This window comes from Apodemus sylvaticus, chromosome 8, assembly GCF_947179515.1.
Source record: "Apodemus sylvaticus chromosome 8, mApoSyl1.1, whole genome shotgun sequence".
In the NCBI taxonomy this organism is placed as follows: Eukaryota; Metazoa; Chordata; class Mammalia; order Rodentia; family Muridae; genus Apodemus; species Apodemus sylvaticus.
In genome coordinates, this window is record NC_067479.1 from 98,446,715 (window position 1) to 98,499,813 (window position 53,099).

Consider the following 53,099-nt stretch of genomic DNA (forward strand, 5'->3'; position numbering starts at 1 on the left):
CTGGTTGGTGCGGAAGACTCGAAGATGCACCGTCTCTCCTCCTCTACCTCTGGGTCATGGAGATGGGGACTCAAACTCAGGTCCTCAGCTTGTGCCACAAGCACTTTGCCCACGCTGTCCCCAGCCCCTATTTTTGAGGGTTTTCATGTAGCCCAGGCTGGCTTTAAATTCAGCCTCTTTCCTTCACCTCCCATGGGCTGGAATTTCCAGTCTGTACCACACACCCAGCTTCTGCTCCCAGACTTCTAAATGTCCACCTACTTACATACTGTTTTTTTTGTTGGCAGGGTCTTATGTAGCCCAGGCTGGCCTCAGGCTCACTGTATAGCTGAGGCTTGACCTTGTCCTCCTGAGTGGATATTCCAAGGCTGTGTGTTCACATCCAGTCTCACACATATATTTAAGCCGTAAGGTACTGAATCACTCACGAGAGGAAGGAGAACCACTGCCACCCCCTGCCTATGTCTCGGCCACAGGTCTCCAGGTGGAGTCCAACAGGAGCCTCCAAACAAGCGGTGAACTTCCTCAGTAACTGGCTTGGGTACCGTCCTGCATAAGTGCCTTTCAGAGCAAGCAGCCCAGCTTTCCTCTAAATCCCAGTCGCTGCTGATCTTCCAACGCAAGGAAAACCAAAGGATGCCACAGTGCGTGCGTGCCTGCGTGCGTGCGTGCGTGCGTGCGTGGGTGCGTGTGCTCTTCGCCTTCTCAACGCCTGTACACCTCACCTGCAGCGGAGGCTGGGGCGGAGTCAGTGGTAGAGACAGGCTCAGGGCCTGTTCTCTGTTCACTCGCCAGAGCAGGAAAGAAAAGGAAAAAGAGAGACCTGGGCAAGACTAACAGTTCGAGGTTCCATAGCTCCCTAGGTAAAGGGCGCCCTGAGCATCGGAGCTCCTCCGTCCTCAGCACCGCCCCATAAAGCAGCCATGCTGGCCATGCCTGCTTGGCTTCCCAGTGCTGCAGAGGTGGAGACAGGCAGATCCCTGGGCTTGCTGGCCAGCCTGCCTCGGCTCCTTGGCTAATTGCAGGCCAGTGAGAGACACTGTCCCAACACACACACACACACACACACACACACACACACAGACACACACACACACACACACACACACACACACGGATTGTTTGCTAGAATGATAATTCCTCATCTGATTCAAGAGCTGACAGGGGTTGTGGGTTGCCCCGGTGCCGTCTGAATCAAGGCTAGAGCGTGTGAGTGGGCACTGGAAGGGAAAGGTGGAGCTGGAGGCCTTAGAGAGTGGGAGCAGAAGGAGGAGAATGGAGGCAGAAGAGGTGGAAGGAAGATGGAGCAGAACCACGTGGCCTGGAGGAGCCGCAAGCAGCAAGGGGTCTCACAGCCGGGGAACAAATTAATATAGGGATAGATCTGCCCAGTCTAGGGATGTAGCTTATAAATATAGTAACTGGGCTGTGTGTTTCCTATACGGGCTTATTGGGGTAAGAAGTTACCCCACTACTGGGTAGCCCTGGCAGGTGTGCTGGACGCCTCCTAGGCAGAAGCGAAGCTGGCAATGAGCAGCGTTTCCATGAAAACCATTTTGCCCTGGTGACATTTGTCCGCAATCCCACACTCAGGATGGTGGCAACGAACAGAACAAGAGGTCAAGGTGAGCCTCAGCTGCACGGTAAGTGAGTTCCAGGCAGCCCGCTCCACCTAAAGCCTCGTGTCCAAGACAAACACGACAAAGCCCATCTTGCCCAGCGATTCCATCCAAACAGGAGTAAACCAGGACTCTGTTCACACGTTTTATTGACCTTCAGGAGGGGCCAGCCATGCTGATAGGTGGATTCACTGGCCCAGGTTTCCCAGGCCTTCTGCGGCATGGGAAACAGCGTCAGTGATGGTGTGGGTGACCTTCTCAGTGATGTCCTTCACCACCCTGTCCCCTGATTCTTGGGCTCTCTTTAGGGCGTCAGCGAGGGCTGTTGGGGAAGAAAGAAAAAGAAAACAGAAAATTGGGGGAGTGACCTACTGTGCCTCCAGCACGGGCGAGGCCTGCGAGGTGAGGCCATCGCATGGGGTCCACTCCGGAGCAGTACCGCCCCCTCCTCACCCCCCCCCACACACACACTAAGGGCAAAGTGCATCTGTCTGTCGCTCTAACTTGGTTTGAACCTCCATCCCACCCTGCCAACTTTCAAACCTGCTCTTCACACTAATGACTCATGGGTGGACTGGCTCCTTACACTTCCGGAAACTACTGGTTTGGATTCTCTGACTATTTTTATGTTGATTGCTATATCGAATGATTGTTTCTGTTATTTTTCAGCCTGTAGCACTCCTTTTGACTTGACTTCCGGTTTGCTTTGCTTCTTGTGTTCCCTCCCCTCACCCCTCCTAAGTAAAATAGTAAAGTTTCATGTTGACAAACTTATCTAATATTTTCTTTAGGACTGCTGGGTTGTTTTTGACATTGTTATACTAACCTCTCTCTCTCTGTGTGTGTTTTTGTTTGTTTGTTTGTTTTGTTTTGTTTTTTTGTTTTTCGAGACAGGGTTTCTCTATGTAGCCCTGGCTGTCCTGGAACTCACTCTGTAGAAGAGGCTGGCCTCGGACTCAGAAATCAGGCTGGCCTTGAACTCAGAAATCCGCCTGCCTCTGCCTCCCAAGTGCTGAGATTAAAGGCGTGCGCCACCAACGCCCATATACTAATGTCTCATGACACTTCTTTGGTCTGAATCTTTGTGTTCCCAAAATTCCATGTTGTAATCCTCCTCAAGATCGTCCCATGGGGGCTGGGGAGATGGCTCAGTGGTTAGGAGCACTGACTGCTGTTCCAGAGGTCCTGAGTTCAATTCCCAGCAACCACATGGTGGCTCACAACCATCTGTAATGGGATCTGATGCCCTCTTCTGGGGTGTCTTAAAAAAAAAAAAAAGATCTTCCCATGAAGAGGTGGGAGGTGTGGTTCTGGTTAGCTTCGTGGGGTGGATGGGGCCTCATGAGCAAGAGGGGCAAAATGCAGGAGAGGAAGTTAGTCCTGCCACGTGAGGACATGACAGGAGGGGGCCACGCATGAGCCAGCGGTCAACTTCACCAGATGCTCCTCTGCTGCTACCGGGGGGGGGGGGGGGGGTCCAGACTTCAGTACCCAGAGCAACACGTTTCTTTCTTTTCCTTATTTTGCCTCTTCATTCTTGAGTGAGGGTCTCACTCTATAGTTCAGGCTGGGCTGATGCTCGCTCTGTAACCCAGGCTAGCCTCAAACTCACAATCGTCCATACTCTACCCGCTGTTACAGAAACAGTGAATTCTGCTCTTTATGAACCGATGAATTCCTGGCATTTCATGCTCATGCTGTTAGCGTAAACAATTACAGCCTAACAGTTTAATATATACATATGTTTAAATGCAAGTCCTTCTTCCCGCTGGACTTCCTGGGTTGTAGAGAGGACATGATGATGTGTTTTGGACCCTGCTCTATCCGTGACGTAGCACATAAAGTTTTATATAAATACATATTTGAATACATGATGGTCTGGTTTAAATGCTCTGTCCCTGGGCGCTGCCAGGTCCCTTTTTTGCGGTATTGTCTTCTTAATATTCCGCAGAAAAAACAGCCTGGCCGGAGCCCCAACCCAAGGTACAACCTACAGATAATTGCAGCCAGCTGAGCAGGTGCTGCATCTGGGGCAGGGCTGGGTCTAGTTGAGCAAGAAAAGGATTAAGGCTCGCACTAGGGCTTCCTTCCTCCCCCCTTCCTGTCTCCCGCCTGCCTGCTTCATTCTCTCCCTCCCTACTAGCCTCTGTTCCCATCCTGGGGACGCAACCTCTTCACTTAGGTAAGTGCACTACCCGTGGAGCTACACCCAGCCCTCTGTCGTTCCTACCCCCTTCTCTCCTTCTTTCCCCCTCCCCTATCTCGCATCTCCAAACAACCTCAGCCTTACCCTTCTCTCCAGCCTCCTTGGCATGGCCCACCACCTCAGTCACCACCTCCTCCACTGCATGAACTGAAAAGAGAGAACAAATTCAGAGTGAAGGTTTATGTAAGCCCACTTCCCTCACGAAGGCCTGCCTGGGTGCCTCTAGACAAGAAGGCAAGAGCCAGGTGGCAGTGGCACACCTGTAATCCCAGCAGGATTCTGGGAGGCAGAGGCAGGCGGATTTCTGAGTTCAAGGCCAGCCTGGTCTACAGAGTGAGTTCCAGGACAGCCAGGGCTACACAGGGAAACCCTGTCTCAAAAAAACCAAATCCAAAAAACAATAAGGTAAGACTCTGGTATCCCGCCACCAGTCATGACAGACAACTTAAAAGAACCCCCTGACTGCCTCACTTCATAGACTCTCAAGACCCCGGGCTGCTGGAAATGTGTAGAGCCCTCCATGCCGCTCCCCTCAGCCAGGAAGGGCATGGATACCTAGAACAGCCTTCTGCCAGCTGGAGGCCTGAGCCAAAGTGGGTTTGTTGGCCAGGAAGAGCTGCCTGGCCGACTTCAGGCACCCCTGGACACCCCCAGAGAAGCTAAGCTCCTCAAGGCAGCCCCTTCCTGGAAGAAGGTAGCCCCACCCACCTCCAGGTTCTGGAGGGGTTTGTGGGAGCATGCTTGAACCCAAATTTCAGAGATAGGACTGCTTCTAATACCATCTTCCACTGCTGTGTCCCTCACAACTCTGAAGGCTGGAAGATTAAGAAGAGGGTCAGGGGCTGGAGAGATGGCTCAACGGTTAAGAGTACTGACTGCTCTGTCCAGAGATCCTGAGTTCAAATCCCAGTAACTACATGGTGGCGTATATCTATCTGTAATGGGATCTGATGCCCTCTTCTGGTGTGTCTGAAAGAGTTACAATAAATAAATAATTTAAGAAGGAGAAGGAGGAAGAAGGGGGGAGGAAAAAGAGGAGGAGGAGGAAGGAAAAGGAGGAAAAGGAGGAGGAGGAGGAGGAGGAGGAGGAGGAGGAAGAGGTCAGATTCAGCTCTCCAGCTGCTGGATTAAGAATGAAGTAAGTGTTGATGTGTCTGTCACAGCCATTTCCAAAAAGACTGCCAACTTGACACAGGTGTTTATCTAAGTAGGACTCATATGAACATGCACCAACAGACCTTGGCTGGCAGAACCATGTCCTAGGTTCTTAGAAGAAATAGAAAGGTCCTTTTAGACTTTGAGCAGGATCAGACTCTACGGTTTCATAATAAAAGAACCTTTGAATCTTTAAAGTATGGTGAAAATGAAAATCCACCCTCCTATTTTACTGTATAAAGTGATCAAACTAGGCAGGATTTTTTTGTTTTGTTTTGCTTTACAGTTCTTGCAAAAATCCAGGGCCTTGCATAGACAAATGTTCTACCACCAAGCCACAGCTTCAGGCCCTGAATTGAGAAAAACTAACATAAATGGTACTCTGGGCTTCCAGAAAGAAGGACCCAAGCCACCTGCACCTGGCTTCTGCTTGTCTTCCAGAGCCTCCTCTGGGTTGGTCTCCTCCTGACCTCCAAGCGAGTTCAGCCTGGGTCATGCAGCAAATTCCCAGTACGGAGGCTGCTTGGGCAGTGACTTTTTTCTGAGAAACTCTGCCAGCCTCTGTGTCCCCAACTTTGCTATCTCCTGGTGGGGGGCCAAGCATCCTGATGGGCCTCAGCCTCAGCCCACCCAAAGACCCTTTCCTGCCTGCTAGAATCAGCTCTCAACAGACCCAGTCGCCCACCGCCAGCTTCTGGGCAGATAGAAAGCCCGGGCCCTTACCTGCTCCCTCAGTGGCTTTCTCAGTGCGGTGGGCCAGGCCCTCGGCCGCCAGCTTCCCCAAGCCTCCCAGCATCTCGAAGCAGCAGACAGTGACAGGTAACACACCTCAACTGGAAGAGCGTGCTTTTATATATGCCGTCCACAGCCTGCCAGGCTCCAGGGCACCAAGCCCTTGCCCGGCCAGTAGTAGGCTGAGAGGATGAGTCAGTTGAGAGCCTGGGTGGGGCTACCCCAGGACTGTGTACAACCCTTCTTTCAACGAGCCCCCACCCTGGGAAGCAGAGATAAAAAAGGCAGAATCAGAGAGGTCAGCCTGAACAGGTCTGGTTCCCAGGGCAAGGAGCCCAAATGTTCTGTGAGAGGACAGCACTTGGGAGCAACAGTTCTGCTCCATCCTAGCTGGGATCTAAGCTCTCTAAATCTGGGTACTGATGTGTACCTGATGACACGGCCTCTGGGCTGCCTGTCAGGGGCCCCACTGTGGCCTAGTCAGGCTTAGAAAGCATAGCTCCAAAGCCCCTGAGGTCAGACTTGTCCCATGCCAAGGACCCTGCCCCAGCAGAACAGCCTTGCAGACTCTCCTGGACAGGAGGCTCAGCGTGTTGCCTGACTGTCTGGAGGGGACAGCATTGACCATGTGGTCATCCTTGCTTGGTCAGCTGATTTTTACTCCTCCCGGCTCCCGGGTTACCAGGACTGGGGCAGCCAGAATGTGGGAGCATTCTGGCCATTTTGTACCTTGGGGTGTAGCTTCTAGGGAAGGTCTGTGAGTTTAGCAGTAAATAGCCACTTACTCCCCATATCCTAGACAGCGAGGCAGAAGACTCCAATGCCACTCTAACTAGAATTCCCCCAAGGGGCAGTTCTACAGCTTCCTGATGTGTCAGATGCAGAGGGTCAAGCTGCCTCCCTCATTACTCAGGATAGACAGATTCCTCAAGCTGCATTCCACATGTTCCCTCCCTTAATCACTAGTCCAAGCAAAGCCTCAGTTTCTTCATCTATAAAATGGGATAGCTATGCCTTCCTGGCTGTGTCATCGACAGTCATTGGGACAAGTACACAAGCTCTTGCAAATACCTGTTCCCTCCTGCTCATCAAAGGAGTTCCTCTAGGCAGTAGGCCCTGCTTGCTACGGCAGGGGGCCAAGGTGCAGCTGGGATGTTAGACCCCTTGGAACTAAAGAGCTGAAAGATACTCCACTGGCCTAGGGCCAGTGCCAGAAGGTCTTCCAAGGTTCCCATTCGTGTAATCTAGACTACGGCTAAGGCCTCCTCCCTGTGAAGCCCCTCTCATCCCTCAAACCCGCCCTGCTAGGTATGACAGGAGTTAATTAGTGTTTACCAGACCAAGGGCCCTCATAGCCCATGCCCTTTAGAGCTAGGCCCTCTCACATTCCTGTGTGGTGTTGGCAGGCCCTGGGCTGTGGCTAAAGGATGCTGTAGGCAGCAGGACCTCCAGTCACAAGGCCAAGCCCCATTCATATCGTTGCTATCCCCTTGGGGTAGACATGGACAGACACGTGGTTTGGAAGAGCCCTTCTTAAGAAAAAGAAGGCCTGGGACATGATGACTCAGTGGGTAGAGCACTTGCCACATAAGCCAAAGGGCCTGAGTTCAAATCCCCTGGATCTGCATAAAGCCAGCTTCAGTAGGGAGTGTCCGCAACCCTACAACTGGTACGGGAAGATGGGAGGCGAAGGCAGGAGAAGCCCAGGAGGCTTGTAGACCAGCCTGGTGTGGACAGTGGGGAAATTAAGGGGCTGTCTCAAACAAGGTGGGGGATGAGGGCTGATACCTTATGTTGTCCTCTGACCACGCAAGCGTCACAGCACATATATGCCTACTGCCTTCATATACACAATGTACACACACAAAGACATTTTAAAACAAAGAAAAGAACAAAAGAATGTGATTTTTGCTACTTGTACAAGTGGATATACGTATATGTGTGTGTACATATATATGTAAATATATGCATGTATACACATAATACATATATGTATACATACATACATACATACATACATTTTCTCATGCACGGCTGTGAAAATGGCCGTGAAAGTGAGGTCCCTGGAACTCAAGTAGGTCCAGTCCTCCCTATCTTTCCCCACTTAAGACAAAGTTCTGAGTATCCCGTCCACTTGGGTGTCAGGCTGGGAAAGGAGTGTACTGATGGAGGTGGGGCTTCAAAATGCATGGACATACTTCAGGAACCACCAAAGGCCCTGTTTCCATCGCGGATGCATGTGACCCCTACTCTCATGAGGGTCTTCTCTTGCTATCCCCCGTCAGGTTTAGAATGGCTCTGGACACCTCCCTATAGACCTCCACCTAGTTCTCAGCTTGGTTCTTCTCTCTGAAGCTCCAACTAGGCCCCAACAGATCCTTGTCAAATGTCAGCCCACACAGCCCAAGGCGCTGTTCCTTTCCCCTGCCCTTCAGGCCCCGCTGCCCAGGGACGCTGCTCTTTTTAGGACACCGTTTCTGGGTGAGCACTCCAGTGATGTCACACTACTACCCTTTGCCCAGACACACACCCACCAAATGCCTGGCCAGGAAAAATAGAAGGACTAGGAGAGGCCAAACAGTCCAGAGATGGACTTAGTTCCCTGACCCTATGGCTCTGGCCCTGGTCCAGTCTTACTGGTCATTCGGCTCCAACTGTGACCTGTTCCCTGTTCTCCCAAGTCACCCTGAGAGTCCTGGAAGGTCCTCTGTGCTCTCCCTTTAGACTCCTGAGACTGGATCCCTTTCTAGCCAAAGATTCTCCTAACCATGACGGATCTTGGACTGTGTCACTGGACAGCGTTCCTTGCCCGCTTGAGGCTGAAGATGCCTCAGGTGGGGGTCTGCCCTCCATTGCCCCATCTTGGAAGACACTCCAGGGGAGCAACCCTTGGACACTGACGCCCAGGCAAGCCAGTCCTGAGCCAGCAGACCAAGTCCGGTCTTCCCTTGCTCAGGGAGAATCTGGCTTTGACAGGAGTGAACTAATTTTCCAAGGAGAATTTGCTCAGCAACCCAGTTTGGCAAAGGACCCGCTGGCTGAATCATCAAGTCAAGGAAAGCTGATTTTTTAAATACCAATTGCCAACTTAGCAAACACCGGTGCTCTTTTTAAAATGTTTACTTCGGGTGGCTAAAGACGTAGGCTGTCTCATGTCTGACTGTCTCAAACATCCCAAGGATGGCCGTCCATCCTGCCTCTGCTGCCTCACAATTCAGCTCACAGATCTGAGTTTGTACTGTACACTGTACCCACAAATCCTGCACACACTGAGTCCCCCCCAGCCATAGCAGAGCCTTGTTCATCCAGACTCTTATAGACCTGGCTTGTGGGTCACCAAAGGAAGCTATGCCCAACAGGCTGGATGTCCGCGAGACTCCTGGAAAGGAACCATTCACAGGGGCAAACAGTAAGCGACAGTGGGACACCAATCATCAGGGATTACGGCAACTATCATCTTTCTGGCTATCTCAGAGGGGCATGAGATCCCTGTCTCCTGGGGCTGGGGCTGTGGAAGACTCAAGGGACAGAAGCTGCAGCCACATCCGAGAAACACGGCCACTTCCAAACCATGTACAAGGAGACAGATGGAAAAATAGCTACCTCTTCAGCTTCCAACCGTCATCTTCCCTCTGACTAGTTCCAGTCAGGCTCAGAGCCAGGAGACCAGGTAATGCAGGCCAGGGTGAGCTGGTAGAGAGTGGGTGTGGCGGGGGATCAAAATACCAGCTTATCCTTCCAGAAACAGTGGCTTAATTCTAAATTGCCTCTCTTTCCTCCTTAGAATGGTGTGGAACAACAAAAGAAAGAAAACAAATCCGGTCATCAAGCTTAATTTCAGAGTCGGTACCACTGCCGTGAAGCCGCCGTGGCGGTGAGTCATTGGAATACTGAAACCAGGAAGATATAATCCCGACTCCTCCTGCTGCAGACCCAAAGGAAACGGAAGGGGTCTCTATATCCATACCCCTATGTTCTCTGCAGCATTAACAGTAGCCAAGATTTGGAAACAGCCAGATGTTCATCTACGAAGAGTGACTCAGCTGTAATGCTGCATGTCTGCAATCCCGAACTTGGGAAGCAGAAGCAGGAATATCAGGAGTTCAAAGTCAGCCTCAGCTACATGAGTTGAGGCTAGCACAGGCTACGTGAGACCCTGTCTCAAGAGAAAGAAAGAAACAAACAAAACCAACCAACTAAACAATACCAAGCAGCAAAAAGTGGCTAACAGGAGTTCACTATGAATGCACAACACAGTATTAATCCGGCTTGAGAGAGCAAGCAGGCTTTGCCATTTGCAGTAACACAGGCATTCTGCTAAGTGAAACAAAGTGTAGACAGACAAATGTTGAATGATCTCACCTATATGTTTAGTCTACAAAAGACAAATCCACAGAGGCAGAGAGTATTGACTCAGGGATGGGAGGAAGGAAAGGCACACTGAAGAAATGCACAGGTCTGTGCCAGCCCTGTGGCTCAGGTGGGAGAGTGCCTACCCAGCATGCATGAAGCCCTGAGTTCAATTCCCAGCTCAGGATAAATCAGATGTGGTGGCTCACACCTCTAATCTCAGCACCTAGGACTCAGGTACAGGCATGATGATTACACATTCAAGGCCACCCTCGCCTGAATGAGGAGCTCCTGGCCAGCCCACAAGTCCCTGTTTAAAAAAGCCAACCAGACAACCAGATTACCTTCCCACCTAGGCAGGGCTACAGAACCCTGTGGAATAATTAGTGAGCAGGAGGTTACTCCAGGTTGCCTCTTTGTGGAAGGATTATTAGGTAGAGGACCTTCATTGTCTAGCTAATTGAAACAGGCCTATTTGGTAACTCTGCAGTTTCTTAGTCCAGTCCTCTGGGAGGGACTCCATTTTGTTTTGGGTTTTTTTGTTTATTTGATTTTGTTTTTTTGAGACAGTGTCTTTCTTCATAGCTTGAGCTGTCCTGGAACTCACTATGAAGACCTCCCCCCACTTCCCACCCAGACCCTGCCTGCACCTCTGCCTTCCGAATGCTGGAATCAAAGACAGGGAGCACCACACCAGGCCCTCCAGTAATTTTTAACCTTGTCTTTGCAGGGAGTTTACTTCGAAACAAGGCTTCCTCCTGTAGCATGTATTTGACAAGATCAACAAACACCATTAACACTTAATATTCCCCACAGTCCCAGTACAGGTTGAGTGTTTCCAGGATTTGCAAATCCTCACAGATTTGCAGATGAGGCAAGATAAGGTCATTTTTATTTAGAGTGGGGTGATATTGCAGATTAAGGGGGAAGGGCTACGGTTCAAATAGAATGTGGTCCACAGGAATGAAAATACTCAAGTGGGAGGGGGGTGCTGGAGAGATGGCTCAGAGGTTAAGAGCTCCAGCTCTTCCAGAGGTCCTGAGTTCAATTCCCAGCAACTGCGTGGTGGCTCACAACCGGGATGGGATCCCGTGCCTTCCTCTGCTGTGTCTGAAGAGAGCAATCGTGTACTCACATACATAAGATAGATAAATCTTTTAAAAAAGACGGATTTCTGAGTTCGAGGTCAGCCTGGTCTACAGAGTGAGTTCCAGGACAGCCAGGGCTATACAGAGAAACCCTGTCTTGAAAAAACCAAAAAACAAAACAAAACAAAGCAAAACAAAAAAGAAAGAAAGAAAGAAAGAAAGAAAGAAAGAAAGAAAGAAAGAAAGAAAGAAAGAAAGAAAGAAAGAAAGAAAGAAGATACTCAAGGTTCCCACTCATTGTTTGGGGACCCCTCCCTTTTATGGGGTTCAAGAGAAAGAGGGCTGGCTTCTTGTTACTTCTTTCTACTTTAGACACGTTAGGCCTTATGTTCATTTTTCTTACTGAACACATCCTTCCCCATAATGCATCTGATTTTAATTATCTGCCCACCCAATTATACAGCAGCAGAAAATGATAACTAAGGAATTGTCCTGAAAAGGTTACTAAAGGGCACGACTCTGCCTCACTCACTGCACAGACACTCAAAACTCGGGCCAGACGGACCTTTGTATTCTTCATACCTGGATAGGATAGAAATTGTCTAAATGTGATTGTTGCTGAGGGTAGGGAAACCTAAACTGTTGTTTCAGAGATGCGGGTTCATGTAGCCAGATGCAGGTGGAGGTCAAGGGGCTCTGAGGTTGGTAAGTGAATTTGGAGAGGGGTCGGTGTGTACACTGGAGAAGCAGGTGAAGGAGCTAGGCTGTCAAGTGTGTTATTACAAGAGGAGGGAGTACGTGCATAGGCAAAACAAAACGAGGGCATGGAGTGGGGGGGTAGGGGTCGAGATGGGGGGTGGGGGCGTGTTGAGACCAAAGAAATTATCTCCTGTGCCTGCCAGGCTCATTAAAAACTACCCAGGCCTTTATTTCCAGCTGCTACATAAGAGGCCTCCCTAGGACACCAAATCCCCACCAGCAAGCATGGGCACCTTAGTGAGACTTCCTGTCTCAAGATAAAGGGGCCGCTGGTGGAGAGGCTGTGCCTAGCTAGCATGGAGGGCATAGGTACACAGCCCTTCCTGACCAAAATCCGTATATTTCTTTTATGTGTTGTGAGTGTTTGTCCTGCATGGATCTGCCTGTATATATACTATGCGTATGCCGTGCCCTTGGCGGTCACTAAAGGGCTCTGGATCCCCTGGACTGGAATTGCACTGGAGGCCCCATGAGGTACTGGGAACCAAACCCAGGTGGTCTACAAGAGCAGCGACTGCAGAGGCACCTCTCTATACCCGCACCTTTCCTTCTTAACTTTTAATATCTTTAAAAGTAGAAAGTCCCAGCTGGGTGTTGGTGATGGCAGTGGCGGTGTTGGTGGTGGTGGTGGTGGTGGCAGTGGCGGTGGCGGTAGCGGTGGCGGTGGCGGTGGTGGTGGTGGTGGTACACATCTTTAATCCCAGCACTAGAAAGTCAAAGACAGGTGGATTTCTGGGAGCTCAAGACCAGTCTAACCTACAGAGTGAATCTAGGACATCCAGGGCTGCACAGAAAAAAAAACCTGTCTCAAAACAAACAAAAAAGCAAGCAAGCAAACATGCCATGCCTGCTGGGATCTTATAAATCTTTGTGGGCCCTTTACCCAGGTGCAGATACTGCATCTCAGATCCCAGATAGCTTATCAGTGTTTCCGCCCTGAAAACAGTTCTGGAGGAACAACTTCAACCAATCAAGAAGCAGTGAAAACATTTCAGCCTCTTGGAGGGTCGGGAAGCTTTTACTGTCTTTGGCTGTAGATCTAAATCGAGAATAAAGGCGTGGCTGGGCTGGGATGATGGAAATGCTAGTGTTTTCACAAAGTAGAGAGGGCTAAGAAGAGGGAGGGAAGGAAGAGAGATTGGCATGTAGGAGCTTCTGCTTGTGCCCGCTTACAGTCTACAGGGAATCAAGGCTGGGAAGCTGTCAGGGGCTTGCATGAAACCCCACTACCGGGGAAGTGGGAACCTAGGCACGTGAAGAGTTAAGTGCCAGTCTGGGCTATGCACTGAGATCGTGCCTCAAAAGAAATAGATAAATAAACGAATGTGTGGTTTCGCAGCAGAGTGGTTAAGAATGAGTACTGTTCTTGCAAAGTCCATGAGTTCGGGTCCCAGCACCCGTGTCAATATGTCAGCTCACAACCACCTGGACTCACATCAGTGTGTATGTGTGTGTGTGTGTGTGTGTGGTGTGTATGAGAGAGAGAGAGAGAGAGAGAGAGAGAGAGAGAGAGAGCCAGGGGCAGCTAGCCAAAGATGCTTTAAGAATGCATTGCAGACAGAAAAAGCTGAGTGTTGGGCGCCACAGCCCCTGAAGAAGAACTTACCCTGGTGAAAGGGAACTAAAGAGGAAGCCATTCGGCTGAGACAGAGAGGGAACGCCCGAGAGACGGTGGGCAGGCGGCTACTGCATGGCTTTGGAGCACAAGTAACATGGGAATCCTTAGCTTTCAACTGGAACAGAAAGCCTAATCCACAAACAGGTCACCAAAAATCTTTCCTAGAAGCCCCCTGTCCCTACAGACTTGACCTTTCCTCTCCTAGCAAGAGCCGGCGCCCCACATCCATGCTTAAAGCAGAACAGGTAAGAAGCAGCCATGTGGGCAGCCTGCGATGTGTCCCTGAGTCACACGGGAGAAGGATAAACCGCAGAAAGACAGTGGGACATCTCCGGTGCTGCACTTGGCCCCGGCTTCTGACCCAGCACTAGTTTCTGCAGGTGAGGTCTTTTGGAGATGCCAGAAACCCTCAGACAGCCCGAAACGTCCCTCTTGGGCCTTCTTCTTGAGCTGGAGGTAATGACATCAGCTCTTTTTGCACACTTGGGGAGGCTTTCTTTGGCGGGGGGTGGGGGGAGCGGGAATAGTCAACCCCATGGATCCAAATTTGGTGGACGTAAGCCTGGGGTGAGGGTGAAGAAAACCCAGAGCAAAGGCTTCTTTTTGTTTTTGTTTTTGAACTCGTGGAGACACTGCCCCCAGCTGGCGGGCTGAGGAAGGCCTTTAGGGCCAGCCTGAGGCCAGTTTGCAAAGGAGGCTGTGTTTTTAAACGCGAAGGAATTGGGAAGGGCGTGGTCCCTATTTTATAACTGGAGTGTTAAACCATTTTTTGCGCCAGTTGAGGAAAGATGCTACTCGGGCGGCAACAATAATTTCCAAAAGGCCTGGAGATGGGGAGGGAGGCGGATAGAGGTCTCCCCGGATGTGTCTCTGATGAGTGGTTGCCTAGGCGTAGCCTCACCCTGTGGCATCTGTGAGTCACCCAGCAGCAGGGCGCGCCCCGGGTTGAGGTCCCGTGCGTGGACACGTGCTAAGTGTTGGGTGGGAACTGGCTTTGCAGGATCCCTACTCTATCTGGGACTTGCTGGACGAAAATGTCCAGCTTTGTTCTGGACCAGAAGTTTATAGTTAGCTCGAGAAGAAAGGGGAGCTTAAGGGATGTCTCACAAGCACACTGCCTCATGATCGCTGCACTCCGAGGCCACTGGCACGGGGTTCCCCAAGTCAGGCTTCTTGCCGGAGGGAGTGCGCTCCTGGTGAGTCACCACAGGGTGTGGCCGGGCGCAGCTTCCGCGATTCTGTAACCTGCAATGCCTCCTGTCGCCTGAGGTCCCACCACCACCACCCCCAGGCGCAGACTCCCCTCTCCCAAGCCTCCAGGAGCACTCTTTTAACTTCAGAGATGAGTCCCCAGAGGATGGGGGGTGGGAGGGGGCGGCAGATTGTTCCCATTGTAGGTGCAGCGTGCTTCCGGGAGAAGGGAAGCTTTGAATTGGGGAGCTAATGAGCTGTATGCGGCGAGTGGATGGGAAGCCCGCCCGCCCCTAATGGCGCCAAAGAGCTGGGCCCTGCTTGGTGGAATCATTGAAGTGGACCCAAAAGTACAATAGTAGCTTTAATTAAGGGCACATCAAGGAGACAGCAAGTGAACAGAGCTCCGAGCCAAGCTCAGCCGTTCCCAGACTGGAGAGACGTGCCCAGTCTCCTCACAGCTGATGGCTGAAGATGGGCAAAGACTCGTCAGATCCTGGTTAGCAGTCTAGTCCATGGGTCCCCTCCCTGGCGGCGCTTATCCTGGGAAAGGAAGCGGGACACAGTAAGGGCTAGGGACCCTAGGGACCGATAGCTGTGCTGGGCTAATCTCATTAGAGTCTGCTCTCCAGAAAGCCCACATTCTGAAAGTCGCTGATGGCAGAGGGAGGCTAACATTGAGCCAGGGAGGGAGCCTGTGAGGAGTGTGCCACGGCCATCTTCTTCACCCCTAATACCACTAGACTTTCCTGTATGTCCTCTGGGAAGTGGTCATCCTTTTCTCCTCTTAGAACCAAAAGATAGTGTCTTAGCCCTAAGGCATTGATACGAAGTCTCTTGCCTTGAGCCACTCAGATAATGAGGTCGCTGGCTGAGTCCTGCTCTCAAGAGCACTTAGTAATCTACAGCTCTGGGGCCCTCCTTCCTGGCTTGCTTCCTCACCCATTTGCAATAAGGGAGTTAGATGTAAGAAACTAAGGTGGGGACCTGCCTGACAGGTGACAAGACACTTCGAAGTAAACAGCTGTTGCCCCACCCCACCCTACCCCCACCACCCAGAGGAGGTAAAAAAAAAATTTCCATTGGGATCTGGGGACCTCTTGATGCCATCTGATGTGTGCTGGGACACCCAGCAGGTGGAGGACTTCCAGCTGGCCGAGGTCCATCTCCAGAACTTCAGCATAGCCTGGTGTAGCACCTGTTAGCCTGTTTGGCTTCAACAATGACCAAAGCATTGTCCCAGATAGGTGTCCCATGGCTCCTTCATCTCAGGGAGACTGTGTCAAAGGGTTTCACATTGCAGAGACCTGCCACTCCTGTCAGTGTGCCCCAGGAAGGCGTGGCTGCGGCTGCTGCGGCTGCTCAGGGAGGAGGGAGGGCACCACTCACTGGCACCCTGGGCATCTCCTACTTGTCACACCTTGCTTTGTGTTCTTGCTACCATGGCTTGGAGGAGTTCTGGGTTCTTGAGGACTTCAGTAGAGGGTCAAGCCTGCTGACTGGTGTGCATATCTAAACATAAATTTGGATTGTTTTTTTTGTTTGTTTGTTTTTTGGTTGGTTTTTTTCCAAGACAGGGTTTCTCTGTGTAGCCCTGGCTATCCTGGAACTCACTTTGTACACCAAGCTGGCATTGAACTCAGAAATCTGCCTGCCTCTGCCTCCCAAGTGCTCCAAGTGCCCAGCCCAATTTGGATTTTGTAAGTAATCCAGAGCCAGCTCACCTGGCAGAGGATGGGGCAGGAGCAGGTCAGCAGAAAGATTTACTGGGGTTTGGGGAAAATAGGGAGTAAAAGGCTGTGAGAGATGGGGGAGTGGAGACGCATGGAGGACCTTGGGGGTTCCTCATGGGGAAGGCGGAGACCCTAACTAGAATGGGAAAGGCAACTAAAGAATCCAGAAGGCCTGGGTGAGGACCCAGGAGACGACTCACCCAGAGGATGGGACTCTTTCTCCTCCGCCTTGGGGATTCCACCTGATCATCCTCAAGGCAGAAGTTGATATTATTAATAGATACTTAATGTTGTTCCTGGGTTTCCGGCACCAAATGTTGGGTTCATAAAAAGAGAGAGAGGTTTAGAGAATGGTATACAGGTGGTGTGGGGGGAAAGGGGATGCCTAGATGGGCCCATGCCCAGGCACCCTTTCCCTCTGAGGGACCAGACACACACAGACATGGTATAGAATAGAGTTTATTCAGGGCAGAGGATGGGAATTAATGGGGTAGTAGAGGGAAACAAAGGCAGAGAGAGAGTAGAGAAGTGGAGGCCGGCCATGACCACATGGAGAGGGGGAGGGGAGGAGAGCCCAAGAGGGCAGAGAGGAGAGAGTGCCAAGAGGCCAAGAGCGATGAGAGAGAGAGAGAGAGAGAGAGAGAGAGAGAGAGAGAGAGAGAGAGAGAGGAGGGGCCTGCAGTCCCTTTTGTAGTGGGCCAGGTCTACCTGCCTGTGCCAGGCAACTATGGGGCGGGGCATACCTGGCTGTTGCCAGGTAATTGTGGGGTGGAGCTTAGACAGAATACTAACACTTAGCAGTGGTATTTTCTTTAAATGATTTATTTATTATATGTAAGTACCCTGTAGCTGTCTTCAGACACCCCAGGAGAGGGCATTGAATCTCATTATGGATGGTTGTGAGCCACCATGTGGTTGCTGGGATTGGAACTCAGGACCTTCAGAAGAGCAGTCCATGCTCCTATTCACTGAGCCATCTCTCCAGCCCCAGCAGGGGAATTTTTATTGAGCATTTGCATGACCTGTGTGTGTGTGTGTATATGTGTGTGTGTGTGTATACTCTGCTAACTCAAGCTTTTTTGTTCTCAAACAAGGAAAAGAATCGGGATTTTGGTAAGGAAAGGTTGGGTGACTGGACGTTTACAGGTTCCTCTCCAGTGACCCAGCAGCCCTGAGAAGTCACTGATCCCAAGGGGGAAGGGCAGGATTCTCGAGTTAGTCTTTGATGCTAGTCCTAAACAAACATTACTTAACTGACTAACATACCTGTTTGCATAGTCAAAGCATGACCTAAAGGTTAAGGTGACAAAGAGAACACACATGTCAGTCACCGTTAAGATATTTTGACAAGCCCAGTAGAGTTTGTTTAGTGAAAGTGGCCTTCAGATTCCTAAAGTAACCTAGGTGACTGTGTTATCATAAGCCGTGTGCAGAAAGCGGGTAGAGGTCTGCTATGTTGCTCAGTCACATTTAGTGATTTATTTAACTCACTTTCTTTTTCTTTTTCACGACAAAGCCTCTCTGTAACCCTGTCTGGCCCTGAACTCATGATTCCCCTGCCTCTGTCTCCTCAGAGCCGCAAGCGGAGTTATTCACCTCACCTGGCCCCAAACGTGATATATTCAAAGAAAAATTTAACCACTATTTGTTATTTATTTATTTGTGTGTGTGTGTGTGTGTGTGTGTGTGTGTGTGTGATCACATGCATGTGTGTGCCTGGGCAGCACAATGTGAAGGTGGAGGTTGGAACACTTGCAGCAATCAGCTCTCTCCTTCCATCATGTAGCTCCAGGGATTGAACTCAGATCATTAATCTTAGCAGCAAGCTCTCTATCCACCGAGCCAGCTTACCTGCCCCCAAGTCAGTGATTTTCAAAGTCAAACAAAAAGCCCAGTGTGGTTCCTAACTGTGATGACAGAACTTTGGGAAGCGAGGGCAGGAAGGATCACAGGAAGTTGGAGACCAGTCTGGACTACTGAGTGAGATTCTGTCTCAAAAGAACAAACCCAAAATACCTAAAAAGTAGCTGTGAATAGTGTACTGCTGTGGTATACTGCTGTGATCTTGGTGGTAGATGCAGGACGGTCAGGGGTTTGGGACTACTACAGCTAGGTAAGTCTGGGATATATGAGATCTTGTCTCAAAAAATAATAATAAAAATAAGCCATGAATATAGTGGTCCATGCCTTTATTCCCAGCCCTCAGGGGCAGAGGCAGGAAGAGCTCTGTGAGTTCATGGCCAGCCTGGTTTACATAGCAAGTCCAGGACAACCAGAACTACACAGTGAGACCCCGTCACAAAAAAAGAAATAAAAAATAAAAAAAATTTACATTTAAAGATGGGGAAGCTGGAGAGAAAGCTCAGCAGAACAAGTACTGTTCTTTCAGAGAACTGGAGAGGTCCAGCATCTGTGAAAGGGTGGGTCTTACCTGCCTCTCTCCACCTCCAGCTCCAAGGGGTTTGACACCCTCTTCTGACTTCTGGGGGCACTGCACTTGTGTGTACAAACCCTATCTCAAATACACGCGTATACATAAAAGTAAAAACAAAACAAATGCAATCAATATTCAACTTTCAAAAAGGAGAGTTTGAAGTTTGTCGAAAGGAAGGAAGTTTGTAGGAGGTTGGTTGGTCTGCTTCTACTTGTATTCAGATGCTAGATTCCATACTCCAAGATCTGGTTGCCCGCAGTGAGGAGGAGATCACGTATGCCAGGTGATGCTATGTAACCTTGTTCCACAAATTAATTGGTGAATAAAAGGCTAAAGCCTGTGGTTGGGCAATAGATAGGGGGAGATGAGTTTTCAGTTTCCTGGCTGGGGGTCGCAGGTGCTGGGAGGGGCGAAGAGAGAGGAAGGAGGAAGACATCATCATAGGGTATATGGATCAGGAGCACGTGGCCACGGGGCCCACCTATTGGAATAGGATCTGTCCAAGAGATATCTCTGGGTTACTGACAAGGAAGTAGAGAAAATAGCACAGAGGGGTGATATCTACCCAGGTCTAGTGCTTTAAGGCTTATTATAAATATAAAGCTTTTGTGTCTTTTATTTGGGAACTGAATGATCTAAGGTGGGGGAACCCACCCCCAATAACATTTACCTAACAGAATAAAGCAGCTGGAGTTGGAAGGTTTATTTTCCCAAAGTTATAGCCCAACATATCAGAGGGCGTTCGGGAGGAGCCAGGGAGTAGGACTCCTGAGCAAGAGCAGGCCTAAGGCTAGAGCATGGCCTCTCTTTTTCCAGAGGTTAGCCCAGAGCTTGTGACTGGGGTTAAAGGGCAGGAGCGCTGCAGGTGCCTGTAGGTTAGAAGCCGGTCTTCCTGGAACAGGCTGACCTTGCTGTTCATCAGCTGAGTCCAGAACAGGGCTTTCGGGGAGCAGAGACCTCTGCAAAGGCACTTGGGAGGTACAAGACTCAATAGGTCCAAGTCTGCTGCCCATCCTCCGCCCCAGAGAGCTCCCGGGCCGGCACACCTCTCAGGTGGGCACACTTCCTGGGTGGGCACACCTTCCTGAAATGTTTGCGTTGTGGGAGGAGTTATGTTTGGGAGCACTCTGAGTGCTCCGAGACTCCTCCCTCCTACCCATGGGACCAGCGGCCCTCAGTTCTTCTTCCTCAGCAGTGAAGCCTGTGACTCACTCACCCTTCTGGATATAGGGGCTCAGGGGCAGGTTGACTGGGCTATCCTTGACCCCTGCTCCCTATTGCACAGGCTGGGTGGGAGATAAGTGCCACCCGCCACTGTGGACTCGAGCTCTGGCACTGGCACCAGACTGGAGACCTGGACAAATCGCTTCAGAGTTCTGAACCCAAATGAGTATCCAATACAAGGGTGAGACCCCTAAGGAGGATTCTACAATGAAACAGCCTCATGCTAGGCTCCAGTCAGGCTGGGTGCCTGGGCTGTTTTGAAAATTTGGAGACATGAACTGGCACCACAGATATTATAGCTGAGCATGGAATCGGGTGGTCCTGGAACAAGGCCATCTAGTCCAGAGGCTGCTCAGCCCTGTGCTCTTGGGCACATTTAAACTCAGTCCCTTAATTCCTTCTTAAGGCTTACTACAGGGCTAAAGAGATGGCTCAGTGGTTAAGAGCACTGACTGTTCTTCCAAAGGTCCTGAGTTCAAATCTCAGCATCCACATGGTGGCTCACAACCATCCGTAATGAGATCTGACATCCTCTTCTGGAGTGTCTGAAGACAGCTACAGTGTATTTACATATAATAAATAAATAAATCTTTTTTTTAAAAAAAAGCTACCTTCAAACAAAACATTAAAAAAAAGGCTATGTTATATACCAGCTGTGTTTGTTTATTCATCTGCAGCATTAATGTTTGAACCTATGACCTCATGCTTGGTAGACAAGCATTCTGCCACTAAACTGCACTCCCAGTCCCATACACCAACACCATTTTCTTTTGTCCGTGATGTCCTGTAGTCTCCTGGGCTAGGGAAAGGAAAGCCCGCTGTGATTGAAGGCTTTACTATTGGTTCCAGGGGAGGCATAAGGTGCCCAGGTCCCTGTGACACACAAGCTGAAATTACACAGACATTCCCACCCTCTACCCACCTGAGGTTCCTCAGACACAGTGAACCAGGCGGGCAGTGGGATCTGCTCTACAGGGACACCGAGACCCCCTCTATCCACTGCACTTCTGTGTCAGCCGCCTATTATCTAGGGGAGCCCAGAGAAAGGACGCCAAACTACTGCTAAAGACGGCAGGTGAAGGCACAGATTCCAGAAGAACTCGGTATGTGTTTCGAGACAGGGTTTCTCTGTGTAGCCCTGGCTGTCCTGGAACTCACTCTATAGACCAGGCTGGCCTCGAACTCAGAAATCCACCTGCCTCTGCCTGCCAGAGTGCTGGGATTAAAGGCGTGCGCCACCTCTGCCCAGCTCTAGGTATGTCTTGAAGTGTTCCTAGCCCCGTCAAATACTGAGCCTTGATGTCTTTCCCCTGGGAACATCCAGAGGGCTTCATGAGGGACGGCGTAGCACAAAGAAGAAGCACGGGTGGGAGTGGGGCTCAGGTTTTATTTGGAATCATTAAAAACAAAAAATTCACAGCAGCATCTGATTGGTGATCAAAAGGACCATAGGGTAAAAGGAGCCAGCAGGGGGCGCTGGCGCTGGCAGTAGCGTGCGTGGACTTGTGGCACTGAGCTAAGGACAGAGATGGTGGGCAATCTGCGGGGCACTCTAGGCAGGCCACTCAGTGTGCCATGCTGAGACAGGGTCCAAGGCGGAGGGGTGTCTCTTGAGCCTTCTAGTCTCCTCCACTCTTGGCCTGGCAGGAAGAGAGGGGGAAGGACGGGAGGGAGGGAAGGACAAAGAGAGAGAGGCATGCACCTGTTTCCAGGCCCACAACGCTCCTTGTCCACCTGGAAATGGTCATTCACGGAGCGATCAGGCACTCAGGCCCCTGACGGTCCTACCCGCATCCCTGTGGGAAGCTGTGGAAGGTCTCCTGGGACCCAGGAATGAAAGCAGGGACTCTATGGCTCAGGTTTCTATGGCAGAACTTTCTGGTGCACCCTGGGAACCCCTCTTACCTCTTCAACCTCCTTTTGCTCTTTGGCCTCTTGGTCCTGTGCAGGGGGTTCCAAGTCCTCCTACAGGGGAGCAAAGGAGACACCAGGCGATGGGAAGAGACACTGACCGTTAGCTGCCCATAGCAGGGCCTCCCCTGCCGGGTCTCACAGGCGAACAGAGGCCCTCCATCATCTTTCTGTGCTTAGAGGGTCTGGAGGTGCCAGATACACTGCCACCCAGGTGTCATCTTCCACAAGTAGATCCCAAGCCATGGGTACCTGGCCCCCTACAGACTTAGGCCCCTCAAGGGAGGAAGCCTGGAGGATGTGGAGTAAGGAGAGGCCCTTGAATCACACAAACCCCTCCCTCAGGCCGTATGAACAGTGCGTGCCATCACTGTTTACAGAGACCCTGAGGACAGGGGTCATGGCTTCAGAGCTCAAAATGTCAGGGCTCAGTAACCGTCTCTTGGCATAGCTCCAAGGGCTCAGTAGCATCTTCCAGGTCAGCAAGGGTAGCCTGAACTTCTTTCCAGGATCCTTCTTCCTAGTGGCTTGGGGATAAGCCTCCTGGGAGGGCCACTGTGCCGGGAACAGTGGTAATAATGATGACAGGTTCCGTCTTAATTAGGGTTTTACCACTGAGAACAGACGCCATGACCAAGGCAACTCTTCTAAGGGCAACATTTAATTGGGGCTGGCTTAAAGGTTCAGAGGTTCAGTCCATTGTCAGTGTGGGAGCATGGCAGCATCGAGGCAGGCATGGAGCAGGAGGAGCTGAGAGTTCCACATATTCATCTGAAGGCTGCTAGCAGAGCACTGGCTTCCAGGCAGCTAGGATGAGGGTCTTAAAGCCCATGCCCACAGTGATATACCTACTCCAACAAGGCTACGCCTACTCTAAAAAGGCCACACCTCCTAATAGTGCCACTCCCTGGGCCAAACATATTCAGACCATCATAGGCACTCACCATGTGCCTGGCAGAATTGCATCCTGGTATCATTTCTCTGCCTCCTCCCACAGCCCCAAGAGATGTGCCATTTCAGATGGGGAAACGGGTATATCCAGAGGATCTCCCCAAAGTCACATAACCTGCAGAGGTGCACCTGCACACTCCAGCCACAGGTGACCTGGTGCTGGCCCTGGGAGCAGCTGTTTGGGGTGGGTGACCCCTCCCCTTTCCCCTGCTCCTTCCAGTAGACTTCTGTGTGGAAGCCTGGGGCTCCGCCATCGGGGTTGCCTGCTGTAGTGTGTGTGTGGCTGAACATAACAAGTCTTTGGAATCCACTTCCTTCCCAGCCTCCATTTTGGAATCCCCATCCATGAACAATCCATTCACAGTCTTTCACGGGTATAGCCCAGAAGCTGACCACCCAGGGAACCTACGTGCTCGCAGAGACCAGCCGCGTGACAGTGGTGCATCATATCGCCTAGGGTCTCTAGGCCCTTCCTTCCCACATCCTGTTTGGTGGAATTTGGAGCCCCATTAAATGGGTTAGTAAGTGTGAAAGGCTTAAAGCAGACCTTACTCTTGGGTAAGTGCTGAGACAGCTCTGACACCTGGCATCTATCCCCAGAGAGCCTGGTGCCCCTGTTTTCCCCGCTGCCTGCCACACACACACACACACACACACACACACACACACAAGCGTGCATGCATGCACATCCACTCACATATGCACTCCATGCATGTGCGTCCACACACATCTCCAACCTACCTATAATGAACACACAACCCACACGCTCACACAAAGACCTCAGCAGAGGGTGGAGTCGGAGCCCTGCCGCTTGCCCACCACAAGTGGGCAGTGCTGCCTTTACTGCTGCCTTGGAAAGTGGCAGCCAGACCCTGGGATGAGGGAAACTGGATGAAGGATAACAGGTAGCTGTGGCGGTGGCTTGGCAGCTTCAGCCTGTCACCATACACTGCCCTTGTAAAATGTATTTCCAGCATGCCAAAGGGACGGGCTGGCCATGGTCTGCGCGCCACTTTCCTTGTGCATAAAATGAATCCCAAATCCCCACTCTTGGAGCACGATGAGGATTCCAGAGTCGCCCCAGCACACAGTGGGTGCAGCCTGTAAAGTCAAGTGGTGTCTCAGACTCTTTACCCGTGTGTCCACCAGGGCAGAACTGTCTCCTGCTGCTGGGGAGCCTAGGGAAAGGACACGAGCCAGGCTTACCTTGCGTACCACCCCAGTGGTGACCACGATGTTTTCCGCCTCCTCCACGGTCTTGGTGGCCACGGTGTTGACGCTGTTGACCACAGCTTCACTCACGGCATTGGCCTGCTCCTTGGTCTTCTCAGCCACTGCGGAGGATTCTGGTTGGACTCAGCCCTGGCCCCCTCTGCCGCTGCCGTCCACCCACGCTGGGGAGAATAGCCCCATCCCAGAGCTCGGAAGCCTGACTCCTGGTTACTTTGCCTCTAGGGCAGGTCAATGTGACGGTCTGTCCTCAGGGCATGTAGTGGTTTGGGTCACCTAGGGCTTAGGGCTCCAGTTGGTACAAGGAGGACTTCAGGTGTGGAACCTGGGTATAGGGCAGGATTCGTGGGGTCCCCAGTTCTGGGTCACCTTACCTGAGGTTACACTTTGTACCACGTTCTCCTTGGTTTTGGTGCCTGTTGGAGGAAAGGGGTGTACAAACAGTTAGAGCAAACAGCTGGACACACTGTGGGAGCCAGGAGGTGATGAGGATGGCGTCTGAGGACAGCAGCCCCTTCAAAGGGCCATTTCCTGCTATGTCTGAAGGACAGAGGACAGACGGGAAGGAGACAGGACAGGAAGAGGGGACAAAATAGACCAGGCCTGAGGTACGGTTACTGGTAGGGCTATGGCCCTTGCATGGGCGTGGCCCGGGCCTCAGAAGCAGCAGCTGAACAGGGCAGAGAAAGCTGAGTCACAGGCTTAGCCACCCCGTCCCCTCTTTGGAAGGAGCCCAGAGTACTGGGGAGGCGGGGGGGGGGGGGGGGGGAACGACGTGTTGGACACTAAACTGGGCCCGTTTGCACAGCCTACCCTTTCCCTCTAGGGTCGTGTGACCTGGCTTAGCTGCAGCAACTCCCAATGGAGAAAGCGGGGTCCACCTGAGCAGATCATTGCCTCAGGGCCTCCAGGTTAGGAGACCCCAGACATGTGTGTGCATGCTTTTGAGTGCACACATGTAGGTGTGGCACTCCGATTCTGTCCCTTCCCCCAGAGTTCCAAAGACAATTAGATACTACCATATTCTCCAGGGCCTGTGATCCCACCTCAACAATCAGAATTTCATCTTAAAATGCTCTCCAGAAGCTGCAGGGAATCGGCGGAGGGAAGGCATAGGGATTCAACCCTCCATTAGGGACCCCTCTGCCCTGCCCCGCCCTGCCCCGCCCCACCTGCCACACTCACCCACATACATAACCCCCTCCTTGGTTTTCTCAGCTGCCTCTGTCACTCCCTGCTTGGTCTTCTCCACAGCACCCACAACGCCTTCCTTGGCAATGGAGAAGCCTTTCTTGAAGACGTCCATGGTGGTTGTGAGGATGGGACCCGGCTGCTGCAAGCTGTGGGCTGGAGTGCTGCCTCAGCCGCTGCCTCTGCTGCCTCTGCCTCTTATTGACGCGGATGAAATATTGATGCTGTGGCTGCTGACTGGAGCCCAGCCAGCCCAGGGCAGGGTGGGGGCAGGGAGGGCGGACCGGAGGGAAGGCATGCCCCACGGGGACACCAGAAGGCAGGGCCTGGGCCCCTACTGGCTCAGTTCTGCCCTGCTGACTCCCGTTGTCCCAGGGGAGGGAGAGTGTGTAGGGGGCAGGCTATGTCCTAATCTATCATTGCACTTCATTCATCCTTGGAAAGCCCTGGTGGTCTCGTGCCCTGGCTCTTGTATGCAGAAGAAGAGTGCCTCGGCTGATGCCTCAGTGTCCCAGGCTGGGCAGGGGTCAGGGCCCCTGTGAATGACCAGCCTGCAGGCTGCCCTGGTGGTTGGGCTCCCCCTCTGTATCCTGGATGTCTTGAGCCCGGAGCGCCAGTCAAACCTGTTGGAAAGCTGAGGCCAGAAACACACAAAGCTTGCCCCATGCCCTAGACTGGGTTGCATGCTGTGTGATTCTAGCATAGTCCCTTTCCTCCTCTGAGCTCGCACCCACCTGCTAGTTCCCATAGGCCAGCGTGGAAAGGCGCTGAGAGGGTGTGAAGTGCTTGCTCGCTGCTTCCTGGGCATCAGTACGGGTGGCACCAGATCTCCAGAAGCCAAAGGTTCTACAGCTCTTTCTCCAGGCCCAGGGTAAAGTCCTGCAGATACGGGTTTGACAGGATCATCTTTATGTGTCGACCACATCCCCTGAGTCCCCGATTCAAGTGCCCTCAGGACACAGGAATTGACCTGCGTGGTTGGAGGCCTCGGCGGGGGCGAGGCTCCGAGGGGGCCAGGCTGGAAGGGGCGGGGGCGGATGAGCCTCGCCGGGTGGGCCGGACCAGGCCACTTCCTCCCTTTGTTGTCCTCGTGTTTTCTTTTCTTTCTGACATTTCTCTTGAAGACCACATCACCAGCGAATTTGGGAGTCACTTGTAAGGCTGAGTCTCAGCATAGCCAGCTAAGCCTGTGCCTCGCCATGATGCCGACACTGCTGCTGGGCCTTGGGGTGTACGTGAGCTGGGGACTGCTAGGGTCCTGGGCACAGGACCCCGGTACCAGGTTCTCCGATCCCAATAGGCCTAGCGTGGTTGAAGGCTGGAGAATAGGGGCTGAGGATATCAGCAGAGACCCCATCAGACGGTAAGGAAATCCTCTCCTCGGTGGAGATCAGGAGTTGATATTGGAGCCCCAGATACACATCTGTGGAATGGGCTGATGTGTGGCCATCTCTGTGGTTAAGGGGCACTAATTTCCTGGATCTGGTACTTCTGAGCTCAGGCTGAGGATGCCAGGGTGATCCTTGCTTGTGGGGGATGGTGAGGGGCTTGAGGGGGGGTGGGACTGCAACAGGTAAAGCCGTTCCCACTCCCAGCATGGGCCTCAGAGGGTTGGGTGTAGTGGGTGCTTCCAGCTGATGAGGCCCTGGCTCCTGCTCTTCGAGGGCGCTCATCTCTGAGACCTGAGCCCCAGCAAGGCTGGCCCGGCCTAAGCCCTAGGGGACAGCCACTCACAGGGAAGGCATTTGGATCTAAGTGTGCGGAGTACCAGGCCAGGATTACTAAACAGAGCAAGGGTTCCTCAGTCCCCAGAGCTCCTGGAGGCAGGGAATCCTAGAGCAATTTTATGAAGCTTCCTGTGGGGACAGGACCCCTGACGAGGTTTTCCAACACCTGTTTATGCCTAGAGGTGCCAGGGTCTGTCTCTCAGGGTTTGGAGTCCCATGTCTCAACGTGTCCAAGGCAGTGCATGGATAGCTGCAGTGTGAGAGGAAGTGTACGCTGTTTCATGAAGAAGTGGTGGGTCTGGTGGTGTAGGGAGGAAGGAGGTGGTGTAGGGACAGGAAGGTGTCCTGTCCATCTCTAGTTCTACCTCAGGCTCACAAACACAGGCGACTTCAAGACCAGAGACCAACCCTCTCTTCCCTAGAGCCACCGGCAGCAGGTCCCAGTCTGCAAATTCCCCCTCCCTTTGTGAAGGAAAGACGGAGGAACTAGAAGGGCCAGAAGGGAGGAGCTCTGGTCCTTGTCTTCATTCCTCCTGGGTGTGGAGAGGGTCTTCTTGCTCTCTTAGCCCCTGAGATCAAAGGACCCTCCATCTTTCCCCGGGTGGAGTTGTGCCAGACTCTAGGGACTTGAGGGGTTTGTGTATAATGAACTGGGCTCAGGAATACCCAGGTGGCCCAAGCTAGGACTCCTGCCTACGGGGTTTCCTTTTCCTATCCCAAGAAGCGTGAACCCCACCGTGCAGGTTACTGAAGCATCTAGAGAGCCTGGTGGGAAAGGAAGGAAACACAGCGGCTTCCTGGGCTGATTGCTTCCCATGTTCCTGTAACAGGAGGCGGCAGTGCCGCTCAGGTCCTTGGGCAGAAGGGGAAGGGGGTTGTGAGGGGACCCAGGCGCTGTGTTCCACTGTTCCATCAGCAGGGTGGGGGTCAGGGATGGGGGAATACAGCATCAGCCATTAAATCTCTGCTCCTGGAGCCAGGCCTCCTGCTTTCTCTCTGACCCGCCAATTCCATAGGCCAGGGACCAGACAGGCCCTGGGCTCACAGGGATACGAGCTTTTGGAAGGAGAGTGAAACAAAACAACTTGGAGCCTCCATACCTTGTGGCCCCAAGTTCCCAGGTCCCAGGGCAGGGGAGGGACATAGCTGTTTCCCAAACCCCTGGGGATCCTGCAGGGGCAGGGCTGGAGAACTAGCAAGGAGTAACTTGGTTCTCCCCAGCTCCTTGGTGGGGTCGTGGATATAGAAGATAGGCTCCTCAGGCCCAAGTCAGCTGCTCCAGAGAGGCTGGGTCTGTGGGAGAGGCCATGCTGAACCTGGAGAGACGGACTGTCTTCTACTTTGATTCCACTCTTGGGGCTTCAGATGTCATAGAGTTGGAGTCTGGTGTTCTCTGTCCTGACCCACTCCCATGTAGGGTGGGATTTTATAGTTACTCCCAGTAGCAGACTCTTCCTAATGGAAGGAGCTCTAGGAACATCGAAGCTGCTACCTCAAGGCCCAGAGTTGCTCAACACAGTGCTAGAGGACACACAGCAGCGGAGAGGAGCCAACACGTACTCGTGCCTGTTCTCATTCCTGAACACAGGGTTCTGGGTGTCGGGGAAGAACCCCACAGGCCAGTGCTGAGCCCTCCAGGCTTACGGTCTGGGAGTCCCAGACCCAGGCTGCCTGTTGGATGGGCTTTGGGCTTCCCTGTGGAGATACAACACCATTCCACCACTCCTGGTTCAGGAAGGAGTGCTTCCTTAGGTTGTCACACTAAGAGTTGGATGCAGGCCTCAGAAAACATGGCTGCCAGACAGGACAGCCTCCAGCCTGAAGAGATGGGCTCCTTGGCTAGCAAAGATGCTCTGACAAAGGCAGCTTCACAGCACAAGCACATCCATTATGCAGAAAGCGCCAGCCCCTCCCTGCGACAGGCCTCTATCAGCCTTCCCCACAACCCCTTTCCGTGTCTCCAGGGATTCGGCTCCTGCACATTTCCAGGAGTGGGAGGAGGGCCCGACTCAAGGTCACCAGAGTCCAGGAAGGAAAGGGGAGGAGTTTCAGGTTTCCCAGCTCCAACTCAGGCTGAGCATCACCCTCCTGTGTGTGCTACACAGGCTTGGGGACAGACCCTACCTCACTCTCGACTGGCCCCTGAGCCTCAGCACAGCCAGCAGGGTTCCTAGGAGGGTACAAAATAGGGAGCAGGCCTGAGGCAGGGCAGTGAGAACAATGGTGCACTTGAGTATGTCAAGTCTGTGGCACGCATGCCGTGGGCCTACCAGGGGCTGCCAAGAGCCGGAGGAAACCAAAGCAAAGGTTAGGAATTTTCCCAGGACTTCAGGGCTGCCTGCTTGTGCTAGGCCAAGCCAGGAGCTGCCAAGGAAGGGAAGAGCCAACAGCAGTGTGGCAGCCCAGAAGAGAAAGTTCCTGGGCAGGAAGGGTGGGCAGCAGGGCTTTCACAGTTCAGGAGGGAGAGCTGGAAAGTCCCGGCACCCCAAGCAGGCTGGACCAGGTCAGGCGCATCAGGCCCGGGCCTCCCGGGGTTTTAGCTGAGCTCCAAGGTGTGGGGCTTGTTTAGACTTGTTCTGAGGCATTCTGGACTAGGTAATTCCTTATTGTTGGAGTATGATATCAGCATTTGCATCCCAGAACATTCACTGGACCATGACATTCTCCCTGTCTCTCTGTGTCTCTGTCTCAGTCTCTCTGTCTCTCTTTGTCTCTCTCTCTCTGTCTGTCTCTGTCTCTGTCTCTGTTTCTCTCTCCCTCTCTCTCTGTGTGTGTGTGAGGCAGGGTCTCTCATTGAGCCCAGAGCTCACTGATTTCAGCTACTCTGGTGAGCCCACAGACCCCAGAGTCCCTCCTGTCTCCACCTCCTGAGGGTTAGAATTAGAGACTTGTGCCAACAAACCTGATTTTATGTGGTGCTGCTATTGAACTCAAGACTCCATGCATGCTAGCGCTCTACCAACTGAGCTCCGTCCTCCCTTTCAGTGTGTTTGTATGTGTGCATAGTTGTGAACACATACATGTGTGTATGCACGTACGTAGAGGCCTAAGGTCAGCATGAAACCTCAATCTTCCTCCTCAATCTTCTAACCTATTGAAGAGTCTCTCCTTGAAACTCGTGCTCACTAATTAGGCCGGGTTAGTTGGCCAGCAAGCTCCAGGCGTCCCCTTGGCCTCCCCAGAGCTGGCTTCCAGGTACGCACACACCAGTGTGTCTGGCTTTTACATATGCTTGAAGCCAAACTCAGGACACCACAGTTATGTGGCAAATACTTTACAGGCCTAGCCTCTAGCCCCTGGTTTTTCTGGTTGTTGTTGTTCTTGTTGTTGTTCTTCTTGTTGTTTGGTTGTTTTTTTTTTTTTTTTCAGGTCTTGCTGTGTAGCACAGGCTACCCAGAAGCATATAATCCTCCTTCTTCACTTTCCCAGATACTGGGTTTATAGGCGTGCATCACCATACCTCCCACAATTTTATTTATTTAAAATTTCACTTTTTTTTTTTTTGGTTTTTTTGAGACAGGGTTTCTCTGTGTAAAAAAAAAAATTGTTTTAGATACATATACTCCTCAGCATCAGTCAGAAAACAATGGGCCGTGGGCCATCTGTCTTTGATAAAACAAAATGTTATTGGAGCACAACTGGTCTTGTTTATTTACGTATCTTCAGTGACTTTTCATAGTGACAGACTTGAGTAGCTGTGACAGAGTTGGTTCTGACTTTGAAAGCCTAGGCTCAGGGCCGGCTTCAAGGGCACTGACCTGACCATTGCATACAGGGCTCTGCTCTGAGGCCCTCAAGGACGCCGGAACTCCTACACCTGGAGTTCCCTGCAGTTACCATTTTGTTTTGTTTTGTTTTGTTTTTTTATTTTTATTTTTTTTACAATTCTTAATAATTATTGAACAAACAGCTGTAATTTCCATTCTTCCCCGGGCAAGTGGTACAGTTAGTCTTATATAAAATATTTACTATTTGTGTTTTTTAGAGAGAGAGCCTGCTGACAACCGCTTGCTCTGGTTTGCCTCTCTGTGATAAAATACTAGTCCAGAGCAATTTGGGTGCAGTAAGAAAAGGCTTGTTCGGCTTACAGGTTACAGCCCATCTATTAGAGCATCAATATGACTTCCCAGAGAGAAGATGACAGGGAAGCTAGGGCGGGCACTAAAGCAGAGACCTTGGAGGACGCTGTGCTGTGCAGTCCGGCTTGCTCGGTTCCCTGTCTTACACAGCCCACAGCCACCTGCCTAGGGATAGCGCCACCCACAGGGGGCCGGGCTCTCTTACAGCAATCAGGATAGCGCCACCCACAGGGGGCCGGGCTCTCTTACAGCAATCAGGATAGCGCCACCCACAGGGGGCCGGGCTCTCTTACAGCAATCAGGATAGCGCCACCCACAGGGGGCCGGGCTCTCTCACAGCAATCAGCCACAGGCCAGTCTCATCTAGGCAGTTCTTCAGTTGAGTTCCTATTCCCAAGTCACCTTAGGTGACCTCAAGTTCACAGCTGAAGTATGTTTAACACTCCTGGATTGCAGTCAGTCAGCTCTGTGAGGTTCACTGAGAGCACTGGACGCTCTAAATCCCCCTCTGGTCCCCAAAAGTGATAAACTTTCAACTCATTGGGCAAGGTTTTCGTCATCAATCTCTGTGTTTCTGAATTCTATACTTAGCATACCTGCTTCTTTGGAAGTAGTATTGCCTATAAGTCAGCCCTCATCTTCCACATACCACACAGAGGTAAACACCTGCACACATGTGCACATGTACACATGCACATACAAGCACACCCACATGCACACATGCACACACACAATGCACATATGCACACACACACAAGCACACATGCACACACACAAGCATGCACACATGCACACACACGTGCATAATACACACATGCACACATGTGCACACGTGCACATACATATGCACATGCACACATACACACATGCACACACAAGAACACACATATACACACGCACACATGCACACACACACACATATGCACACTCACACACTCACACACACACACCCTTACCATTCTTATCTCCAGGGAATTTCTAGCCATGTGACTGGGACTGCGCTACTTGATGTGAGTCTTGAAATAAACTATGAATCATTTTTTCCTCTGCATGTTTCACTTTCTCTAGAGTAAAACATTGTCTTTTTTTAAAATATTTTTTCTCTGCTTGACTTTGTTTTGCCACTGTTTAAAAGCTCAAACCATTCGTCCATATCTACTCATCAGATGCTCACCCAACCGTGTGTTCTTGCTGAAGACACTCCCAGAGCTGCCCTGCAGGCTGTCCTCTGGGCTACTGCATTGACCCACCATTGTCCTGAGGGTTGTGCCTGCTTGTATGTCTGTGCATGATACATGTGCCTGTGTCTGCAGAGGCCAGCAGAAAGGGCTGGATCCCTTGGAAGTGGAGTTTACAGATGGTTGTGAGCTGCCATGTGGATGCTGCGAATTGAACCCAGACCCTCTGGCAGAGCAGCCACTTCTATTCATTCATTCATTCATTCATTCATTCATTCTTTTCTCATGCATTACATCCTGACTGAAGTTTCCCCTCCCTCCTACTGGGCCCCCCCCACTGGGCCCCTCCCCAAGATTCACTTCTCATTTCCCTTCAAATAAAGAGTGAGCCTCCCAGGGCTATCAACCAAACATGGCATAGCAAGTTACAATAAGACGAGGCACAGACCCTCATATCAAAGCTGGAATAGGGGAGCCAGCAGGCAGAGAAGGATCCCCAAAGTGAGAGAACCCTCTATTCCCACTATTGGGAGTCTCACAAGAACACCAAGATACACACCCATGACCTATACACAGAAGACCTAGGTCAGACCATATGGGGTCGATGATTGTGGCCTCAGTCTCTGTGAGCCCCCTATGAGCCCTGCCTAGTTGATTCTGTGGGCTGCATTCTCTTGGTGTCCTTGACCTGCCTGGCTCCTACAGTCCTTCTCCCCCTCTTCTGTGGTCTTTCCCTGACTGTGCCTAGTGTTTGGCTGGGGGTCTCTGCATCTGCTTGTATCAGTTGCCTGGATGAAGGCTTTCTGATGGCACTTGGGCTAGACACTTGACCTGAGTGTAGCGGCAGCTCATTCGGAATCACTTCACTGACTTTTTTCCCAGCCATCTTTGGCTCTATCCTGGGTCCCTGGGCTATCCATCCTCTATTCCTGGCCATGCAGGCAGTGTCAGGCGTGGGCTTCCTCTCCCCGCGTGGGCCTCGAGTTGGACCAGGCGTTGGTTGGCTCCTCCCATAAGTTCTGCACCACCCTTACCCAGACACACGTTAGAGGCAGGACAAACTGTAGGTGGAAGGTTTTGTGGCTAGACTGATGTCCCAGTCCCATTTCTGGGAACCTTGACTGGTTGTAGAAGATGGTTTGTTGAGGCTCCCCCACCCCTACTAGCAGTTTTTGCTATGTTCACTCTTGTAGGTCCCAGGGAGTTTCCACTGCACTAGGTTTCCAGATGCACACACCCTCAAACACTGCCCCCCATTCTAGTTGTGTTTCCCAGGACTCCCCCTCCACTCCCACACTGAGTCCTCCTGTTCCCATCCTCACCTGCCCCAGTCCACCTGTAAAATCTACTCTATTTCCCCTTTCCAGGAAGGCGCATTCATTCCCCTTTGACCCTTCCTTGTTACATAGCCTCTCTGGCTCTGTGGATTGTAGCATGATTATCCTTTACTTAACAGCTAATGTCCACATATAAATGAGTACATACCATGTTTGTCTTTCTGGGTCTGGGTCACCTCACTCACGAGTATTTCTTTCTAGTCCCACCCATTTGCCTGCAAATTTCATGATGTCATTTTTTTAAACTGCTGAGTAAAACTTTATTGTATAATGTACCACAATTTTTTACTCCATTCTTCTGTTGAAAGATATCCAAGTTGTTTCCAGTTTCTGAATACAGCAGCAATGAACGTGGTTGATCAAGTGTTCTTATGGTAGGGGGAGTGCCCTTTGGGTAGATAGATGCCCAGGAGTAGGATAGCGAGGTTTGTTTGTTTTGTTTTTTTTCTGTTGTTGTTGTTTTGGTTTGTTTTGGTTTTGGTTTTCCGAGACAGTGTTTCTCTGTATAGCCCTAGCTGTCCTGGAACTCGCTCCGTAGACCAAGCTGGCCTCGAACTCAGAAATCCGCCTGCCTCTGCCTCCCAAGTGCTGGGATTAAAGGCATGCACCAACACCGCCCGGCCTATTGACTTTCATAGTGGCTGTCCATGTTTGTACTTCAGCCGGCAATGGAGGAATGTTCCCTTTACAGCCAATTCTCCTGACCATCAAGCAATCTCTCTAGCCTCCAGAGAGAATCTTGATATATAGCTTAGCCTGCCTTTGAAGTCACTATGTAGTTCAGGCTAGCCTCAACTCAAAATCCTCCTGCCCCAGACTTCCGAGTGCTGGGAGTATAAGCATTCTCTACCACAACTGGCTGTTTTGTTCTTGGGCCTTGGTGGACTTCCTGTGTCCCAGAGGCACTCAGTTCTAGGCTGTGCCTTGGAGTGACCCAGAGACTTCTAGAATGCTAATCCACCGACCCAGACTTGGGCTCTCCTGACTCTTATCTGGGGTTGGACTTAGAAAGTTATTGTTATTATTGCTTTATGGTGATGCTCAGGATTGAATCCCTGGTATGCTCAGCGCATGCTCTACATCAAAACCTACCTTCAGCCCATGAGGGGCTTTTGCTTTTAAGAAGCTGCAGATGGTGTTGATGCACAGGCAAGGGTTTGGATCATCTTATTAGTAATCTCCTGCTAAACAGTACATGGAGACAAAGGCCAGACCTGTAATAGATCTGATGGATTTGTTGGTTTGTCTGTCTGTTTGCTTGTTTACTGAGATTAGGTCTCAAGCTGCTGCCCAGGCTGCCCTCGAACTCAGAGCTCCAGCACTCCTCTCGGCTTGCCGTGCTCGGTGGACGGCCTGTTTGAAACTTACTATGCTTGAAAACACGCCTGTTCTCTAGTCTTCTGTTGATTGATAGAAAATACGTCCATAGAATTCTAGGTTAGCAATTATTTCCTGCATATATGTATATGATGTATATGTGTATGTGTGTATCTATATGCAGTTGGGTTTTTGAGACAGGGTTTCTCTGTGTAGCCCTGGCTGTCCTAGAACTCTCTTTGTAGACCAGGCTAGCCTTAAAGTCACAGAGATCTGCTTGCTTCTGTCTCCCTAGTGTTGGAATTAAATATATGATGTACCACCGCAGATCGGCTTTCTGCTAATATTTTTAATGTAATTTTTACTATGCTTCTATTCCCAGGGATGTTGAGACTCACGTACTCTCTCTGTCTCTCCCTGTCTCTGTCTCTCTCTTTCTCTCTCTCAGGATATGTGTGGTAGCTTTTCCTTCTAACATTTCTAAACTTTCACAATGCTGAGCTTTGATGTGAGTTTATTTCTATCTTACTGTAGGTACTTTCCAGGCTTTTTGAATCTGAAAACTTAAGTGTATTCATCTCTGGAACACACACAAACAACATGCACTCACACAAAATCTCATCAGACTTATTTTGCTCTGTCATCTTTGTCATTACACACACAGAGACATACACACACAGAGACACACACACTCGCGCGCACGCATACACATATGCACACACACAGAGGCACACATGCATACAGCACACACATGCGCACACTGCTCACATCTACATACACATACACACTGTACACGTGCACATACACACACACAGAGGCACACAAGCACACATGCATACAGCACACACATGTGCACACTGCTCACATCTATATACACATACACACTGCACACGTGCACACACACACAGGCACACAAGCATACACACTGAACACACACACTCACAGGCACACAAGCATACACACTGCACACATGCACATGCCACACACATGCACACGCACACACAGTTTCATCAGGCTTTTCCCCTTTGTTCCGCCATCCCTGTCATTTGGATGCTGGGCCTGGAACTGATGCTCTTTCTTCTCCGTTTCCGAATCCACTGGCTTTTCCTGTCTTCTGGCTGTTTGCTTGCTATTGTTATTTATTTATAGATGTGAGTGTTTTGTCTGCATGTACATCTGCGCACCAAATGGATGCTGGGTACTCATAGGGTCAGAAGAACTGGAGTTAGAAGTGTTTGTGAGCTGCCATGCTGGTCCTGGGAATGGAACCAGGGTCAAAGCAGCAAGTGCTGTTAACTGCTGAGACAGCGTTTCAGCTTATTTATTTATTTTGTTTTGGAAACAGGATCTCATATAGTGTGTGTCTGTGTCTGTGTATCTGTGTGTGTGTCTGTGTGTGTGTCTGTGTGTGTGTGTCTGTGTGTCTGTGTGTGTTTACTTATTTATTATCTATCTATCTATCTATCTATCTATCTATCTATCTATCTATTTATCTATCTATCTATTTTTGGAAACAGGATCTCATATAGCCCAGGCTAGCCATAACTCACTGTATAGGTGATGTTGATGTTGGCTCCCTGATCCTCTTGCTTCTGCCCCCTAAATTGCTGGAGTAACAGACCTGAGCCTCCAGGCTGTTTTGACTCTGTGCTGGGAATGTCTCCAGTCCTTCCTGTCTGCAAGGCAAGCACTCTGCCAGCTACGCTGTGTCCCCAGCCTGGTTTTGTTTTGGTTTTTGCTCTTCCCCCTCCATTTCTAATGTAGGCCTGCCTTTTACTGTCAAGTGCTGTCTTTGTTCTCTGAATACCCTGCTAACCCTTATGCTTCCCCCACGCCGCCCCGCCCCCCACGTACTCCCTGTCTGTGTCTTCCGTGTAGCACTTCTCTTCCATCTCTCGAAACACTAGCGTCAGTTTGGAGCTGCTGTTCATTCTTCATGGACAGTCGTGGTTCTCTCCTGTCTGTCAGTTGCGACCTCCCGTTGATCTGTTTCATTCTTTTCAGTACTGAGGATTTAACTAGGGCCTTGCATATGCTAATCTCATGCTCTAACTCCAAGCTGCATCTTGGTCTAGTTTCTTTGGTTCCTAACAGGTTTTTTTGTTCAGGGATCCGCCTCAGAGGTCTGGCTGTACCTTTCTGAGCTGTTTTGATATAGGAGGCTCTGTTGGGCAGTTCACCCAGAGGCTCCTGTGATGTCAGCATCTTCAGGTCTCTTCTTCTGGGACCAGGTAGTTTTCCTGCAAAGCATTTCTAGCCTGCTCCCTGGAAGGTAAAGGCTGGCTTGTCAGGCTTCTAGGCACCTGATGGGGTAGGATGGGATGGAGTGAGTGTGGGTGGGAGGGGCTGTGTCTCAGGATCACAATGGATGTGGTCACACAATGACCATCAAGTCTGTCCTTTCACCCCTCCCAACATTATCTTTAATGGTGCCTAATGGCCCCTGGACAAAGAGCAGCTTCAGAAGTGAAATGCTAATTCCAACAAGCTGCCCAATCAGCAAAGCCCTTGAGCCTTGCTCTCTGATGCCTAGAGACACAGCCACTTCCTCCATGACCCCCTCGCCTGGTCCAAGATGCCCGAATTTTTCCTCTAGACCCTAAAGCCTCTACCCTAGATCATCCACATCTTATTGACTCCCATTGTTTCTGGACCCTGGGACCAGAATGCCTCTGTGATATTTCTCCCATGCTTAAAATCTCTCTCTGCTTTCCCCATGACCTCAAGAAACGGCCCAGTTCTTCCTCTGGTGCCCGTGTCTCTCTAGCGTGGCTTCCCGTTCTCCTGGCTCCATCTGCAGTCTCTTCCGACTTCCTCAGCCCTGTCCTAACCCCAGCTCCCTGTCCGAAATGCTCTTTATACACATAATCAGATCCTTTATAGGTCTTAGCCATATCTCTTCTTCTGAGATTGCCTGTTCTCCTTGGGATCCTTAAGGAAAAATTCTCCCCACCATAGTGTCCCAGCAAGTGCTGAGCTTGAGCCCTGTACCTGGTACCCAAGAGGTGTTAAATTGCCGCTCACATCTCTGGAGAGCCTTGTTTTGAAAGCTGATGATGACGGAAGGATGCTTTGACCCTTGCATTGATCCCAGCCCCCAGCCCAGTGAGCATGTTCTCCGTCCCAGATGCTGCAGTGCATACTGGCAAGGGGCGGAAGTGGAGAGCTGCCTTGGGCGTGTCGGGCACACCGAGTGCGCTCTGCACGATCACGAGGTGGAGGCCTTTCCCAGAGAAGAGGCTGTACCACCATCTTCTTTCCCTCAAAACTGCTGGAAAGCCAACTGCCCAGGAGGCAGGGCCAGGGAGTAGCAGTCACAGGCATGTTCTGGTGAGAAAAGATGCGAGTCGGATTGGGCAGGTGCCAGGACAGGGCGCAGCATACTGCCAGAGCACTCGGTACTCCACCCACTTAGACATGGCCGTCACCACTAGCAACTACAGATGGGGAACTAGGAACGCCTTAAGTGATCACACAAGGCCCCACAGCCACAATGCAGTCCCAGCTGCACCATTATGTCCCCTGGTGTCAAGGGACTAGCGAGAAGTCCCCTGCTTGCAGGTAGCTGTGTTATGATGTGGGAGTCCTTGGCCTCCCTCCACTGGCCCTGGAGAGGCTTTGGGAAGACAGTGGGGTCAGGGCTCTTTTGAATGGCTTTGTAGAGCTTAGGAATTAAGACAAGAGCTGCTTTCCCTGGCATTTAATGGTTTCAAGAATCTCAGAGCTGGGCTGAGCAGGAGACAAGGTAGGGTATCCCTAGACATCTGGAAAGGACCAGGCAAGGCTCAGCAATCTTCTCCTATGGCTTCTTTTCCAGGAACTGGTGTCCTTACCAGAAGTCCAAGCTGGTCACCTTTGTAGCTGCTTGCAAAACAGAGAAATTCCTGGTCCATTCACAACAGCCTTGTCCACAGGGCGCTCCTGACTGCCAGAGAGCCAAAGTCATGTGAGTGGGGTGGGCAGGCCATTTTCCAGGTCCCGTGGGCTCACCAGAGGAGCTGAGGCCCTGCTTTCTCCCTCAGGTATCGAGTGGCCCAGAAGCCAGTGTATCAGGTCCAGCAGAAGGTGCTGATGTCTGTGGACTGGAGGTGCTGCCCAGGGTTCCATGGACCAGACTGCCAGGACCACAGTAAGGTTCCCCAAAGCTTCCTCTTAACTCCTGACCCCAGAAACTATGTGGTTCCTCTGACTTCTGGGCTTAACACACCATCCTTCCTTTTGCAGATCCCCCAGCGAATCCTGAGTCCACAGAGCCAAGTGGGAAAGTTCGGGAGACTTGGGACTTACCGGGTGATGACTTTGAACTTGGTATGTTGCCTTCATGGAAGGACAGAGTTCGTGTGTTTAGTTCTTCCTTCTCTGATGAGCTGTACCATCTCTAGAAAACCTTGCTATTATAGCACGGGCTTCCTTGTGGTCCTGCTCTCTGTGGCCAGATTCCTAGGGCATTTAGCCTACTGCCTGGGGCTGATACCTGTCCCTTTTACTGACCCCATTTGACGTTCTTGCCCTTTGACCTTTAACAAGTTCCTGGGCCTGGAGGAAGTTCTTCTATTCTCTTGTACCCCCATACCAAAATAAAATACCCACTGGGGCCTTGGAAGTCATTTTGCCCCTGGTCTCAGTGTCAACACAAAAGACTCACTCTTTATGAACTGATTTAAAGGGTAGGTTAGGGAATGGATTTCATTACATGATCAGCTATCTATTGGTTAGAGCTGTCAGGAATGAAATTGTGGCTAAGGAAAGAAATGAGGTGATTGATTAGTCATGTCTGCTAGGAGTAAGGGAGGAAAGGTGATAGCTCAGAGAGCTGTATTTGCCCGTCTTAAAAGGCTAAGGGCTTCCACGGTCCAGCGCAGGACGGGCCAACATACTCCCTTGCTCTGAATCCCAGGTCTTTTCCTGACCTCATTATAGGCCCAGGCCTTGTGAGTTAGCCTTTAACACTTATATCCAGTGCGTTTTCAGGTCACCCTGTCACAGAGTTTGATGAAATTAAGATGCCACAGGAACAACAGGAACACCTGCTTCAAAATCTCCAGAATGATGCCCAGCCGGTAGAAGATGCCTTTCCAGGCCCTTGGGAGGCCCTGTCCAGCAATCTCACAGATGAGACAACAGAAGCCAATCTAACAGAATTTGGTGAGTAGCAGCCCCCAGTACGGTCCAGGCTTCAGAGGCTCTAGCTCTCCCAGCCTGGGGCGGGGTGTCTGCTGCAGCAGGCTTGTGTGAAACATGCTTATCTGTTGCAGAGTTTTCAGGCAGGACATCAAAGCATCTGCTGCAGCGCCATATGGATGCATTCCTGAACGCGCACTTCAGTCCCATCTGGAAGAGCTTCAATGACAGCTTGCACAGCGTCTCCCAGGCCATCAGAAACTTGTCTCTTGACGTGGAGGCCAATCACCAGGCCATCAAGATGATCCAGGAGGGCACTGTGGCTAGGGCTGACTTCCAAGAACTTGGTGCCAAGTTAGAGGCCAAGGTCCAACAGAATAGCCAGAGACTGGGCAGACTGTGGCAGGATGTGGAGGACCAGCTACATGCCCAGCGCCGTTCCGTGCATCACGCCCTCTCTGAGGTCCAGGCTGAGGTGAGCACCAAGTTAAAGCAGCTTGCCAAAGCTCAGGAACATCCAGGGGCCAACAGCAGCCTGGTGATGGCATCTGCAGCAGCGGCAGCAAGGCCAGAGCCGGAGAGCCTGCAGGCCAGGCTGGGGCAGCTGCAGAGAAACCTGTCTGCTCTGCACATGGTCACTAGCCAGAGGGAGGAGGAGCTTCAGAGCGCCCTCAAGGACATGGGCAGCGTCCTGAAGCAGCACGCGGATGAGATCAAGGAGCTCTATTCTGAATCGGATGAGACCTTCGACCAGATCAGCAAGGTAGAGAGGCAGGTGGAGGAGCTCCTGGTGAACCACACCGGGCTTCGAGAGCTGCGCGTGCTCTTGATGGAAAAGTCCCTGATCATGGAGGAGAACAAAGAGGAGATGGAGAGGCAGCTGTTGGAACTCAACCTCACTCTGCAGCATCTGCAGGCGGGTCATGCGGACCTCATCAAGTATGTCAAGGACTGCAACTGTCAAAGGGTCAACTCCGACATGGACGCCATCCAGGAGGGCCACAGGGATGCCGTGCACACCCTAGAAGAGACCCAAGTGAGCCTGGACAAACAGCACCAGCTAGACAGTTCTTATTTGCAGGCCTTGCAAAACACTGTAGACGCCATGTCTTCAGCAATGGATGCCCACAGGGGAGAGGGTGAACGGGCCCGGGCTGAGAGGGCCCGGATGCGGAGCCAGCTGCGGACTCTGGACCACGCAGTGCAAGCCCTGAAGACCGCGGCAAATGGGACCCGCAAAGAGATACACCTGCTGCATGGCTCCTTCGCGGCCCTGCTGGAGGATGCTCTGCGACATCAGGCTGTGCTGGCTGCGCTCTTTGGGGAGGAGATGATAGACGAGATGTCGGAGGAGGCCCCTCGCCCTCTGCCTCTGAATTACGAGCAGATCCGCCTGGCCCTGCAGGACGCTGCCAGTGGGCTGCAAGAACAGGCGGTTGGCTGGGAGGACCTGGCCACCCGGGTGGAGGCATTGGAGAAGGCCGCAGGTGGCTTTGTGGAGCAGCACCCACAGTTGGCAGAGGGACTTGAGCCCAGCCACGACTCTGGGAGAGAGGAGGACGCCATGGTTTTGGCGGACCTGGAGCAGGAGATTCAGCGCCTGAGCTCTGAGGTCAAGCAGATTGGGCAGTGCTGTGAGGCCTCCTGGGCTGCTTCCCACAACGGTTCCCTTGAAGACCTTCAGAGCACGCTCTCCGACACCCAACACAGCCTGAGACAGCACCAGCAGCTCTTCCACAGCCTCTTCCAGAACTTCGAAGGGCTGGTGGCAAGCAACATCAGCCTAGACCTGGGTAAGCTGCAGGCCATGTTGAGTAAGAAAGATAAAAAGCAACAGAAAGGTCCAGGAGAATCCCGGAAGAGGGACAAGAAGCAAGCGGTGATGTCTGCAGATGTACACACCAGAGGGCTGGAGTTCTGGGAGGCAGGTGAGTGCCTGGGCCCTGCAGACTGACTCTGCGACAGGGCCCTGCAGACTGACTCTCCCAGATAGGACAGGGCTATCTGCCAACTCAGATGCTCCTTTCTCCTACTGGGGAGTGGACGCTGGGTACAAGAAAGCAGGGTCATTGGTCACCACCGCCTTCAGGGCTATGGGCCTCCTATGCTACCTGAAGTACAGGGACAGATGAGTCCCAGGAATCAGTTGTGGTTCCAGAGCCCATGAGATTGGGAGAGGCCCAATCTGTGGAGCAGAGTGGAATGTCTCAACTCTTCACACTCACCCAAATCCCAGTCTTTTATCAGCTTGCCCTGCACTCTAGGGACAGAGGATTGGAACAGGGGGTCATCTGTCATGGCAGCACCCCACAAGAGGTAAACACAGGGAGAGGCCTTCTGCTCAGAAGGAAGGAGCCCTCTTAGTATATACATAATCATACTATGTGCATTCAAAGATAGCTCTAGTCTCATCTTGCCAATTCTATCACATATTACTTTTAGATGGTTCTACTAATTGTCATTAAGTATTTACTTTCAAGTAATGCTATTAAACAGTTAAAAATCTACCTGGAGCCAGGCGGTGGTGGCGTACACCTGTAATCCCAGCACTTGGGAGGCAGAGGCAGGTGGATTTCTGAGTTCGAGGCCAGCCTGGCCCTCAGAGTGAGTTCCAGGATAGCCAGGGCTATACAGAGAAACCCTGTCTCAAAAAACCAAAAAAAGAAAAAAAAAGAAAATATTTTCCATCTTAAAAACTCTTTTCTTGTAAGAAGGCCCCAGAGCTTGACTTTGAGCCCTGCAGAGAAATGCACCCTTAGTCTGCACCGCTCCGCTCCTCCATCTTCTGAAGCCCATAGTCTTCCCCTAGGGACGCTGTACTCCCAGATGCAGGCAGGCTGAAAGAACAAGAATGGCCAACGGGGGGTGCTGTAGAGCGGCCGCCGTTCACCAAGGCAAGAGCCCCATCTGCTGGGTGCTTCGGGGACTGAAGCACCAGACCTCAGTTTTTATAGTGGCGGTAACAGGAAAGTTATTCAGAAACAATACTCATGAAATCTTCCAGAAACACGGAGAGAAGCAAAATTTTGTTATTCCCAAGGCTGTTTCTGGATTTGGAAGCAAAAAGATGGACTAAAGTTACTAATTGCTTTGTAGACTTCTCTAAGGCTCTAGTTCCATTTTCCTGAGAGATATGGGAAGCACACACATGCATGCACACAGGTACACCACACACACACACACACACACACACACACACACATACGAAATGATGAAGGAACTACCAAGAGGATCCTCCTAAGGTTGGCCTTGCTTTCTGGACTCCAGTAAGGTACATTCTTCTGGTCCCATCCCTGGCTGTCATTCCCCCCCCCCCCCACCAGCTTCCTAACTCACTATAGCAGCTTGTGCCCTTCCTCACGGTACAGGTGGGGGTGTTTCTCTGCCTCTAGTTTCAGCAGGGCCGTGCTCCTAGCACTGGAAGAAGTGCTTCTGCAAGTGAGAGGAAGGGTAGGAAGCACTCCAAATCAAGACTGGCAAGGTTTGCTTGTGTGGTGAGGATCCGCAGACTTTCCCTCTAAAAGCTTCAGTTCACCCACATGAAACGCCAGGGCTCTGTGCAACACTCTGGGAATTGTCTTAGCACGACTAACCAGTGCTGGAGAGACGGATTAGCAGTGAAGAGCACTGGCTGCTCTTCCTGAGGACCTGGGATCAGTTCTTGGCATTCACACGGCAGCTCACAACCATCTATAAATTCAGTTCCAGGGGATCTGGTGACCCTTTCTGGCATCTGCGCGTGTCACCCATGCACATGGCACACAGACATACATACAGGCAAAATGTCCGTACACATAAAACAATAATTAGAAAAATTTTAGAGGCCAAAGGGGGCCTCCCCCTTGCTCAGAAAAGTCCTTACTGTGTGGCTCAGGTTAACTTCAAAAATCAAAATTTGACTGCCTCTGTCTCCTGAGTTAGAATTATAAGCTACTGTGCCTGGCTTCAAGAGGTTTCTCAGTCCTTTTCCTTTATGGTCTTGTGCCCACATCCAGTCAAAACCACCATTCCCATTCCCATTCCCATTCCCAGTTATTTCCCGGTACTGACATTATTTTGAGGATAGGTCCTATTATCTCTCCCACCAGATGTCTCAAGATTCCTCTCAGGTGGGTGCTTGGGGATATGGCTTAGCGGAGGAGCCCGGGCCTAGCATGTGTGAGGTCCTGTGTTCCATCCCTAGCACTGATGTGGAAGGAACGATCTTGGCAGATAGCAGACATCTTGGAGTTGGATACCCAGGTTTTTAGGCAGTCAAAAACACTTATCTCTCTAGAGTTGAAAGCATCAAACTGACTGTCTAAGACAAACACCTTTGGGATGTGAAGGTTTCTAGAAATAGTACGCCGCCGCTTCTCATGCAGTTAAGGGGAAGAAAGGAGAGTTTGCAAGTGAATGGTTAACTGAGTCTCCCCTCTACCTCAGGCTCCCCTGTGGCCTTCTACGCCAGTTCTTCAGAAGTGGCCACTGCTCTGCAGATGGTGAAGTTCAACGCCACACCCGTCAATGTGGGCAGCAGCTACTTTCCCGAGCACGGCTACTTCCGAGCTCCCCAGCGTGGCGTCTACCTGTTTGCAGTGAGCATTACATTTGGCCCAGGCCCGGGGATGGGGCAGCTGGTATTGGAAGGTCATCACCGGGTTCCAGTCTACAGTACAGAACAGAGGGGTGGGAGCACAGCCACTGCGTTTGCTATGGCAGAGCTGCAGAAGGGTGAGAGAGTGTGGTTTGAGTTAATCCAAGGGTCAGTTACAAAGGGGAGCCAACCAGGCGCTGCATTCGGGGGCTTCCTGATGTTCAAGACCTGAACCCCGGGCTCAGCTCAGCTCGTATCAGACATGGTAGATTTATTTGCCTGCTGCTCTTAGACTGAGGCTCGATGGCCGGAGAACTTCTAGTGGCCTAGCTCTTCCCTGGACACCTTCTGCAAAGCTCCTGTGGTAGGCAAGCAGCGCGTACCTTCTTCTGGACACACGGGCTGGGGAGGCCAGAGTGCTGCTCCCTGGGCTGGGCCCGTGCCTGGAGCGAGGCCCGAGCCTCCTGTGCCTTCCCCAGTGGCTCGGCTGGGCTCTGAGACCCTCCCTCAATTCTACAGCTTTTCTTTTTATTTCTCCTGTGGTTGGAAACTTCTGTACACGTAAGCCTTTTTCTGTTTCCTCCTTCCTGTGTTAGAAAGTCATTGTTTCTCAGAAGGAATGTTTACAGTGATGGTTTTGCCATGCGAAAAGGTCCCAGATTCTCTTTCTAATATCTTAAGAAAACTTGAAGGGAAAAAAAAAAAGATCCTTCCCTTCCCACCCGCCTAAAACTGGAAACAAGTCTCCAATTACTACAGAAAAGCTAATCCCAGTCTTCCTAGTTTCAGAAGGGGGCTAATGCCTGGTTGAATTAGCCACGGGTAATGAACTTAAGCCCTGGATCCAGTCTCCAGAACTGTGCGCAAGCATGAAGATCAGAAGTTCAGAGCTATCCTCAGCTTCATAACAAGTTCAAGGCTAGCCTGGGATATGGGAGACCCTGTCTCAAAAAAAAAGCAAAAGATGCTAACTCTCAGCCGCCTTTGGTCTCTATCAGTTTATTTAATTTTAATAGCACGCCTTTCTCTCCCCGTGTCACTCTGTAAAGGCTGACATGTCAGACAGGGACAACATTGTGTGTGGCCTTTACCCTTTTTATTCATCCATCAACTGTGCCCACCCCACCCCATCCCCAGCATCTCTAAGGAAGGGAAGGAGGGGAACCGCACTGGTAGTGATCAACTTCGGAATAAAGTGACACTCTCCAAAGCTCTGCCTTGTTTACTGTTGAAAAGGGAAACATTTGGTAAAGCACTCGGGGAAATGGGACTCCTCACTCATGGTGAACTTGACTTCAACTACAGATACTCAGTTCATTCTACATAGACTATCTAGGGGTCTTCTCACCAGGCAGTGACACAGTCCCTGGACAGGAAAGCACAGAATGGTATTTCTTCCTGCAACAGATACGTGTGGTTTACAAGTCTCTAGACTCTAAAATCAACTCAAGAAAACAGCCACATTGCCATCAGGAAATAAAGCAGGCTTTGGTAGTGCTCAGTGTTGGTTGGTTGAATATCCTCTTTTCTACCTTCAATGGGATCTGATTGGGTAATGGGTTGCTATCAATTCCCATTGCTTGCTAGGGCCCTTAATTCAAATAATTACCCTTCAGCATTTACTTATAAAGCTTTGTGCAGTGTGCTGAGGTATCAGTGTTAGATGAACAGTAAGCGTTGTCACTGATGGGTGACCATGAGCTAAGCCACAATTCTGCTAAGCTCCACTCCATCTGTAGCAAGATGGACCCCATCCAGCTCTGGACCTCCCTGATCTTGACCACATCTCTGAATCTTGCTCATGTCAGTAGAGCTCTTCCTTGTTGAGACTACTTCTGGACCAGGGTATGTGTGACTAGGCCACTCCACACCAAAGCCTGGGTGATATGCGTGTGGCAGGTCACCCCTGTTGCCTGCAGACCAGGCTGCATACAGCCGTCATTGGCCAGTCCTTCCTGAGGACTAAGTTGGGAATGATAGGGTAATATAGTCTCATCACTAAAGACTTCCATTCAGAATTTCTAGCACAGAATACAGTGTGAATCAGTTCCGTCATGAAACGGTATGTGTCACCAACCCTCCCTCACAGGAAGACAGTAAGTAAGAAGCACTAGTGGGTCAGATCTTCCACCATCACTGTATGAGGCACTCTGGATGTACCTGGAGTGAGGAGAAATAATGGTTCTTTTAGCAAGGATGCTTTCTATGTGATAAAGCATGCCTGATTACGTTTTACAAAGCCTCAACATCAAGTTCAAGCCACACATGCTTTTACAGACAGTTCAGTAATCACTGTGTGCATGTGTGAATGTAAACATGCGTAGGTGGCTGATGTATGTGTTCATGTGGGCATGTGCTCGTGTGTGGTTGCTCATGGAAGCCAGAAGTTGGTACTGGGCACCTTACTCAGTCACTCCCATCTCGGTCTGGTCCCTGACCCCGGAGCTCATGAGTTTCACTAGACTGCCCGGCAATGGGCTCCCGAGATCTTCTAAGTCCCAGTGCCCCTGCTGGGATCACAGACACACATTGCACCCTGCTTCTTTACATAGGAACTAGGGAGCCAATTTTAGGTCCTCATGCTGGCACAGCAGATAATTAAGCAACTGAGCTATCTCCCCAGGCCCAGATTACTAAGAATTGCAAAATTCTTTTGATGGAGTCTCATCTGTATTAAGATAGATGACATTAGGTGCCGACGTTCCCAGTGCTCTCCAGGTAGACATGGGACTGACCCAGGTAGTTTAAAATACTCGTGGCTCCTGAAAAACTATGGAAGAGCACCACATCAGGATGGCTTCACGATTCTCTGAAAAGACAGAAAGAAAGGAAGATCTATTACAGAATGAGTTCGCAATATGGAATTCAGCCCCTATTAGGATTGCTGTAGCTTAAATCGCCACAAAGCATCACTTGGAGTGCTGGGGCAGAACAAGAGCTGCATAGGCAGTCCTAAGGCCAATACAGGCCAGCTGCTGACCTCTGGAGGAACAAGCTGAGCTGTAAGTTATGGGTAACATTACATGAGCCACAATCACATCATAGCTGGATAATCACTGTCTTACTTGAGGATACGGTCTAAGATGTGACTGTTACATGGCTCCGTGGGAGAGCCTTTGATAGCATGCAAGAGGCCCAGAGTTCCAAGGGTAGGGGGGTGGTGAGAGGCATTTTTTAAAATTCATTTACATTTCAAGTGTTATCCCCTTACCCAGTGTCCCCCTCTCCCAGAAAACTTTTCTCCTATTCCCTCTGCCCATTTCTGAGGGTGTTCCTCCACCCGCCCACCCACTCCCACCTCCCCAACCTTGATTCCCCTACACTGGGGCATCTATCAAATCTTCACAGGACCGAGGACCTCTCCTCCCATTGATGTCTGACAGGACTGTCTTCTGCTACATATGCAGCAGGAGCCTTGTGTGCTCCTTGGTTGGTGCTTAGGCCCTAGGAGCTCTGGTCAGTTGATATTGTTGTTCTTCCTATGGGGCTGCAAACCCCTTCAGCTCCTTCAGTCCTTTCTCCTCCATTGGGAACCCTGCACTCAGTGCAATGCTTGGCTGCAAGCATCCAACTCTGTATCTGTAAGGCTCTGGCAGGGATAGAGGCATGTTAAGACTCATCTTAAGTCAAAAGGATGAAAGCGCTTTGTCTTGCTTTAGCCTGAACTTCCCATCCTTTATCAGGAAAACTTCAGAGACAGAACTCTTTGGAAGGAGGTTTTTATTGTTTGTTTGTTTGTTTGTTTTGTTTTGTTTTGTTTTTTTTAAGATGTAGGGAAAGCTCTACAAGAGATTCACTTTATTTTCTAACTGGTATTGTCCCATCATAGGGAGATGATGAGGGACAGATTAAAGCAACTATACTCTTCCTCAAACATTTGTGGAAAAGTTGTCATGAACAAAATCTCAAAGTTAACAAACAGAATTATTGGGAATATAAACATCTCTAGAAATAATAGAGGAAGTTAGTTGTTGTTTTTTTTTAAAAAAAAACCTGCGTTGCCTCATACCTGGTAGGCAAGTGCTCCACTACCACTGAGCGACATCACCAGCCTCAGCAAGGGGAAACCTAAGCCAGGCTTACTGTCTGTGGTGCTTTGAATGTGCTTGGCCCAAGGAGTGGCACTATTAGGTGTGACCTTGTTGGAGGAAGTGTGTCAACATGGGGGTGGACTTTGAGAGAGCTTCCTCCTAGCTACCCGAGGATGCGAGTCTTCTGTTTGTGTTCAGAACAAGATGCAGAACTCTCAGCTCCTCCAGCACCAGGCCTGCCCGATGCTGTTTCCCTCCATGATAAAGGACTGAACCTCAGAACCTCCAATTAAATGTCCTTTATAAGAGTTGTCTTGGTCATGGTGTCTCTTCACAGCAACAGAAAGCCTAACTAAGACACTGCCACTCAGGGCTTAATTCTAAACCCCATCTAACCTCGAAGAAATGGCTGGCCCCATTTTGGCTCAGACCTCCCAATGTTTCAAATAAATGTTCAAAATATGAGGAGCATGTGTCAAAAGGCTTCATGAGTCAGCTCAAGGAGATCCTTGTAGACAAGTATGGGTCAATTTGAGCATCAAAACACAGTGACCTAATGGAACCCAGAAGTCCGTAAGCTGAAAGCACTTCCTCACACACTGTCAATGGAAACTGAAGATGAATGATGGCGTTAGGAAATCACTTAGTAACCACTGGTACACAAGTCTGGTGTGCTCCAAAGCATCCCCAACAATGTACTTATGCAAACAGAATGGCAACTCTACAGAAACGAGTTATCCTGGTGAGCCTTACGTTTATTGGTATCAGGACCTCTGAAGCCTGTGACATCACACCTAAGCGACAGCTTAAGCTGCACACCTGTTGCCAAGGCAACAGCCACCATATTCCCAGAATCCATTTGGCTTATCTCCCACGTATACCAGTGGGAGTATACGTCACTATCCATGTATAAAAGGAAGACACCTCCCTCTCTCTCCTTTTTGCTGTCACCTTGCCCTTCTCTGTCTCAATAAACCTCATGTGGAACTGTTGGGCCCGGTGTGGCTTTCTAGAGCCACCCGTTGATCACGTTAGCTTGACACAAGCTAGTCATTTGCAAAGTAGAATTCTCAATTGAGAAAATGCCTAAGAGGCAATCTGTGATGGTTAATTGATTAATGATTGATGTATTGATTGATGATTGATGTATTTTAATGATGATGCCCCAGCTCACTGAGGGCAATGCCAACCCTGGCAATGTGGTCCTAGATGGCATTTACAAAGCAGACTGAATATGCTGTGGGGAACAAGCCAGCCATACTCCTGCATGACTTCTGCTTCATTTCCTGCCTCCAGGCTCCTGCTTTGACTTCCTTCAGTGATGAACAGTGATGTGAAAGTTTAAGTCATATAAACCCTCTTCCCAAGTTACTTTTGGTTTCAATGCTTTTTATCACAGCTGTTGGAAACCCTAAGACACACAGTAAACAAGTGGCTGACTCTAACATTAATAATGCACAGAGGCCATAGCATCTCACTGGGATGCAATGATGTCACATACAGATGTGACAATATTTAAGAGGCAGAAATGGGAACTGCCGAATCCAAAGTCAGCATGAAGATCAGGTCCACCTCCTTTAAAAAGGTAACTTAAAACGTGTTTTACCTTGAGACCCAAGAATGGAATACATTACACTATCCAGGGTATGCCACACACCAGGGAAACACACTCATGATGTCTTTACTAGAACTGGAAACATTCGAATGGAGCCTGCAGGTCATGGTATTATTGACTGCTGTTATGGTATGAATGCCAATTTTCCTGATTTTGATCACTACACATAATTGGCTAATAGAATATTCCTGAAGCCTTCAGAGGGCATAAGTTCTTTAATTTAAACAGTTCTAAACAGCACAGTGCACGTTTGGACATGCTGTTGCAACCTCCCAATTACACCCCACACAGCAGTTATATAAAATGCTAAGTTAATGAAAACTGCATGAAGGGTCAGTGGGATCCCTTGCAGAATATTTGTAAGTTCCCGCAGAGGAAAATTAAAGACTTAAATCTGATTTAAAAAAAAAATCAATACATGGGCTAAAAAGAGGGTAGAATGGAACATAAAACTGGGCTATTAATGTAGAGGAGACATCCGGAAGATCTATTATCTCACAGGAGCTCCAGCTGGGCTTAATGGCACTCACCCAAGTCCTAGGTACTTGTAAAGTTAACACAGGAGGGACCCAGCTTCAGGCCAGGAAACACAGAAACCCTATCTCAAAAAATTGCAATAAAGGCAGGGGCTGGAGAGATAGCTCAGTTGCTAAGAACCAGGACTGCTTCTCTGGAGGACCTGGGTTCGGTTCACAGCACCTACATACATCACAGCTCATGACCACCTGTGAATCCCGTCCCAAAGGATCCATCACCTTCTTCTGGCCTCTTTGGGCACTAGGGACATAAGTGCAACACCACATACATATACACCCAAGAAAGGGAGTCCAGAGGAGGGTACTAGATCTCCAGGAACTGGTTACAAGTTGTAAACTACTATTCATCTGCTCAGAGCCAATCTGGTCCTCACTGGCCCGAGGCTATGTAGACTAGGGGTACTGGCTGGTGAGCCCTGGAGATCCGTCTTTTGCCACCTCAGACCCTAGACCACCATGTCTGTTCTTTTCACACAGGTTATAAGGATTGAAGCCTTTATGTTTATGAGAAAAACTTTATGAATGAGAGATCTCCTAGCTATTTTTTAGTCTGTGGAAACTTGGACTGTGGCCTAGCTAACAGAATTGGAGGGTTTATCAGCTTCTGGTTTTGCCTCAGGTCTTTGCTTCCAGATACACTAGTAAGAGGCAGTCACACGATCCTACCTCCACAGGCCAAGCCCAGCTGCCAGGCCTTCTTGGTTACTGGACTGACAGCCTCTTTAACTGAATTAAAACAAAGCTTTCTTCTCTTGAGCTGATTATTCAGAATTTTGTGACAACAAGGAAGAGTAACAAACACTGTTCTACACTAACATGATGGGCTGTCTCTAAGCATGCTGTCAACTAACATAAACCAGAACTGAATCTTTAAGATGGAAACAAGTCTGGCTTCCTAACAGCAGACAATGCAAACAGGAACTTAGTGCCAACAGTACCTGGCAGGTGGCAAGTCTCAACCTAGGCGGGAAAGTAAGGCATTGTGGGTAAATGGACGCTGTCCAAGGGTTTCCTTCCCTGCAGTGGGAGCACTGTAAGGACACTTTAAGGCACCTTATCAAACAGAAGAAAAAGCCTTGAATAACATACTATCCTGTAGAGTAAAAATAAAAATGTTCGAAGATAATGGGACAACATTAGGAGCTGTAACTTTCCTTTAATAAAATTATAATATACACATCTACACTTAGGATCTAGGAGAAAACAGGGTCTTTATGTACAATGATGCTATGTCTCACTGTGAAGGGGATGAGATACAGTTCAGAGCTAGAATACACATGGAGCTTGAGGCTAGCCTGGGCTACAAGCAAGATCCAGTTCTATGCTCTTCTGAAAACAAAAGCAAAACCACGAACTAAAAAAAAATTAAATTAACGAGGAGGCCATAGAAATAAGTTATTTCTTCTATTTATTTTTTCTTTCTTTCCTTCCTTCCTTCCTTCCTTCCTTCCTTTCCTTTCCTTCCCTTCCTTCCTTCCTCCCCCCCCCCTCTCTTTCAGACAGGGTCTGATTGTCCTAGAACTTTGTAGGCTGGCCTTGGATTCACTGAGAATCCACAAAGGCCACCACAGCTGGCTTGAAAGTTATATTTTTAAGGCTAAACTCTATGGTATGCACTTAAGTCCCCACTACTTGGGAGGCACAGGATTGTTGGAGCTAAGTTTAAGGTCTTCTTTTGTGGGAGTGAAACAATGGAATGAATGTGCTTTGGTGTTTTTCTTTTCCAAGACAGGGTTTTTCTGTATCTCCCTGCCATTTCCTGGAATTCACTCTGTAGACCAGGTTGGCCTCTGCTACTCACAGAGACCTGCCTGCCTCTGCTTCCCAAGTGCTGGGATCAAAGGTGTGTACCACCACACCCAGTCAATATACAGTGTTTTCAACTGACACACAATAAAATACCACCATATTAATGTTATAAAGAAAAAAAAAAGGAGAGAAACATTCCAATGTAAATAGTGATATCTGGCAATAAAATGGAGTCATTTATTTGCTTCTTCTTTTCCTCTTTCCCAGTGTTCTGTCATAAACACACATTTTTATAACCAGAAAACAATGTTGTGGTTTTTTCCCCCTTTGTATAGAAGGAAAATAAATCCCCTCATCACGGTAGGTTAGGCCTCTCCATAAAGGAAAAGTGACTGCCACTTACCTGGCCATGCTCCATACCAGCTTTCCAGGAGCTGAAAT

The 53,099-nt window shown here is 50.4% G+C and overlaps 3 protein-coding genes across 3 annotated transcripts; 1 reads left to right on the forward strand and 2 right to left on the reverse strand.

Moving 5' to 3' along the window:
* Window positions 1-1,751: 1,751 nt before the first annotated feature.
* On the reverse strand, window positions 1,752-5,930 carry Fam25a (family with sequence similarity 25 member A). Its single transcript, XM_052190177.1, has 3 exons — window positions 5,704-5,930; window positions 3,910-3,972; window positions 1,752-1,941 (listed from the first exon to the last, which is right to left on the reverse strand). The coding sequence occupies exons 1-3, from the start codon at window positions 5,774-5,776 to the stop codon at window positions 1,808-1,810; spliced, it is 270 nt and encodes an 89-aa protein (XP_052046137.1). The 5' UTR covers window positions 5,777-5,930; the 3' UTR covers window positions 1,752-1,807.
* A 15,546-nt stretch (window positions 5,931-21,476) lies between these two features.
* Window positions 21,477-25,635, reverse strand: Sncg (synuclein gamma). The gene is made up of 5 exons (XM_052190178.1): window positions 25,387-25,635; window positions 24,576-24,617; window positions 24,178-24,305; window positions 22,015-22,074; window positions 21,477-21,749 (listed from the first exon to the last, which is right to left on the reverse strand). The coding sequence occupies exons 1-5, from the start codon at window positions 25,505-25,507 to the stop codon at window positions 21,729-21,731; spliced, it is 372 nt and encodes a 123-aa protein (XP_052046138.1). The 5' UTR covers window positions 25,508-25,635; the 3' UTR covers window positions 21,477-21,728.
* An 844-nt stretch (window positions 25,636-26,479) lies between these two features.
* Mmrn2 (multimerin 2) lies at window positions 26,480-45,937 on the forward strand. The gene is made up of 7 exons (XM_052190179.1): window positions 26,480-26,755; window positions 38,848-38,976; window positions 39,053-39,159; window positions 39,255-39,338; window positions 40,002-40,175; window positions 40,286-42,079; window positions 44,577-45,937. The coding sequence occupies exons 1-7, from the start codon at window positions 26,592-26,594 to the stop codon at window positions 44,957-44,959; spliced, it is 2,835 nt and encodes a 944-aa protein (XP_052046139.1). The 5' UTR covers window positions 26,480-26,591; the 3' UTR covers window positions 44,960-45,937.
* Window positions 45,938-53,099: the final 7,162 nt, after the last annotated feature.

What these genes read in the sequence shown, in the direction of transcription:
- Fam25a (XM_052190177.1), bottom strand. Translation starts at nt 5,776, where the DNA reads ATGCTGGGAGGCTTGGGGAAGCTGGCGGCCGAGGGCCTGGCCCACCGC. An exon ending in GAAAGCCACTGAGGGAGCAG is followed by an intron (nt 3,973 to 5,703) that starts GTAAGGGCCCGG and finishes CTCTCTTTTCAG; the next exon opens with TTCATGCAGTGGAGGAGGTG. An exon ending in CAAGGAGGCTGGAGAGAAGG is followed by an intron (nt 1,942 to 3,909) that starts GTAAGGCTGAGG and finishes CTTCCCCAACAG; the next exon opens with CCCTCGCTGACGCCCTAAAG.
- Mmrn2 (XM_052190179.1), top strand. Translation starts at nt 26,592, where the DNA reads ATGATGCCGACACTGCTGCTGGGCCTTGGGGTGTACGTGAGCTGGGGA. An exon ending in TGCCAGAGAGCCAAAGTCAT is followed by an intron (nt 38,977 to 39,052) that starts GTGAGTGGGGTG and finishes TTTCTCCCTCAG; the next exon opens with GTATCGAGTGGCCCAGAAGC. An exon ending in ACCAGACTGCCAGGACCACA is followed by an intron (nt 39,160 to 39,254) that starts GTAAGGTTCCCC and finishes TTCCTTTTGCAG; the next exon opens with ATCCCCCAGCGAATCCTGAG.
- Sncg (XM_052190178.1), bottom strand. Translation starts at nt 25,507, where the DNA reads ATGGACGTCTTCAAGAAAGGCTTCTCCATTGCCAAGGAAGGCGTTGTG. An exon ending in GGAGGGGGTTATGTATGTGG is followed by an intron (nt 24,618 to 25,386) that starts GTGAGTGTGGCA and finishes TTCCTCCAACAG; the next exon opens with GCACCAAAACCAAGGAGAAC. An exon ending in AGCAAAAGGAGGTTGAAGAG is followed by an intron (nt 21,750 to 22,014) that starts GTAAGAGGGGTT and finishes TCTTCCTGCCAG; the next exon opens with GCCAAGAGTGGAGGAGACTA.